Raw genomic sequence first — 72,089 nt, forward strand, 5'->3', positions numbered from 1 at the left:
GTTGCCTACTCCTGGCCTAATGGATATTGATCATGTGCGCACTAAAGAAATACACCAGACACAGTCAGATGTATACTCTCCTTGATCAATCTGTGGCTCAGCTCCAAGAAGGACTTTATTTGGCTTAAAACACAAGCTTATATATTTCCTGTAAGGGGGCTCGGTTAGCTCTAAAATGGAAGTGATTGGATGTATTTCATTGGTTAGTGGGTTGGGCAATGAGCAAGTCCATGGGCGGATCCATGAGGTCATCAGGGTAGGCGTCATCTTGGATACTAGCACATGGTCTGCTGATACAGGAAATGGCAGCCATCTTTAGGGTCTCATTGATCATCTTGGATACCAGCACATGGCATGCTGATGCAGGAAATGGCAGCCATCTTTAGGGTCTCACTTTGATCTGAGGAAACTTATGTAAGGTTAAACAGTACATGTTATGGGTCTTGAGGTTAATTAAGTATTTGATCTTATGGCTCTCCTCAACAGTCCCCCCTAAATACTTTATTAACCCTTTTTTTTATCTTGATCCCACCATGGTTCCCTAACCCATCAGTGTTAAGTGTCACTGTGACATCAGAGACTTCATGACAATTCGGATGCTATAGACACCAGAGAATGTGTGCGCGTTACCAGTGTCCTTGGGACTTTCCTACCTGCTGGATCTATTACTCTCCAATCTCCCATCACCATGGTTACATAAAATACACATGTGACTAACCCTGATGTACACATCCTAGATCTGACCGTCTCACCCGGGAGGGGGGAATTGGAGTTTTCACCAGTTTGAGACAAGTTTTCCCATGTGGAAAACCTCCCTTTGTAGCTGGACTTTGACAAGCAGGTCAGATCCTACTCTGTCCCTAACTGTCTAACATGTTTACAATGTGAGAGATGGATCCAGGAGGCGCTCAGCAATCCTGACCAAAGTAGGAGTAGTCAGGAGCACTTGGTAGGGACCCTCTAATCTCGACTCCAGGGATGTCTTTCTGATGAACTTCTTTACCAGCATGTAGTCACCAGGTTGGAAAGTATGGGTACCTTCAGTGGAATCTGGACCTGGAATGGATGATAAAACTTGTACATGTGTTACTTACAGTTCTTTAGTAAGGACAATGACATAGTTTACAAGAGTATCACTTCCTAAGGCTAGCTGTTGTGGAATATTTTGACCCAACCTTGGAGGCCCCCCAAAAAAGAATCTCGAATGGTGTGAGTTTAGTGGAACCCCTTGGAGTGTTTTTGACTGAGTATAAGGCAACGGGCAAAATGTCTGTCCAAGTCTGACCTCCTAACTGGCTTTCAGTAATTTATTTTTGAAGGTGCCATTCAGTGTTTCTACTTTCCCACTGCTCTGTGGGTGATATGGAGTATGTAAACCCAAATCAGCTCCCACCAATGTCCATAGTTCCTTAGTGCTGCAATGAATGCGGGTACTTGGTCACTCTCAATTACCTCTGGGACCCCCATATCTGCAGACTACTTCAGTCATCAGTCTCTTAACAGTCACTCTGGCAGTCATGTTTGTTACTGGATAGGCTTCGGGCCATCCTGAGAACATGTCAGTCACTACCAGTACATACTCGTACTTCCCTACTTTTGGCATTTGAATGTGATCAATCTGAATTCTCTGAAAGGGATAGAGTGGTTTAGCCAAATGTTTCTGAGTAACTTTCTGAGGCGGTGCTGGATTGCATGTTGCACACAGAAGGCAGGACTTGCAATATTTTTGGTTGACAGTAGAGATCCCAGGTGCCATATAAGTCTTCCAAATCAGGTCATTCATCCGATTCTTGCCTCTGTGGGTTATACCATGTGCCTATTCTGTCACCGAGGGGTACAGATTACGGGGTAGACAGATTTTTGTTCACCCTCAAGACTCCATCTTCATCCTTTTTTTAGCTCCTCCTTCTTGCCTTGACTTTTTTTCATCATCTGATGTCTTGTCTTGATGTAGATGGATAATCCTCATAAGAGAGCCTTTAGTCCCCTCTTCAGTGTCTTCTGACACGTACACCGCTGCTTTCTTTTTCCCAAATGGATCCGCAGCATAGGTCTTAGCTGTTTTGTCAGCAAAGAAGTTCCCCCTTGCTTCTGGAGAATCCAATCTCCCGTGAGCTTTGATCTCGATCACTGCAACCTCTGAAGGTAGATCCAGAGTGACCACAAGTTCTTGCATGGTAGCAGCATGTTTTACAGGAGTTCCACTGGACGTTAGGTATCCTCTGGCTGCCCAGATACTGCCGAAGTCATGAGCCACTCCGAAAGCGTATCTTGAATACGTGTAGATGCTGACCACCTTCTCCGTCGCTTCCTGACAAGCCAACGTCAAAGCCTTAAATTCCACTTCTTGTGCATACATGTGCGGTGGTAGGGATCCGGCTGAGATGACCTGGTCATGTGTAACCACGGCATATCCCGTATGGAATCTTCCTGTTTCATCTGCAAATCTGGAACCATCAGTGAAGAACGTCAGGTCAGCATGTGGGAGTGGGTCTTCAGACACGTTTTTCTTGGAGGCTGCTTCTTCCTGCATTTGTTCGAGACAGTCATGATCCTCTGAGTGTGTAGAGGCATCTTCTCCGAAAGCATCAGTATCATCATCCACATCCCCCCTGGAAAGAGGAAGCAGCGTGGATGGGTTGAGGATGGTGCAGCGGACCAGAGTGACATTATCCGGAATCAAGAGGGAACATTGGAGTCTCATATGACGCTGCACCAACAGATGTTTAGGTTGCAAGAATAGCAATTATGTCATGTGGAGCCATTAAGAGAACTGGATGTCCTCAGATGATATCAGAATTTGGGATTCCAAGAGCTGGTGCAGACTGTATGGCCTGTATAAGAGCGTAGGAAGCGTCCACGGATTTGGTACATAGTGGAAACGCTGACGTCTTGAGGTCATCGTACAATGGCTGCATCAGCTTGAAGGCATCTGGAATCCATTGGCGACAATAAGTGATAGGTCAGCCAGCTCATCCGAGGCCCATGTCTTAGGTTCTTGGCAGAACTCAACACCAGAGTCCCATGAAGTGTCACTGGCAAGTGAGGCATCATTGAACACGATATCCATAACAGGCCAATATGCATCGCCTGCTTTAAGATTTGCCAGGGAAATGAGATCCTGCCACGTGGCTGGGTAATTCCTTTGGATTTTAAGCATGCTTCTGTAGAAAGGCATCGGCTGTTTTTCCTAATCTGGAACTTGGTTCAACAGAATAGCAGCTTGCTGGGGTGTAAACTTGACATAGAGGGTGGGCTCCACAGACATAAGCACTGGCACTGTTGGTGGTGGCACCTGAGGCGGGAGTAGAGATGGCACCGGGAGTACAGATGTAATCACTTGTGTATGAGGAGCAGGAGGAGGTAACAGTCTTGGAATGAGGGGCTCTATTTGGGCAGCTCCAGTATCATGGTGTGGGATCCAGGTGACACAGGCAGTCTTAAAAGCTTTAACAGTCCTGTCCTCATTAATGCGAGTTATTGCTGCACGAAGTTGTTGAGCACTAACGTCTGGATGAATAGGGTCAACAGTAGGGGTCACAGCGTGTATGATCATTCTACACGGGAGATTGCCAGATTTAGTCACCGCTATGTCCCCAACAGCTATCTGACCACCTGACTCAACAATGATTTGACTGTCAGCTTGAATAGTCGCCCCTCCTGCTTCCACTATAGCTCTAGCTACACCTCCATTGCGCTCTAACCGAGAATTGGCAGCATTAACAATAGCGTCTGTCTCCATTTTTATGTCACCCTTTCCCACCACTAACAAGGGTCCCCCACGAAGTTCTTTTTAAAAAAAAAAATAGGTTGCCAACATTCCCTCCCCTTTGTGCTTCCTGTGCTATTGGTATCCCCCTCCCAGATTGAGGCCCCCTTGTTACAGTTGCCACCGTCCCATACAGGTGTGCGCTTGGCTGCGAGGGAGCCTGTGAGTTACCGGGTATAGGGTTAGGTAGACTGTGTGAGAGTGCTGTTGTAGTGGAAGCATTGGGAGGAGAGGCCGTTGCTTGGAGCATCTCATGTGGGTGTGCAGCTAAATTGGCAGTGGAAGTGACAGTAGAAAGGGTCGGTGCCGGGGACAATCCAGGTGGGAGTATTGCTGGATTCACGACAGGAGTGATAGGGGAAAGGATCGGTGCCTCATTGGAAACCAGTGACATAGGAAACATGGGTAAAGCCTGTTCACTTCCCGAAGGAATATAGTATTGTCCGTTAGTGGTCATTACTGGGTAACAAGGATTTGGTGACGTGGTGTGTAGCCTTAGTCTGAGATGTTCACCACCAGGAGCAGCACATTTGCCATCAACAAAATGGCTGCCGTCAGAATTACATTTGCCATCCACAAAATGGCTGCTGCCAGAATTAACACATTTGCCATCCACAAAATGGCTGCTGTCAGCATTAACACATTTGCCATCCACAAAATGGCTGTCGTTAGCATCAACACATTTGCCATCCACAAAATGGCTGCCGTTAGCATCAACACATTTGCCATCCACAAAATGGCTGCCGTTAGCATCAACACATTTGCCATCCACAAAATGGCTGCCGTTAGCATTACATTTGCCATCCACAAAATGGCTGCTGTTAGAATGAACACATTTGCCATCCACAAAATGGCTGCCGTTACAATTAGCACATTTGCCATCAACAAAATGGCTGCTATTACATTTAGCACATGGCCCATCCACAAAATGGCTGCTATTACAATTAACACATTTGCCATCAACAAAATGGCTGCCATTACATTTAGCACATGGCTCTGGGCCACCATTATACGGTGGTGGCCGCTCACATTATATATTTTTGTAATACACATAAGTCAAAACTTTACCCTTTTTATTCCTTTCCTCTTCTACCCAATTTTCTTTATACAAACTTTCAGAGACTCTTTCCCACACCCTAGAAGTAGACAACAATCTATTATCTTCTAGGATACCTTTTCTTTCTTTCAAGACAAGCTTCCACTCTAGGGGCTGTAACCTCCCCCTACTGGCATTCCACACAACTTCCACTAATGTACACGAGTCTAACTTGCCATCTGAATTTGGCTTAGTGCCAATACGGCAGAACTGCATTAATTTCTCCATCTTTCTATAGATACAGTATATATATATCTCTCTATCAAGATAACAAACACCAAACAAACAATAAGACGGGGGAGATGACTCAAACCTGAGATTCTAAAGGGAACTGAGTCTGCAGCACTCAGTTCCTATTCCTTCTTGTCACGTGGTCCCTGTCTGACTTCCGTGTTCCGTACTTTACAAACCAATTATTCCCTACTTAATCAAATTGCTCCCTAACTTACCAGTCCCCGTGCAGGGTCAATTCACTCGATGTCAAGAGGCAAAAACTATAAATTTATTTATTTGGCTCGAACTGAGTCATCTCATTCCAAGTTTTAATGAGCCGCTACACAATTTCTTAGGCGCCAAACTGAGTCATCTCACTCCAAGTTTACCGGGCCCTCCTAGGCCGAGTCAATCACTCAAGGTCCTAGTCTCTCTTATACAGAACTGAAAATCGTATCACAGGCGACAACCATGTACTGTACCACAGACAACATTTTTTTTTTTTTCCTTACACTTGCTTGCTTTTCCTTCCTAAAAACTTGCTTTTCCTGTTCTAACACTTGCTTCTCCTTCTCTAAAAAACTTGCTTTTCCTGTTTTAACACTTGCTTCTCTTAACTACCAGTCATCTCCCCTCTTCACAACATGTAACAGGCAGTAAATGACCTGCAGCAGAGAGACCCTTTCTGCCGTCTTACAGATACCAAGAAAACCGGACACGGTCAGGCAATCTGCACAGGATACCCCGAAGGACACAGGTAAAGACTACAGATTATAATAATCAGCAGACTTGCAGTGTTCTGATAAGGAGGTGATCAGTCTCCAGGTTCGGGGTATTCAGCGCATCCTGCCGTTCCACTCGCCGGTCCTCAGGGTTCAGGGCTCTCCTCTGCTGGCCCCAGGTTGGGCGGCCAAATATGTTGGGTTGAACAATTAATAAAATGTTCAATTCTCTAGTTGCCTACTCCTGGCCTAATGGATATTGATCATGTGCGCACTAAAGAAATACACCAGACAGACACAGTCAGATGTATACTCTCCTTGATCAATCTGTGGCTCAGCTCCAAGGACTTTATTTGGCTTAAAACACAAGCTTATATATTTCCTGTAAGGGGGCTCAGTTAGCTCTAAAATGGGAGTGATCGGATGTATTTCATTGGTTAGTGGGTTGGGCAATGAGCAAGTCCATGGGCGGATCCATGAGGTCATCAGGGTGGGCGTCATCTTGGATACTAGCACATGGTCTGCTGATACAGGAAATGGCAGCCATCATTAGGGTCTCATTGATCATCTTGGATACCAGCACATGGCATGCTGATGCAGGAAATGGCAGCCATCTTTAGGGTCTCACTTTGATCTGAGGAAACTTATGTAAGGTTAAACAGTACATGTTATGGATCTTGAGGTTAATTAAGTATTTGATCTTATGGCTCTCCTCAACACAGGCACACAATTATATATACAGAGATACATTAATGCACAACATGAAATAGGTCTTCAACAGTAGCTTAGGATTCATAGGTCAACTTCTGTCTGGCATAGAGGTAACAAGAAATGTATTGGCGGGAACAGTCAGTAAGGCGAATCTGCAAATTTTCGGCTCCTGACAAAACCCATTGCTTAGTCTCACTAGCCGCACAATTTCCTGATCAAGTCCATCAGCTCTCTCTGGGTCGCTCTAGCATCAGTCAGACCCTGTCTGATCTGCACTCCCTCTGCCCACGCTGTAAGTCTCTGATGAAAGTGATGGCCCGTCTCACGTCACCTCTAATCACCAGCCCAGGCTTGGGCCTCTGTGGTACTTGACCACCAATGAATGTCTCCTTGGTCCGTATCAACGGGGGTTGGTCCTTGGCTGTTGACCGGCGTCGTTCGGGTCTTTGGTGCTTGACCATCGACAGGTGAAGTCTGGACCTTGACTGGCTTGGCTCTGGTTTTCGGTGCTTGACCATCGTCATCCAAGTCTTGGCTTTGCTGGTACACACAGTTGCGGCCAACCGTCACGACTGCTGGAGCTGCAGCAGGAGCAATGGTCACTACCCTTGGCGCCAAAATCTTCTCTGCTTTTGTATCAAAGGCTGGCTTAGTCATCTGACCTGGAGCACTAACTAATTCAGTACCTCCTGCAACTTCTCTCCTTCAGATCAGTTCTGCAGGGTTTTGTTCAGGCCTGGAAGCCGCACAGCATTTTATCCCATGCTCGTTTCTCCTACAGGAACCCCAGTGATCTGAAGAACAGGGTCCTTGCATAGAGTGGAGGTGCATATGCTCGACCTCAGCTTGTCTAAGGAACATCCAGGGGTAGTTGAGCACTGGTAGCCAAGAATCTTATAAATGCTTCTGGGCTAAATGCTCTATAACACCCATGTGAAAATAGGGGTCCTTAAAAGTGGCTGTCCGGTCCAAAATCATAAGTTTCCAGTCACTGTGACTGCAGACTTATGAATCCTTCCAGCACCAGAACTGTGCGCTGCGGGGTTTTGCTTGTTTCTGAACCGGGATCGGTGGGTACATATACGTTATACACTCCCCTGGGGTGCAGCCTCGCTCAATGCAAGTGTATGGAGTGAAGCCACGACCACTAGTCAAGTTCTGACCGGCAATGTGTATAACACATGTACCCACCACTTCCAGCTCAGAACTCAGTGAATCCCAGCAGCGCACAGTGCACGTGTTTGGGCGTGGGGGGGATTCATGTGTCTGCAGTCACACAGAGTGACTACAGACTCATCATTTTGTACCAGACAATCCCTTTAAGCCCACTCTGGTAATAGGGACCAGCACCGCCTGCTGCACCCTTTAAGTACATGGTCGCCATTGGATGTGCTGCAGTTGTACAACACGTTACTTTTCTAAAGAACTTATTATAATATATAAATCTCAAAGCCATAAAACATTTTTTTGTAAAAATTGTTTATTGGAAAAGCACAAAAATATATAAAATCTCTGTAAACAGGAGTCTGTCAGTACTGGGCTCAAGAGCATTTAGTCACACACCCAAATAGTCTCTTCTGCCTTTCTTCGTCACCAGTACAAGTCTGTAAAAGTCATTTAAAAAATAAGAATTTGTATTTTGCTACTCCAAAAAAACACCGCAAGAGAAAGCATCAAAAGTTATGACTAGTCAAACAATGTAGTACATTCTTGTGGCCTACAGGGGTCACTGTTGCCTGACCAGGACAACCCCTTTCTAAATGTTGCATTAGGACATATGGGGAGTGAGGCCACCTGGTAGGTTCATCCGCAGAACTGCTAACGAATCACATGTAATACTGCATTTCACCTATAGGGTTGCTGTAGGAGGAGTGCATGTCTGGCTGCAGCTTATCTTAGCGGTGTCAATCATAATGTACAAATGCCATGAAGATAAATTTATAGGCACCGTTATTTATTTAACATTTACAAGCCAAAATGGGAACAAAGCCTATACAAGGGAAGGAGAAAAACAACTTTATTTTCCTCTTCTGTGATTTGTTCCAGATTTCCTACTTTCCCCTGTTGGGAACCTTTCCATTTTATATGTGGCAAGACCAGAGAATAGAAACCTCATAAATAAAAACATACAAAAAAAAAAAAGATAGCCAAGTAAAAGAAGCAGTAAAGTGTTGTATGACGGGAGAATAAGTATTAACAAAAAAGAAACAGAACAAAAAAACAGACCATCTAGGATCCCTGTCTGAGCTGCAGAACCAGAAACATTTTATCTTCCCTTTCATACAACGTAATAAATCCTCAGAGTATTAGAGGTTATATGCCGGGATGAAACAAAGAAAAGAAAAAAGAAAAAAAACACTAGAAATTGATCTGTTGCTTAAGTCAAGTTTTTGTGTTAAAGATATTTAATAAAAAATTACAATCGTATGTGCTTTTTTTTCAATAAAATCTATATAAAAAAAAAATTAGAACCCTTGACATGTTCATACTGGTCATTGGGGCTTCTTTTAGGCTCCAAGTTTCTGTTTAAGGAAACAACACATGTACATCATCCACAATGTACAGACTCTGACGCCGACTCTTCCTTATTGAAACAAATAATGATCGTGTGCAAAGGTCATGGTGAAGGAAGAGGGAGGAGGCGAGCTGTGATATCGCCTATTGTGATTGGGGGGGGGGGGGGGTGGATTCTGTCTCATCAGACAGATGTCTTATTGTAATCCAGCCTCTGTTGATAAGCAGGCTGCTGAAAACTCTCCTGAAAAAAAAAAAAAAATGACAAGCAGCTCCAATGGCCATTGGGAAAGTTAAAATGTTACAATTATTTTTTGATTGAAGTTCATGATGTGAGGGTTAAATCTCTCAAATTCAGAGCACTTGTAATTTCTAGTATATTGTATGGTAATTGTGTACCCTGCACATTGCACTTACATCAACATATTATGCAGCTCATATGTTAAAAAATAAATAAAAAAATGGAATAAAACCCAGAAATAAGCCATAGGTCACGTTCTGATGACAGTTTTTCCTTTCGGACACTGCAAGAAGCTTCTTTGACTTACGAAAAATGTGACAAAGTCCTGTAATATGTGCAACTCCAAAGGCTTAGCATCATGTCTGATGAGATGGAAGAAACAAACGTCTGGAACTTGCCCAAGACAGCGGATTCTAGGCAGTGTGTCCAAACAAGATGACTGTTCAAACCAAGCACAGGCGCGCGATGCATCCTTGGTGCGTCCGAACAGTTTTCAGCCTCTCTCTTACAGCTCTGACTTTAAAGGAGTCGGATGAGGGCAATCAAGAAATATAAGGGCGGACATAGGTGTCAAAGTAGTAAGTGGAATTGTCTGGCCCCCCGTCATGGTGCACCAAGCGTCTGTACTTGGTTTGACCAGTCATTTTGTGCGGACAGACTGCGGAGACGTCCATCTGTTGAGCGGATTAGTGAAACCTATGGAAGTACAATGCTGACTTACCATGGAGGAAGTAAACCGGCTGCTGATAAGAGTCTATAGCAAGGAGTCACTGAGCACCAGGCTTTTACCATTAGTCTCTTTTTTTTAGCAAAGGAGAGCACTTTATTATACAGTGTTCTTACTGCAGAAGCCTAATTGAAAACATTTCTTAAAACAGAAGTAAAAAAATTTGGTTAAAAGGGTCAGTATTTCAAGGTCGCCAATAAAACGGCTAGGGAAATCGGAGAGGAGCCATGATTGCAGGTCATCCAGCCTTCCTCTAAGGTTGGTGGGTCACATACAGAGGACGGCGCACATGCGGCCAAGGGGTACCAAGCAATAAACGTAACCCCAGCTTTAGAATAGAAGGGCAGCAACCGATTATGACCTGCGGGTGGCGCTGGTGCGACTGACTCATACCAAGATTTACCGCATGACTATTATACCCCATATGTGGTAGACACATGATTTGTTAAATACCTGGTACTGGGGCCATTAAGGTTTAATTACAATTGTATCACTTATTCACTGCATTCGTGGGTGTAGACGGACATACCAACATGGCATCCCACTATGTGGTCATGAAGGCCCCCCTATTCTGCGCTATGGCAGCGTTCACACAATCAGGCCACTAAGAGCCGGTGAATTTACTAAGGCACAAGGATCCCGGCCTGTCATGGCATGAGGTACGCTCAATATCTTTATCATGATCAGATCACTATGGGATGTACGGAAAGACAACCCATCATACAAGTCCTTGGGTGGTACCTAAGCAGCTGGGTGACCCATCATACAAGTCCTTGGTGGTACCTAAGTAGCTGGGTGAGAACACACAAGATCTTCGTACAGATCTGACCACATCCATCACCATTCATTCTCCGGCCATAACTAAAGCTCTCCAGTACAGCCCAGCTGCTGGTTTTCCTGACGTACGCTGGGTAGGAAGCCATTTCATTTGAACTTATAACTATATAAATAACATTAATTATTAATTAACCCAGAGCGGAAACTATCCCATTTTTAGTTAAAAAGCACCAGTTCCCTCAGAGATGTAACAGTTCCCCGCATAGATGTTCCACTTGTCCCCCAAAGGGAAAAGGGTAGTCCTCTGAACGGACCAGGCTTTGGTCTACCAAAAAAGATCCACTTGCCCTGCCATGCCTCATCCTCAGTCTCAAGCATATCCCTAAAACAAAGAGCCCAGGCGTTGTATGGGTGGTTCCTCGTATGGCGTGGACATTGTGAAGGTCATAGCTCATCCCGGGCAGCATTGTCAAAAGGTGATCGGAGGGAAGGAGTGTTCAGAGCTTCACTGCGGAGCTTCTCCTGTTGTTGGGTCTTTCGCGATTTGGCCCGATCCCAGTCGGTTATTTGCGTCACGTTGTCCCACAACACAGAGGTCTCGGTATCGCTTATGTAGCCCTCATCGCCGGTGTAATGTGTGGGGTAAATTAGCAGCGGCTCCACGGAGAAGGCACGGAGGTTACGGGATGAGAACTGAGAGGAGTAGTCATCGCTGAAACATAAGAAACAGGAATCAAAGTTATGGCCCGGTCATTATGGCTCCCTGTAGACGGGCCCGCACAGTCTCTGCTATGGCGAACAATACACAGTGGAGGATCTGCGACATGACAGACCTCGTATACCCTTATACCAGAGTGTTGTGAGGTCTCTAGATTGGACATTGTGAACAGCGCAGCATAAATGATGGAATATAGCAGCAGAAAACAGCATCATGGCCAAGCTCCATGCTGACTATTTCCACCTAGCTCTGCTCAACTGACAGGTCTCCTTCACGCAAAGCCAGATGGAAAACCGCTTCGACTTTTATTCTGTTCCCAACAAATTTAACAATCTTTTATTGGCACGGGATTATTGCCATCCCATCTGAGAGCAACATGATGTAGGGGCAGAGACCCAGATTTCAGTGATGCATCACTTACTGGGCTGCGTGTAGTTTTAATAAAATCCATTTCCTATGTGCTGATAGGAGACGTCTGGGGGACATTCACAATTATATTTTTAGGTCAATGGTGCATTACAAGGGAGAACCAGACCCAGTGGTGTTACTGGGGGAGCGGATCTGGGTTTGCCATACTGGGGTCACCATGCAATCACAGCTGCCATCAGTCATTACATATTGCTCATTGAGTTAAGTGTAAGCAGGTGATTTGCTAGGGCCACATCTGATACCCGGGCACTGGACTTAGCTGTGCTTACAGCTGCCACCTGTAGCTATTAAACGATCACTATGCAGCCATGTACCAGAGATGGGCGGTCATTTATTGGTCTGTTTAGTCGGGCGACCAGAATGCTATGTGCAATAATCAATCATTAATACGATCAATCTATTCACAAAGTTATCAGCAGCACTGACGCGCTGCCAAAAACTAGTTTAATGCCAGGATGAACAATTCAAAATCATCAAAAGTGCCTTTTGGATGTATACACAAGCCGATAATCAGCAAACATTCTAACGACCCCTCATCTCCGATTATCGGCTTGTCTACTTTGGTCATTTCTTGCTGTGTCAGTAGTGAGCACTTTTTCTTTTTATACACTGAGGATTAGGAAAAGCCCCTTTCTTTGGCTCCGTAACCCTGGAAAGTAGAAAGGTGCACTTACATGGGGTGCTTATCATACATGACGGGCAGGAACTCATCCACCGGAAGCATCTTTCTTAGAGGTTCAGCATCAAGAAGCTTCTTGGCCCCTTGCAGGGAGATGAGGTATCCCAGAGTCCAGTAGGAGTAGTCCGAGACCACCAGATTTCGGACCCCAGAGACCGGCTCCTCAGGCTCATCCACCTGCATTCGCTTTCTGCCTAAATAACTGCAAGAAAAAGGATATTGTTAGGAAACAATCACCATTCATATCAAATGTCCACACATACGGCAGGAACTACTCTACATAGAGGACGTGGATATTATAGGGGCACCATAAGTATTGGCAAAGGGTTTTCCACGCCTAAAAAACAAATCTGAGATCCGAGAGGAGTCACTGCTACAGCTAAGGACAGCATAAATCAGATACTTGGTGCATTACTACAGTCTTTACAAAGAGGCAGCCAGTGTCCGAACCATGCCATCCGTGGCTCGGGCAGCATGAATCACCCGTCTGGTTCCCTTTAAAAAGCCACACAAGGTTAACTCCCATTTGAGGGATGGCATTCATTCCTTTTCAAGTAATCAACACATCGAAGTCTTTTTTTCCCCCCATCTGCAACACTCACATCAGATCCCAATCTAATTTTGCCTTCTCCAAATCCTGTAACAGGTTTTCCAGCCGCCTCTTAAAGAAGATCTCAAACCTCAGATCGTCTTCAAGCACAGCCGAGACGGCCAGCGAGCGCTCAAAGATCTGGGAAAAGAAGAAATAAGAGAGAAATATTATATATATATTTTTTATTCAAACACCCCAGCGATCACATTAGCTCCGGGGTCCTGCTCTAAAGAGGGGGTCGTCCCCAATGGCCGCGGTGCTAAGAGCAGACTCCAATCCAAGCGATTTAACCCTGTGATCACAGCAGTATACTACCTAGGCATCATCAAAATAGACTTTCAACTTCCATAGGGTAATTATATGTAGTCTGTAGTCAGTCGCAGGGAAATAGAATTAACTACAGTGCTGCGTTACTGCAAACGGTGCCATAACAGCGGCCCATCACCGGGAGCGACAAAAAAGGTTTAATATATTAATAGAATTATAAAATAAATAAATAAAAAATCTCCTTGACATTACTTGAGTTTATTTGTGGAAAAAAATTGAAATTTGGCGAAAATTTAGAAAATTTTTACAATTTTCCAACTTTGAATTTTCAAGCTCTTAAAATCACAGAGATATCTCACACAAAATACTTAATAAGTAACATTTCCCACATGTCTACTTTACATCAGCACAATTTTGGAACCAAATTTTTTTTTTTGTATGGAAGTTATAAGGGTTAAAAGTTGACCATCGATTTCTCACTTTTACAACCCCCCCTTTTTTTTTTTTTCTTAGGGACCACATCACATTTGAAGTCACTTTGAGGGGTCTATATGATAGAAAAACTGTGACACCATTCCAAGTGTGACACCATTCCAAAAACTGCACCCCTCAAGGTGCTCAAAACCACATTCAAGAAGTATATTAACCCTTCAGGTGTTTCACAAGAATTTTTGGAATGTTTAAAAAAAAAAATGAACATTAAACTTTATTTCACAAAACAATTACTTCTGATTCAATTTGTTTTATTTTACCAAGGGTAACAGGACAAATTGTACAACAACTTTTGGGGTGCAATTTCTCCTGAGTACACCGATACCCCATATGTGGGGGTAAACCCCTGTTTGGGCGCATGTCAAAGCTCAGAAGGGAAGGAGCACCATTTGACTTTTCAAATACAAAACTGGCTGGAATTGAGATGGGATGCCATGTCCCGTTTGGAGAGCCCCTGATGTGCCTAAACAGTGGAAACCCCCCAAACGTGACCCCATTTTGGAAAGTAGACACCATAAGGAACTTATCTAGATGTGTGGTGAGCACTTTAAACCCCCAAGTGCTTCACAGAAGTCTATAATGTAGAGCCGTGAAAATTAAAAAAAAATTATATATTTTTCTTTTCTTCCCCCCCCCCTCCCACAAAAATGATCTTTCAGCCCCCAATTTTGTATTTTCCCAATGGTATCTGGAGAAATTGGATCCCAAAATAGGGATTTTTGTGTACTCACCGTAAAATCCTTTTCTCCGAGCCATTCATTGGGGGACACAGACCATGGTGTATGCTGCTGCCACCAGGAGGCTGACACTAAGTATTACAAAGAAAGTTAGCTCCTCCCCTGCAGTATACACCCCTCTGCTGGCTCCCAGCTAACCAGTTCGGTGCAAAAGCAGTAGGAGATCAATAACAACATATAAGCGTATAGCATGTCACATTATATATGAGAGTATAACATCAAATGATAAAAACAAATACAACTAATAATAGGGAGGGAGCTGTGTCCCCCAATGAATGGCTCGGAGAAAAGGATTTTACGGTGAGTACACAAAAATCCCTATTTCTCCTTCGCCTCATTGGGGGACACAGACCATGGGACGTCCCAAAGCAGTCCCTGGGTGGGGACAACATCAGATCAGGCCGTGTAACCGCTACTTACAAGTGCGCCAAGGCGGCCTGCAAAGTCCGCCTGCCCAGACTCACATCTGTGGAAGTGTGTGAATTATAGTGCTTCAAGAATGCATGCGGACTGGAGGAATTCGCAAGCTTGCGGTCGTGCTTGCCGACGCCTGGTGCCTAGAGCCCTGAGACAGGGAGATAGGCTGACATCTAGCACGGAAGGACTCCTGGATGGTGAAAAGAATCCACCAGGCTAACGTGGCCGATGAACACGGCTAAACCCTTCCTGTGACCGTCGGGAAGCCTACTTACCATCGAGAAGCCCAAGAAAAGTGTCCAACATTCGGAAGGACGCCGTCCTCGATACGTACCCACTTGGAGCACTCACTTCTTCCAGATTATGGAGAACCCATTCCGTTGTGTGGACTGGAGCCGAAAGAGATGAGAGGACGATGCCCCTGCAACAGTGGGAATACAAAACCACCTTGGCAACGAGGGAAGGGGATGGCTTGAGGGCAACGATGCATTGATGGTAATAAGGAAAAAAGACTGAAAGAACAGAGTGGCAAGCTCTGAAGACTCATCAGGATGACAAGAACGCAGAGAAAAAAGGGGAGTGACGTTCCCTGATAGTAAAGTCTTTCTGGATCGGAAAAGGAGTCTACTGTAAGATCCCCAGGACCATTAAGGTCCCCCAGATCTAAAGGTTCGCGGTAGGGAAGAACTACAGGTGAAGGCTCCCTGCGAGAAGGTCCATATTTCCAGTTTTGACGAAATAAGACGGAGAAATACTAGTACCGCAAGCGAGAAAACCTGACATGGTCAGTGCGGGTCTCCCGGGATCACTGGGGGCCTTTTCTGCTTCCAAAAAGATCAAGACGTAGTGGAAGAGGAGTTATGGAAATTGGTACCGTGGAAGAAAAGGAGCATGCACTGCGATGGACTTGGATCTTGAAGCCAAACCATGAACTGGAGTACATAGGCGTTCAGCTTGGACGCCATCCGACCTACATCTGGAGTACTCCAGTGAAGGCAGAAGTGAAGGAAGACTTCCGAGTGAAGTTCCCACTCACTTGAGGAGAAAACCCTGATGGCTGAATATGTCAGCCGCCCAGTGTTCTACTCCAGGGACATGTACTGTTGAGATCACCGAATGATAGATCTCGGCCCATCAGAGAGTGCGAGGTACCTCGGCCATGGCGCTTGACTGTGGGTACCTGCGAGATGATTGACGTATGGCACAGCCGTGGCATTATCCAAATTGAAGACGGATGGTTGACCCGCCTAAGGGCAGTGGACCTGTTGTAGGATTAGCCGTACTGTTCGGATCCCCAGAGAAATGATCGGGAGAAGAAGACGGGCATTGGTATCCCTAATAACCATTGGACCAGAAGAAGGCTCTGGATGAGGAAGGAGCTTAGAGACTACCTTTTGAAAGCCTGATTGACTTGCTGAAAACGAGCGGAGCAAAAGAAAACTACTTCCGTTTTCGTCTTATTGCTCAGAACCCTCCTAGCTAATTGAATGAACCGAGGGAATGAGTGATCAAGTGCACAAGCTCCGTGTTGAAGGGCCACGACCTTGACTCGAGAGAGAGAATTACCATCCTTCTTGTGCAGGATCATCGTCAAAGAGGATCTGCTGGGCTGGGAATGAGGAAAAAACTTGTCTAAGTTTAGCTGCTAGCCCAAGTGAGAGGGTATTGCAAGTGATATAGACGACTTAGCGTAGTCCTTGTAGAGCGGCTAGAAAGACGACCGAGTAGGGCAGGACGACCATGTTTCTAGGGTGCAAGAAGCACATGACAACTGCTATGAGCGTTGCGACCACTGTGGTGCGGTAGCCAGGCTGAAGGGCAAGGTCGTGACTTGAAAATGCTGTTCGCGAATGGAAAGGAGAAGAGATAATTGTAGAGGGGAAAAAGTAGGCATGTGAGGGTAAGAAAACCGAATGTCGATGGATGCCAGAAAACTCCAATTTTTTTTTTTTTTGTTGAAGTAATGGCTGAGCGGAGGAACTGCATCTGAAAAGGGAGGGCCTTGTCAAAGGTTGTTAGAAGTTTGAGGTCCAGGAATGATCATACTTTTCATTTTCTCCTTCGTGAAACCAAGATCTCTTAGATCTAGACTGTCCAGGACAATGCTTCTACTGCTGGATGGGTCTGTAGAAAAAATACGATCCCTTGTTAGTCTCCCGCTCAGAAGATTTGATTTGAATTGAAGTAGATAAGGTCTCTGACCAGGAGACTATTGGTCAAGCAACATCATGTGGCGCTAAAGAAGGGTAGAGCGCTGAACCCGAAGCCACAAGACGGAACGAACCAGATTTGCTATCCGACCGTCTGTGGTTTTTTAATTGATGATACATCGGGCAGGGATACTGGTAGGTATACCACAAGAAATTCCACCCGGTTAGACTGCCAAGTGGCAGAATGCGGGGCTGCAACCAGCAGGCCTCTTGCCATCTTCGTGCAGAGTAGAAAATTAGGAACCTTCGATCCACCATTCTGTTAACAGGGACGTGGAGAGGAATCGTCTGCTTTCTTGCATCATCCCCTAAATTGATACAAAGGGGGGTGCTCGGACGCCAAAGATGTGTGCCTCTGTACATCTCCAGAGTTGAGGTCCCCGGGTGGACAGGGCAGGTTGTTTGGCATTAGGCCTGGATGCAGAAGAGGATACATGGAGGCGACACTGCATGTGTTCGTCTGTTGAAGATGTGGGGGGAATCGGTGCCCTTAAAAGGACCCGTCGCCCATAAAAATCAGACCAGGTATGGCAACCTACTTAGCGGCTTCTGTCCAGTGAATTGCTCGTCGATTTGTTGATGGTATAAATAGGAGAGTCCCTCCTTTTCTGAAGCTCTTGCAATCCAAGGCAATATGCGATCCATATTCAGCGTTGTTCTCAACAAATCATGGGGTAGAGATTAGGAAATGAAAAACTTCCGTTTTGCAGACGCCTGTACGTTTTTCTAGAACACTTGCGGCCCCTGCTAGCGGACGCTCCCATGTAGGAGAGGGACCATGTATCTCGGTCCTGCGAGCACTCTGAGCCACAGAGGGTTCACAGAGGGATTCAATCTCTTGGTCTGAGAAAACCATGGGTTGCGGTTAGGGGATGAGTGGCGAAGGCTCCAGAGCTCAGTTAGGGTGACCAGCTTCGGATTGATGATGTGCCCTTAAGACCAGTAAATACTGGTCATGCGCCTTTAAGACTAGGGAATACTGGTCGTGCGTCTTTAAGACCAGGGTATACTGGTCTTGTGCCTTTAGGAGGAGGGCATGCTGGTCATGTGCCTTTAAGAACCAGGACATACTTGTCATATGCTTTGAAGACCAGGGCATACTGGTTATGTGTCTTTAAGTCCAGGGCATATTGAACACGTGCCTTTAAGACCAGGGCATACTGGTCATGTGCCTTTAATCCAGGGCATATTGGTCACGTGCCTTTAAGACCAGGGCATACTGGTCATGTTCCTTTAAGACCAGGGCATACTGGTCATGTGTCTTTAAAACCAGGTCATACTGGTCATGTGCCCTTAAGACCAGGGCATACTGGTCATGTGCCTTTAAAAACCAGGTCGTACTGGTCATGTGCCTTTAAGACCAGGGCATACTGGCCAAGTGCGTAAGACCAGGGCCTACTGGTCATGTGCCTTTAAGACCAGGGCATACTGGTCACGTGCCTTTAAGACCAGGACATACTGGTCATGTGCCTTTAAGACCAGGCAATAGTGGACATGTGCCCTTAAGACCAAGAAGTACTGGTCATGCGTCTTTAAGACCAGGGAATACTGGTTACGTGTTGTTAAGACCAGGAATACTGGTCACGTGCCTTTAAGACCAGGAATACTGGTCATGTGCCTTTAAGACCAGGGCATACTGGCCATGTGCGTAAGACCAGGGTATGCTGGCCATGCGCCTTTAAGACCAGGGAAAACTGGTCACGTGCCTTTAAGACCAGACAATACTAGACATGCGCCCTTAAGAACAGACAATATTGGACCTGCGCCTTTACGACCAGACAATACTGGACATGCTCCTTTAAGACCAGACAATACTGGACATGCGCCCTTAAGAACAGACAATATTGGACCTGCGCCTTTACGACCAGCCAATACTGGACATGCGCCTTTAAGAACAGAGAATACTGGACATGCACCTTTAAGAACAGACAATACGGGACATGCGACTTTAAGACCAGCCAAAACAGGACATGCGCCTTTAAGACCAGACAATACTGGACATGCGCCTTTAAGAACAGAGAATACTGGACATGCGCCTTTAAGAACAGAGAATACTGGTCATGCGCCTTTAAGACCAGACAATACTGGACCTGCGCCTTTAACAACAGACAATACTGGACATGCGCCTTTAAAACCAGACAATACTACATGTGCCTTTAAGAAGGGAGAATACTTGCGCGTTTAATGCCTTGTAGAGTGGTTGTGCCCCCTTAATGCTAAAAATCGTTGCCTCAGTGTGAGCCGGCCGGGTGGACCAAGATGGCCACTGTGAGCTGCAGAGTAGATAAAATCTCGCAGAGAGCGAGAAGCGCCAACTCGGGGGGCGGAGCGACGGACACAATGCTGAATAGGCCCAAGCCGGGGCCTAAATTTCTGTAGCAGGCGGGCGACACCAGCGGGGCGTTTCAGGAGACTTCCGGGGTGCGGCCTACACATCGGCCGAAGCCAGGGGCTAAATTTTTGTAGCCGGCCAGAGCGTTACCTCAGAGAGGTGGGCCACAGGAAAGTGGCTAAGGCTGCCTGCGCCTTTATGGATATCCCTCTGAAGATGGGTCCACTCACCATCGTTGCGCGTCCCGGCATGGAGCCGCCGCGGATGTCAGCGCTGTTCTGTGCAGCGTGGACGGTGTAGGGATAAACCTCAATCCATCATCCGTTTGTTAGGGAGGAGGAGAGGAACCGTCCGCCTCCTTGTACCATCCGCTCTATAGTGGTGGTGCAGTGGGGGCTGCTCGGACGCCACACTGGATTGTGCCTCTGTACAGCCGAGGGTAAAACCTGGTGGGCAGGGCTGAATGTCCGGCAATAGGCCTGGCTGCAGAAGAGGATACTGGAGGTGACACTCCAGTGCTCGTCTGATGAGGGGGAGATCGGTCCCATGAAGGGGCCGTCGCCCCTAGAATCAGCTCAGGCAGTGGCTTCCCACGTCGCAGGAGAGGATACGGAGAGGTGAAACTCCCGTGCTCGCCTGTTGTTGGTTCGGGGGAGATCGGAACATGAAAGAATCCGTCGCCCCCTTCGTCCGGTAAAAGGTAAAAGTAAAAAGATTCTTTGGGTCTGAATAGCAGACCAGTCCGTGTGCCTCCTACGGACACTAAGCAAGAACTGGTTAGCTGGGAGCCAGCAGAGGGGTGTATACTGCAGGGGAGGAGCTAACTTTCTTTGTAATACTTAGTGTCAGCCTCCTGGTGGCAGCAGCGTACACCCCATGGTCTGTGTCCCCCAATGAGGCGAAGGAGAAAGTTGTTGTGCAATTTGTTCTGAGTACGCTGATACCCCATATGTGGGAGAAAACTACAGTTTGGGAGCATGGCAGAGCTTGGAAGGGAAGAAGTGGCGTTTTAGAATGCAGACTTTGATGGATTGGTCTGCGGCATCACGTTGCGTTTGCAGAGCCCCTGATGTACCTAAACAGTAGAAACCCCCCACAAGTGACCCCATTTTGGAAACTAGACCCCCCAAGGAACTATCTAGACTGTGGTGATCACTTTGAACTCCCAAGTGTTTGACTAAAGTTTATAACGCAGAGCCATGAAAATAAAAAAAATCCTTTTTTTTTCCACAAAAATGATTTTTTAGTCCCCAGTTTTGTATTTTCCCAAGGGTAACAGGAGAAATTGGACCCCAAAAGTTATTGTCCAATTTGTCCTGAGTACCGTGATACCCCATATGTGGGAGTAAACCACTGTTTGGGAACACGGCAGAGCTCGGAAGGGAAGGAACCCCGTTTTACTTTTTCAACGCAGAATTGTATGGATTGAGATCGGAGGTCATGTTGCGTTTGCAGAGCCCCTGCTTTGCCTAAACAGTGGAAACCTCCCAATCCTAACTTCAACCCTAACCCTGACACACCCCTAAGCCAACCGTAAACGTAATCCAAACCCCACCCAACCCTAACTTTAGCCCCAGCCCCAACCCTAATGGGAAAATGGAAAAAAAAATTGTTTTATTATTTTTCCCTAACTAAGGCGGTGATAATGGGGGGCTTGATTTACTATTTACAGCAGGATTTTATGTTTGGCAGCTGTCACACACTAAAAGAAGCTTTTTATTGCAAAAAATATTTTTTGCGTTACCACATTCTAAGAGCTATAATTTTTCCAAATTTTGGTCCACAGAGTCATGTGAGGTCTTGTTTTTCACAGGACGAGTTGACGTTTTTATTGGTAACATTTTCGGGGACATGACATTTTTTGATCGCTTTTTATTCCGATTTTTGTTAGGCAGAATGAACAAAAACGAGCTATTCGTGAATTTCTTTTGGGGGGGCATTTTTTACCGTTCCGCATTTGGTAAAATGGATAAAGCAGTTTTATTCTTCGGTTCAGTACGATTATAACGATACCTCATTTATAGCATTTTTTTATGGTTTGGCGATTTATACAATAAAAATTATTTTATAGAAAAAATAATTATTTTTGCATCACTTTATTCTGAGGACTATAACTTATTTTTTTTTGCTGATGATGCTGTATGGTGGCTCATTTTTTGCGGGACAAGATGACGTTTTCAGCGGTACAATGTTTATTTATATCTGTCTTTTTGATAGTGTGTTATTCCACTTTTTGTTAGGCGGTATATATATTTATTTATTACTTTTTCCCAGTGTGGGACATCATGTTATAGTCAGTTGCAATGCACTGTGTCAGATCAGCGATCTGACAGGCACTGCAGGAGGCTTGCCGGCACCTGCTCTGAGCAGGCACTTGCAAGCCACCTCCCTGGAGGACCAGGAAGGAGCTCCGCGGCCATCTTGGATCCAGGGCCTGCAGGGCGTTGCTCCGAGGGTCTCAGGGAAGCACACAGGGAGCCCCCTCCCTGCGCGATGCTTCCCTATGCCGCTGGAACGCTATTGCGATCATGTTAGATCGCAGTGTTACGGGGGTTAATGTGCCAGAAGCGGTCCGTGACCGCTCCAGGCACATAGTGCCGGATGTCAGCTATGATAGTCAGCTGACACCCGGCCGTGCTCCCCCCGTGAGCGCGGCTGATCACGTTAGATGTACTATCCCGTCGGTGGTCATACGGGCCCATATCACTTCGACGGGATAGTACGTCTAATGTCAGAAAGGGGTTAAGAGGTTAAATGGTAATGTGCAAATAAAAAACAAAACATGATTTATAAAGAACATAATCGTAAGCTGCCAAAAGAAATCTCCTCACTTCCTTCCAGATGTTGTAGTGGCTGAGGAAGCATCCCATCTCTCCTCGTGTCAGTGGACGTCCATGGTAAGGGTCCTTGTACCCTGGTAACATCTTTATGCCCAGTGCAGTTACCTGAGATTCATTCAAGGAGCTGAAGCAAAAGCACAAACATTAAATTATAATAAAAAAAAAAAAAAAAGTAAATCAAGAAAAACAAACAAGTGTTGGAAACTGATAAATGCTGCCAATGGATGTTGGTTGTTTCAACGAGGGGCAGAATTCTGAGGAAAAAAGTGACGTGATCTGTGGGGTTTTAGATTTCAGCAGGTCACATTTGGATACAGAGAGCGCAGTGTATACAAGGAGACATACACAGTGGATGAAATATATGTCTGTAAAATATGTATGTCACATATGGACGGCATCACATACAGCGATCCTGAAGAAGTGTCGAGACATGGTCTGATTTGTGGCTCTAGGCTGTTTTGTCAGGGTACTGGTATACTTTTTGATTTTTTTCAAAGGGATTATTCCTATAGGGTCATCTATGTATTTAGCCTGGATCTATGCTTGGCTATATCCTGTCTATATTAGCAGGCTACATTATTGGTGGTTACAACTAGCCTATTAGGCTATGTGCACGGTCCTCGGAAGGGGAAACTCTAAGCTTTATTATAAGCTATTTTGGGTTTTCTATCTGTCATTCTGTGACTTTTAATTGTTTTTATATTGTGTGTACGTTTGTTTTTTGTATCCAATAAAAATTTATTCAGTATTATTGTGGTGATCCCCTGTTTGGTCTATAGCTTTTTCTTTTCTATGAGACATGGTCTATCCTTCCTGGTAAAATATTCCTGGACCCCCATCATTTTACCCCATACAGAATAATTGTAACTAAAATTTTCCAGTGAGGCAAAGCGGGTCAGTAAGACGCCGGTCACTACATACATGATGCTGGATATCCAGCCCCAAGCTGAGATTTTCTGGGTCGTCAGAAGAAGGCACATCCATAAAATGATATCTTTAACTATACAAAATCCTTCACTAATTTTATAATTCCCCATTAGGAATAAGGACAATATAGAGACGATTCCTCTTCATAAGCCGAAGCGCCTACAGTGGCCCTATCCCCACGTATTCCACCGAATGGCCGTCATGTAATAGGACATTTCTTCTGCAATGACTGCTGCCCACCTTGAAACATTACCAGATGTCCCCTGTAATACTCATCATTACTTATGTGTAAAACAGCACAGGGTTTTGTAGATTCCAAAAATGAAAAACATGATGATGCTCTATTCCAGGATCAGCGCCACCATCGTCTATGGGCTGTGTCTGGTATCGCAGGTTAAATAGCTTCACTTGACTAGGACGGAGCTGTAATATCAAATAGGGCTGAAGAAGTGGCATTACTTCTGGGGGGGAAAGACAGGAGACCTTGGTTTCTTATCTCAAACAAGTCACTTAGGCCCAGGAACAAGGCGTCCCACCCAATAAAGTAGGACGTTGTGTAACCAAGGCCGGGGTCACACATACGCGTATTGGAAGTCAGGCCAGTCGCATCTGCAAATGGAGGACGTGACTGGCTCCGTATGCATCGTCTACTGGTGCCAGAAGGGTCTTTACATCAATCCATTTTGCAGACCATAACGAAGCAAAGCAGGGCACACTGCGATTTTTTACACGCAGATCATCAGTCAGCGACACAGAGGACATGTAATAAAGGGAGGCAGTGAGCAGTCCATGGAACACACGGACCGATTATACGCAGGTCTGAACAATCCCTTACACAGCACACTGGTGTAAATGTGGAGAGATCGGGTTGCTTTATTCTCCATGGGCCAAGATTGAGGGGGAGCGAGTACATGGGGTGATTTTCCCAGGAACAGTGGACAGCTGTGGAAGGAGTTGGCCTCCTTACGGCTTCACAGCTGTGAAGGTCTGCAAATGGTTTATGACCTCACTAATAACTAAGGCGGTGAAGAAGCTCTTACATCTTTTTTTCCGATTCATAAGAAAGGAGAATAAAAAATAAAAAATATTCACCATACGGAGCCACCTGCTGTACAACCTCTCAATAACCGCTGAAAGAAGCGATGCCTTGTCCAAGAGCACTAACGCAAGGCGTCTAGATGGCTCCATACTAACCCTTCTAGGCTTAAACAATCGCAGTATTGCGCCGCCCAGGTTCCAACCGAGTGATCATTTAAAGTTATAATTCTTAAGGTTTTACTTAGTGATTGGCGGGAGGCCAATAGTTTGGATCTGCACCAATCGGCACAATGGGGAACTTTTATGCCTGTTAGAAAGAAGTGGCCGTCCCAGGGATAGGCGACAGCTTGTTATTACTGGACAACCTGTTTAAAGAGAATTACAAAAAATAATAATAAATACAATACCGTTGAATATATACCCATCTATGACAAGAGGAAAACACCACGAGAAACCGTTTTACATTTTTGAATAGTCCGAAGAAGTCCACGTCCTTACAACCCTTAATGCGTTAATTAAAATGGTTATCGTACCACTCAAGACTGTTACATGGTCTTCTGGTGGACGACAGAGATGCCCACTTGCAATTCTGCAAGATGATGCGTAACCAAACTTCTAACAAACCAGACCTTTTTGATAAGTTCATCTGGTGAAGCTGTAAAGCAACGTGGAACATAGGCAAGATGAAAATCCTCATGACCATCACATCTCACCTGAACCAGCCAGGCATCACAAAAAGGGGTACACTGTCCAGTGAGAGTTTTGTAGGACCAATTTTTTTTTTTTTTTTCCGTACAACGGTGGATAGTAATAATTACCTAAAAATATTATGTGAGGTGGTAATGGCACAAATGAGAACCAGGGCCATCTTCTCCAAAAAAGATGGTGCACCTCCTTGTTAGGCTTCTGTAGTAAGGGACTACCTTGTCAACACTTACCCACAACATAGGATCGGACCATGTGGCAGCATAGAATGATGGCCACGTTCAACCAATTTTTTTTATTTTTAAATTTTTTTTTTCTTAATTTTATGGGTTGTAGTAAAGAATACAGTTTTTGACAAGAAGCTCCAGACGTTGATGAAAGACATTTCGAGCACTTTCGAGATTAAACAAATATCATAAGATGCATATAATCCCCTTTTGCTGTGTGTATGGTTACCCAGATCATCTGTTGCGAGACATTTAATCGATTCATCTGTATACCTTCTTATAAACCACCCTGTATGTTCCCCACAATAGTGCAGAACTGCAAGACAAGTTCAGAGCAGATCCTGCCATGGGCGACCGGCCAGTTTCCTGGCCCAGTAGATTTATTACATTGCTTTCTTGTAAAGAGTTCTCACTCTGAAATAAAAGAAGCTTTAAAAGCCAACATTTTCAGGCTTAACTTCCTGAGAAACATTATTGTGCAATTTTATAGGCGGTCAACTTGGATTCCAATTATTTTACATTAGGCCCCATTTACATGGGTGATAGATCTGGTCCACTCATGAAAGTTTTGGTGGGCACCGCATGTCTCCATGAACAAAATACAGCAGAACAGGCAGTGAATATAGGGCTCGGTGCCCATTATATGGCATGGATTCAGCCTGTCTGGCTCTTTTAGGAGCTTCTTGCCAATAGGAGATCAAATACTACTTCACAAGGTGAAACATGGTCATCAGTACATAGGAAAACAGATGCTTCGTGCAGACACCACACTTGCCAAGTTTGGGTCAAAGAGGCCTTGTAATACATTACAGACAGTGGAAAGGAGCGTGTCCAAGGGCGAGAGGACACCAAAGCTCGGTCCAGGTACAACAGTGCTGCTCAGGTTCATATACTGCACTTCCAAGTACACATACCCTTTGATATACGTATATCTTTCCAGAAAGGAAAGCACATCCAGGATAAGACTGAAAGCACTTAAAGGATTATTGCAACCATTATTACCGATCCCCAGGGCAGATGATAACTTGACAGAAGTCCCATTCATTCATTTTCTGCTGGGACTATCCAAGAACTGTATTCTGCAGTGCCATAAAGAGGGATTTTTGGTTCTTACCGTAAAATCTCTTTCTTGGAGCCTTCATTGGGGGACACAGGTAACCATGGGTGTATGCTGCTGTCGCTAGGAGGCTGACACTATGCAAATAAAGAATAAAGAAGTAACTCCTCCCCGGAAGTATACACCCTCCGACAGGCACCAGGCAACTCAGTTGGTGCAAAAGCAGTAGTATGAACAGGTAATATAAAACTCAACCTATGTACCAAACCACAACAACGGCTCGTTAGCCATCACGGTACAACTTCAAGGGAGGGTGCTGTGTCCCCCAATGAAAGATTTTACGGTAAGAACCAAAAATCCCTCTTTCTTTCTCGCCTCTTTGGGGGACACAGGTAACCATGGGACGTCCAAAAGCAGTCCCTAGGGCGGGATATTCTGCAGAAATAAAGGAGTTAGGTCGGCCGGTGAGAAACCGCCGCCTGCAGTATCTTCCTACCCAGGCTTGCGTCCGCAGAAGCCCGAGTATGCACCTTGTAGAATTTTACAAAGGTGTGAATGGATGACCACGTTGCGGCCTTGCAAACCTGCGAGGCCGAAGCTTGGTGACGAACTGCCCAGGAAGCTCCCACAGCCCGGGTAGAGTGAGCCCTCACCCCCGAAGGAGGCCGCCTGTCTTGGACACGGTATGCCTCCAGAACCGCCGAACGGATCCAATGAGCAATTGTGGACTTGGAGGCGGGGAGCCCCTTTCGACGACCTTCCGAGACGATGAACAGAGAATCGGCCTGACGAAAGGAAGAAGTTCTGGCAAGATAGATCCGGATAGCCCTGACCACATCCAACTTGTGAAGGGATTTCTCCAAGGGATGAACTGGGGAAGGGCACAAGGAAGGGAGGACAATGTCCTCATTGATGTGAAAAGCTGAGACTACCTTCGGTAAGAAGGAAGGAACCGGTCGAAGAACCACCTTGTCCTGGTGCAGGACTAGAAAGGGAGAGCGACAGGACAACGCTGCCAGTTCAGAGACTCTCCTAATCGAGGTGATGGCGACCAAGAAGGCCACCTTCCAAGATAGAAGTGAGAAGGAAATGTCCTGCATAGGTTCAAAAGGCGCACGCTGGAGGGCGTTTAAGACGAGGTTGAGATCCCAAGGCTCGACAGGAGGATAAGGGGGAGCTATATGCGAGACCCCCTGAATAAAGGTCCTCACCTGAGGAGGGAGGCTATGTCTCTTTGAAAAAGGATGGACAGAGTGGAAATCTGACCCTTCAAGGTGCTAAGGGAAAGTCCCGAATCGAGACCCACTTGAAGAAAACTGAGAAGGGATGGAAGGGAAAAGGTCACAGGAAACAGACCGTTGACCTCGCACCATCGGAAAAAGGCCTTCCAACATCTGTGATACATACGCGAGGAAGCCGGTTTCCTCGCCCTTATTATAGTCTGGATGACGCTGTGAGAAAAACCCGCGTCCCTCAGGACCGTGGCCTCAACGGCCATACCATTAAATTCAGAGACCGAGAATTCGGGTGGAAGAGGGGCCCCTGCTAAAGAAGATCCGGTAGCCTTCATGGAACGTCCGATAGCATGTTCACCAGTTCCGCGTACCAAGCCCTGTGAGGCCAATCTGGAGCTACCAAGAGCACGGGGACCCCTTCCGACTTGATCTTTTTGACGATTCTCGGGATCAAGGGGAGGGGTGGGAACAAATAGGGCATCTGGAACTGGGCCCACGAGATCACGAGAGCGTCGCATCCGACAGCCATCGGATCCCAAAATCTGGAAACGTACTGGGGAACCTTGTGGTTCGCCCAGGAGGCCACTAAGTCGACGTCTGGGACGCCCCACCGCTGACAAATCTGGCTGAAGATTAAGGGAAGGAGAGACCACTCGCCCACCACGATGCCTTGGCGACTTAGATGGCTCTGATTTCCAAGAGGTTGATAGGAAGACGTGCCTCTTGAACAGTCCAGCGGCCCTGGGCCGTGAGGTGGAGAAAGACCGCTCCCCAACCCTGGAGACTGGCGTTGGTGGTGATAACCTGCCAGTGGGGAGGGAGAAATGACCTTCCGCGCAGAATGGAGGTGGACAGCGTCCACCAAGAGAGGGACTGTTTCACCTTGGAAGAGAGGCGAAACGGACGGTCCAGGGAAAGCGAATTCCTGTCCCAGGCGGCTAGAAGAGCCAGCTGGAGGGGACGAGAGTGGAACTGCGCATAGGGGACCGCTTCCATAGAAGCGACCATTTTCCCCAGAACCCTCATGGCGAGGCGGAGGGACAGAGGGTTCGGGCCCTTTAGCGCTCTGACACCCCGACGAAGAGAAAGGAACTTCTCCTTGGGGAGGAAGACCTGAGCCTGAGAGGTGTCGAATTCCATGCCCATGAATTCCAAGCATTGGGTCGGGATCAAGGATGACTTCTGGTAGTTGATTATCCAACCGAGGCGAATGAGAGTGTCCAGAGTAAGCTGGAGGCTCTGGCTGCAATCCCGACGGGACGAACCCTTGATCAAGAGGTCGTCGAGGTACGGGATTACCAGAATCCCCTTGAACGTAGAATGGCCATGACCGCTGCCATGACCTTCGTAAAGACCCTGGGAGCAGAGGCCAGCCCGAAGGGAAGAGCCGTGAACTGGTAATGATGTTCTTGGATTGCGAACCGGAGAAACCTCTGATGCTGTACGCAAATCGGAACGTGGAGGTACGCATCCCGAATGTCCACGGAACACAGGAACTCTCCTGGTTCCATGGACGCGACCACCAAGCGTAGCGATTCCATCCTGAAGTGTCGAATCCTGAGATGGCGGTTTAACCGCTTGAGATCCAAAATTGGACGGAGAGAGCTGTCCTTCTTTGGGACCACGAACAGGTTCGAGTAAAAACCTGAAAACCGCTTGTGATAAGGAACCGGAACTACGACTCCTGAAGCGAGGAGTAAATCGACGGCCTGGAGAAGACCTGGGAGATGGGAGGACGAGAGAGCAGCAAACGTCTTCCTGGGGGCGAAGAAAATTCTATCTTGTAGCCTGAAGTGACGATCTCCCTGACCCAGGCATCGTCGACTACAGACAGCCAAACTTCCGAAAATAGAAGAAGTCGGCCTCCCACCCTGGAAGGATTTCCAGGTGGGGGCAACCCGTCATTTATTAGCAAATCTGTGGCCCCGAGATCCAGATGGTTTTGAGGGGTGGCTCTTAGCTCTCCAGCGCGGGGGAGGCCTGAAAGAAGGCTTCCTCCGGTCTCCTTGTGAGGAAGAGCGGTCCTGATTGGGGTTTCCTGAGGAGGTGAAGGACCGAAAGGGACAAAAGGACTGGGGGCCCCTTCTATTGAAGGAACATTTAGGCTTGGACTCTGGTAAGGAGGTACTCTTACCACCCGTAGCGTCCGAGATCATTTGATCCAGCTGTGTGCCGAAGAGTCTAGAGCCCTGGAAGGGCAGACCAGTGAGGGATTTTTTGGAAGCAGGATCTGCGTTCCACGCTTTAAGCCAAAGTACCCGGCGAATGGCCACAATGTTACTGTTAGCCCTAGCCGAGCAGGCTGCCGCATCAAGGGAGGCATTCATGAGATATTTTCCCGCCAGAGAAATCTGGTCCGCTAAATCAGACAGTTCCTCAGCACTAGCAGAGGCCAAAATGCCTCTGCGCAAGGTTTTGGTCCAGGCTGATACAGCTTTCGCTACCCATGAAGAGGCGAAACTAGGACAGAGAGAGGCTCCGGAAGCCTCAAACGCCGATTTGGCTAAAGCCTCGATCTGTCTGTCCGTGGGGTCTTTAAGAGAAGCCGCGTCCGGAATAGACAAAACCGTCTGAGAAGATAGTCTGGACACCGGCGGGTCGACCTTAGGAGACTCGGACCATTTGCTGACAAGGTCGGAGTGGAAAGGGTATAAGACATCTAGCCGTTTCCTGCCAAGGAAACGCTTACCAGGGTTTTCCCAGTGTGAAGAGGTAGTTTTGTCAAACTCCTTGTGATTAGGAAAAACCCTAGAGGGACGTTTAATCCGTTTAAAAGCAACGGAGACGTCCTGAGAGCTTGTCTCGTCCTCCTTAAGATCAAGCGTCTGAATGATAGACGAAATAAGGCTATCGACCATATCCTGAGCTCCGGAAGTCTGATCTGCATCCGAGTCAGATTCCGACAGAGGTTACGTCAGACCCGAGGTCCGCCTGCAAAGAGGGGGAAGGGGCAGATAGGGGTATCCCGGTGTGATCCGGGGAACTGGAAGAGGATCTAGATAGAGTCCTTTTTCTGTCTGTTTTGTCAAGTCTGCCTCTGTAAGGGTCTTGGACAGGTGCGAGCGAATCGCCGTGCAAGGTATTCGTGGCACTGGTGGCATTAGATAGAAGCGGGATACGTTCAAGTGCCTGGACCAAGGACTGAGACACCTTAGTCAGGTCTGACGCCGATTGAGACATTGCAACAGCCCACTCCGGGGGAGTGGGGGTGCACTCATCCCGAGACCAAGGAGCTTCCTGAGGGACGGACATAGTGGAAGGAACGCAGGACGGGCAGAAAGGAGAGGGCTGACCTGAGGCCCGAGGAGTAGAGCCCGAGAGAGCAGTAGCGCCCTACCGATAAAACAGACAGCAGCAGCCGCAGGAGTCTGTGTCCCCCAGAGATCCACGTGTCCCACGCGATGTGCAGGAGACGCTGCAGGAAGAGGAAGTCGCCTGTGGAGCGCGGGAACCACGAGACGGAGGTGGGCGTGTATAAGCGCCGAAGGGGGGAGAGAAGAACGCCCCTGAGAGCGCTGGACTCCATGAGAAGCATTGCCGCAGGGATGCAGGGCGGAACAAGGCCGCAAGGGGGCATGGTCAGCCGGGCGCCTAAAAGCCGGCTGTAGAGGAAGAGAAAAATGGCGGGCGCGCGCAGCGGTTTGAAATATAGGAACAATAAAGGCGCCCGCTGTGCGGCGACTGCGACTGACACTGAGAAAGGTAGAGGCCCCGAAGAGATCGCGGGGGTGGGGGGAGTTCAAGACCCACAAAGGGGCTAGTCAAGGTGCACGCTCCGGACACATCCCCTGAGCCCTTCAGAACGAATAAATTGTTTTAACCCTGTCTCACTCCGGGTGAGGGGGCAGGCTGCGCGCTCACACTGGTCCCTAAATGTTGATTGGAGATACCCTACCTGAGGCTGAGGAACGCATCAGGAGCCCTTGTCCGAGGAGAGGGTCCTGGGATGAAATCCTCCTTCCCGTGCCATGAACCTCGGCGCAGAAGATGGCGTCAACCCCCAAACAGGGGAATAGGGTTACTGAACGTGACCGCCGTCTTCCTCTCAGCCCACTCCGAGGAGAGGGATGAGGAGGGGAAAACGGGCAAGGACTGGCCACCGAGAAGGTCACCCTGAACACCCGAAGGGGTGACAGGGGACGAAGTCCTGCCCAGCGGATCCGAGAGGGTGCGATGTGGGTGAAACCACACTGCTCTCTCGGTCGCTCAAAGTGGTGAGAAAACTGGGTGAGAAAACTGCACCGTTACCCTGAAGAGAGTATCTTAAAAAGAAAGGGGAAATGATTAATAAGGCTACTTTCACACTAGCGTCGTACTTGGCCCGTCGCAGTGCGTCGGGACGACGTACCGACGCTAGCAGTGAATGCGCCGCACAACGGGGGCAGCGGATGCTGTTTTTCCACACATCCGCTGCCCCATTGTGAGGTGCGGGGCGGAGTTCCAGCCGCGCATGCGCGATCAGAAATGGCGAACACAGCGCAGCAAAAAACGTTACATGTAACGTTTTTTGCTGCCGGTGGTCCGCCACAACACGTCGCAACCGTCGCACGACGGTTGCGACGTGTGTCAATGCGTCGCAATGCGTCGCTAATGTTAGTCAATGGGGAAAAAAGGCATCCTGAAGCCAACTTTGCAGGATGCGTTTTTTCGCCAAAACGACGCATTGCGACATATGCAAAAAAACGCTAGTGTGAAAGTAGCCTAACACACAACAAATCCCTGCAAAAGAAATACGGATCTGGGGTTAGATCCAGGTCCGCCTCCTACAGACACTAAACAAAAACTGAGTTGCCTGGTGCCTGTCGGAGGGTGTATACTGCCGGGGAGGAGTTACTTCTTCTTTATTTGCATAGTGTCAGCCTCCTAGCGACAGCAGCATACACCCATGGTTACCTGTGTCCCCCAATGAAGCGAGAAAGAAAGATTCACTCTGTAGGGTGTGTATGCGTGGCAAGCACTCTACTATAACGAGGTACTCCAGAGACCTCCATTATCAGGACTGGTGGAGGTCCCAGCAGAAAGACCCCACTAATCTGAATAGGTGGTAACTTTAAAGATTATAAAATAACCCTTTAAAAAGTTGTTTTCAAGGATCATGACCGGCCATGAATGTGCGCAGGGGAGGGGTGTCCAACCCCAGGTATGACTGTACCCTCTACTGCATTTCATTCCATTCAATTAAAAACTGCAGCACCTCAAAAGGGAGGTAAGGGTAAAATGAAGACTTCACCAGAGACTTCCAGTTGCAAAGGATAACCAAGTACGGGATTCCCAACTGGACATTTGTAGCTAGTTATTCTTTATGGCTGTAATTCACTGGCTAATTTTTCATTTTGTCTGGACAACCCATTTAAAAAAAAAAAATAAATTTGTCAAGTTAAAATTTGATATCTGATATGACGTCTTATCCCAGTGAAATCCATGTTTTTCTTAAGATGTAAATGAGCTATTAAGATCTACGGGCCGGACATAGATCTCCCTGAGAACCTGCCTCCAGAGCTTATTAAAAATGAAATCAGCAGTTACCAGTGTGAGACATGTAATGACTGACAGTCTGCTACATGTCTCACACTGGTAACTGCTCCTTTCATCTATAATAATCTCTGGAGGTAGATTCTCAGGGAGATCTATGTCCGGCCCATTTACATTTATTAGTGCAAGCCTCAATTGGAAGTATCTAAACATGTGTGAAGGAGGTATACCAACAGGTTATCTGTAACTGCATCAATGAGCAAAGAACGGCAAGCCCTTTAAAGTTGTGACAACTTCGGGGCAAAAAGTTGAGGAAGCATCCCAGTAACTTTCAAAAGCTCAAGACAACCAGTCTACACTGGGAAAGATGACGACCATACAGTCAGACAGTCTGCAGACTCATTAAAGAGCCCTGATAGCTGACTGCTAATGGGGTGTATTATGTAGCCCGAACCAAGGATTGCCCGGAGGATGGAGTTCGTATGGATCACTACTTCTACAGGCGAGAATGTGTCTAAGAAGAGTAAACTAGATTGTAGGATCCAGAGACTCAAGGCTGATGACCATCTGCGTAGTGCAATATATTGTACATGCAATGATTATGTGGATAAGGAGATTTTTATGAACTCACCGTAAAATCTTTTTCTCCGAGCCAATCATTGGGGGACACAGGACCATGGGTGTTATGCTGCTGCCACTAGGAGGACACTAAGTTAACAGAAAAATTAACTCCTCCTCTGCAGTATACACCCCTTCACTGGCTACGATTCAACGAGTTCGGTAGTAAAGCAGTAGGAGCATTAAACAAAGACAATAAACTATGTCAAAACCAAAGAAGGAACAACAAGCCAACAGGCTAACAGGGTGGGTGCTGTGTCCCCCATGATTGGCTCGGACAAAAAGATTTTACGGTGGGTACACAAAAATCTCCTTTTCTCCTATGCCTCATTGGGGGACACAGGACCATGGGACGTCCTAAAGCAGTCCCTGGGTGGGGAGCAACATAGCTGCTAATACCCCATGTACCACTGGCTTACGGTTAAGGTACCGCTGTTTGCAGAATGCGCCTGCCAAGGGCAGCGTCTGCAGATGATAGAGAATGAATGTGGTAATGTTTCGTAAAAGTGTGCAAACTGGACCATGTCGCACCCTTGCAGACCTGTTGTGCTGACGCCTGGTGCCGAATGGCCCAAGAGGCGCCCACCGACCGAGTAGAATGGGCCTTGATCCCTGCTGGGATAGGAACACCTTTGACACAATAGGATTCCTGAATAGCCGATCGAATCCATTTGGCTAGAGTAGCTTTGGAAGCAGGAGAACCCTTCCTTGGTCCCTCTAGAAGTACGAATAGGACATCCGACTTGCGGAAGGGAGCAGTCCGAGAGACGTACCGTCGAAGGGCCCTCACCACATCAAGAGTGTGCAGAGCCTTTTCAATGCGATGGACTGGTGCCGGACAGAACGAAGGCAGAATAATCTCCTCGTTGAGGTGGAAAGAGGAAACGACCTTGGGCAGAAAGGCAGGAGAAGTCCTCAAGACTGCCTTGTCCGAGTGAAAAATTAGAAACGGAGGTCGACAGGAGAGTGCCGCCAGCTCCGAAACACGTCTGATGGATGTAATAGCCACTAGGAAAACTACCTTCCAGGAGAGGAAGGTCAGGGAAACGTCCTGCAGCGGTTCGAAGGGGGTCTCCTGATGAGCTCCAAGGACTAAATTAAGATCCCACGGATCCAAAGGCATTTTGTAGGGAGGCGCCAGATGGGAAACTGCCTGAAAAAAAGTCTTCACCAGCAATTTATTGGCAATCTTTCGTTGGAACAGGACTGACAATGCAGAAACCTGAACTTTGAGAGAGCTAAGTGCAAGGCCCGACTCTAGTCCAGATTGGAGAAAGTCCAATATGGAGGAATGGAAAATACCAGAGGAGATCGCCCTTGTGCGTCGCACCATGTGAAGAAGATTCGCCAGGTACGGTGGTAACTGCGCATGGACACAGGTTTCCTAGCCCTGATCATGGTGGAAGACACCTGGGGAGTGAAACCCGCTTGGCCTAGAATCCAGGATTCAACGGCCAGGCCGTCAAAGACAGGGCCCCTGAGTTCTGGTGGTAAATCGGGCCCTGTGAGAGAAGATCCACGTGATCTGGAAGACGCCAGGGGAAGTCGGTGACCAACGGAACCAGTTCCGCGTACCATGCTCGGCGCGGCCAGTCCGGTGCCACGAGGATCACTGGTACCCCCCTCTGCCCTAATCTTGGTCACCGTGCGAACCTCGTCCTGATGCCGAGGAGAAGGATGTAGATGACCAGTTGGTATTGTTGCGAAAAGGCCGGAATCGAGATTGTTGTTGATACCGAAACGGCCGGGTAGGCTTTTGTTGGGGGAGAAATTTACTTTTTCCCCCGGTGGCATCCGAGATTATTTGGTCCAATTTTTCTCCAAATAAACGACCAGCCTGGTAGGGCAGAGATGTCAAAGAGCGCTTGGAGGCCGAATCTGCTCGCCAATCCCTGAGCCACAGGGCTCTTCTAATGGAGATTGCATTTGCGGCTGCCTGTGCAGCGCAATTGGCCGCGTCTATTGAGGCATTGACTACGAAGTCCCCAGCCTGGGCTATCTGGTTAGCCAGGTTGATCGCCTCTGGAGGGAGGTTGCTGTCTTGGATGGTCATGGTAAGCACCTCAGCCCAAGCGACCATAGCCTTAGCCACCCAAGAGGCGGCGAAGGATGGGAAGAGAGAGGCTCCTGTAGCCTCGAAGACTGAGCGAGCCAGGTAATCAATTTGACGGTCAGAGGGGTTCTTGACTGAGGAACCGTCTGACAGGGATAGGATAGTTTTGGAAGCGAGATGTGATACAGCAGGGTCCACTGAGGGGGACTGCAGCCAGTCCTTGATTAGTTCCTGAGCAAAAGGGCATTTGGCCTCTATGGGCTTTTGACCCATGAAGCGTTTGTCAGGACGGTCCCTGTGTTTTTGTACAATCTCCTTAAACTCAGGATGAGTGACAAAAACCTTTTGGACACGTTTAGTCTTTTTAAACGACACGACGTGTTCTGGAGTAGATACGGATTCCTCGTCCACCTTCAGGGTCTTGTTGACCGCTTGAATGAGAGAATCGAGTGTCTCTTGGGAGGTGGAGGAATCCTGAACGTAGGAATCGTCGGATTCATATTCACAGTTGTTTAGGTTGTCTGGAGAAGGGGACCGGGATACTGAACTCGCAGACGCTGGAAAACCAACTCGTCCGTGGTCAGGGGATGGAACATGGGTACGTTTTCTGGAGCCCCGAGTCGTTAGTGACAGAGTACGCCCCCTGCTGGTGGACGGATCCGTACCGTCGCCCGAGTCCTCCGCGGTCTGACTTGAAGGGGGACCCCGGAGGGAGTCAATTGCCTTGACTAGGGAAGCCATAGATCGTGACAGGGAAGCGGCCCACTCAGGGGGACTAGGCTCTGCAGGGTAGGCGGCATCGGGAGGCGGCTGCACAGAGGCCGGGTCACAATCCGCACATAACGGGGTACTGTGAGCTCGGGGCAGGGCCGTATTGCAAGTGGCACATGAAGTGAAAAACACTGTGTGCTTCTTGTTACCCTTTTTAGTCTCCTTAGATTGAGACATAGTGTCTTTAGAGACAGAGCAGGGCAGTATGTGCAGGGAAGGGGTTAAGCTTTCTTGAAGCAGCTTACCCACGGTCCTGTGCCTGTGTCCCCGGGGAGGAATGTAGCCGTGGCGGTTCCGGTCAGCGTGAGCCACCTTGCAGGGAGATGTGGCAATATGGCCCCCGAGATCTGCAGGGCGCCTCTCGTCCCAAATGAGAAGCGCCGATATAGGGGGGTGGGGTTACGGCCGTGGGCGGATCTGCTCACTGCGGCCTAGTCTGGCTGAAAAGCCGGGGACTAAATTTCTGGGCCTGGCCGGCGATGCGCGGCCGCGACGGAGCGCCGCTGACAACCGCTGACCCCCGACCGACGGCACCTCTCCCCAGGGACCTGGACCGCACCTCTGCCGCAAAGAAGGAGCGCAATACGTACTCCCAGCTGGTATGGCCCTGGCCTCCTGTCACTGTGAAGGTGCTGATCCATGCATCTTAAACGCCATCCATTCTTCCTCTGTCCCCCAAGGGGGGCTTTAGTCATAGGGCTGTGTGAAGCCATGGTTGGTGTGGGCCTTGTCTCAGGTCCTGAAGGATCCACTGTGTCGGGCCCCGGAGAGGAACATGAGAGCCGGGCTCTATGTGCTCGCCGTCTTGCAGGGGGGAGATCGGGCCATAAAAAGGAACCGTGGCCCCAGTAAAATTAGGCGTGCCCCAGACGTCGCAGGAGAGGCACGGGGAGGTATACTCGCCGTGCTCACCTGTTGATGGTTCGGGGGACAGCGGACCCTATAAAAGGAATCCGTCGCCCCCTTCACTCCGTTAAATAAAAATTTACAGAAAAATTAAAATTAAAATAAAAAAGTTGGGGTCTGAAAAACAGACCCAAGTGCCTCCTACAGACACCAAGCAAGAACTGGTTGAATCGTAGCCAGTGGAGGAGTTAATTTTTCTGTTAACTTAGTGTCCTCCTCGTGGCAGCAGCATACAACCCATGGTCCTGTGTCCCCCAATGAGGCGTAGGAGAAATATGATTAGAGTTTACATATGTAATCTAATATATAAAGCCGTCGCAGCTACAGCCACAAAATTTTGCACAGTCACACGTCTGGACCCCGAGAGCGTCATAGGCTATGTTGTGAGGTGAAATCTTAACCCCGCACTTTCCAATTCATCAAACAATTTTGCCCCTATCTACATAATGGGGAAAAAGGTGAAAGGAAAAGTGTTGGAGGCAAATTGACAGCTGCCAGATATGAACAAGGGGGACTTAAAGAGTGAGAGCGATGGCGCCAAAGAGTATATACCATCCAGTTGCTAAGGGCCCCGACATGGGATACTCACCACACCACCACGGGGATATGAACACACACACAAAATGCGCCACACACTACCACGTGCTTGAACACATATATCACACTCAGCACACGTTTCACCACACATACACCAACCTCGCCACATAAGTCAAAACACAAAAGTCACCGCTCAAAACTCGCCACGCGCAAAACTCGCCACATGCAAAACTAGGCTCACGCAAAACTCACCTCATGGAAAACTCGCCACACGCAAAACTTGCACACGCGGAAAAATTGCCACATGCACAAAAGTTGTAACACATGCAAAAGTTGCCTCACACAAAACTTGCACATAGTCAAAATGCACCACACATAAAACTCGCCACGCGCAAAACTTGCTGCACACAACTTGCTACACTAACCTGTCACATGCAACTCGACACACAAAAAGTTGCTACACGTATGTCGCCACACAAAACTCATCTCACAAAAGTCGCTACATGCATGTCGCCACACGCAACTCAACACACACAACTTGACACATGAAACTCGCCCTAAAACACATACAAGTCTGGTATTGTCCTTCAAAAATAAAAATCTGATTAATAAGCAGACAAACTACAAGAGCAACAACTGTACCATATAGGAAATACGGCAGCTGTCAGAAACATGACCTGTCTATTGTGTGTATGTGTGAGCTAATATATACTGCCAGGGGGTGGGCTTCCTGTTGGCTGGGGATTTATCAGGCTGCCAATTTAGCTTACAAATACTGAGGTAAAAATACTGACCAAATAACGTGTGAATGAGGTCTAATACAGGAGGAGATGACACACAGATATATACTATATACAGGGGAGATGACTTACAGGTATATACTATATACAGGAGGAGATGACTTACAGGTATATACTATATACAGGAGGAGATGACTTACAGGCATATACTATATACAGGAGGAGATGACATGCAGGTATATACTATATATAGGAAGAGATGACATACAGGTACATACTATATACAGGAGGAGATGACATACAGCAGGTATATACTATTTACAGGGGAGATGACATGCAGGTATATACTATATACAGGGGAGATGACATGCAGGTATATACTATATACAGGAGATGACAAACATGTATATACTGAGGGGAAAATGAGAGGTGTGAGGTGAAAATGAAAAGGTGTGAGTGCAAAATGAGAAGAGTGAGGGGAAAATAGTGGAGTGATCGGAAAATGACAGATGTGAGGTTGAAATGACAAGTGTTAGGCTGCTTTCACACTAGCGTCGGTGCGGGGCCATCGCGCTGCATCGGCCCGACGTACCGACGCATACTGTGAAGAAAATGCCCGATGTTAGCAGTGGAAGCGGTCTTAAGACGCTTCCGCTGCTTCATTGTAAGGTCCGGGGAGGAGGGGGTAGAGTTTCGGCCGCGCATGCGGGGTAGAAAATGGCGGTCCTGACGCACAAAAAAACGTTCGATGTAACGTTTTTTGTGGCGGCGGTGCGCCAAAACACGACGGTTGCGACGTGTTGCTATACATCGCAATGCGTCGGTAATGTTAGTCTATGGGGAAAAAATGCATCCTGCAGACAACTTTGCAGGATGCGTTTTTTTCTCCTAAACGATGCATTGTGACGTGCAGCCAAAAACGCTAGTGTGAAAGAGGCCTTAGAGGGGAATGAGAGGAGTGAGGGAGAAAATGAGAGGTGTGAGGGGGAAAATAAGAGGAGTGAAGGGGAAAATAAGAGGTGTGAGGGAGAAAATGAGAGGCGTGATGAGAAAATAAGAGAAGTGAGGTGCTATAACTAACTACAGATATTTACTATGCCCAGGCAACGCCGGGCTCTTCAGCTAGTAAATAAATAAAAAAGAAAGCCAAACTTTTTTTAAGCTTCCTAACTTACTTGCCATCCACAGCATCAGACAGTTTGAAGTCAATCTGAAGGTCGTACAGGGTCCTCTTCATGCGGTCTCTTCTGTCCTGCCGACGCTTCAGGTTAATGAGGAAAATCTGGGAACAATGTCAAACCATTAACCAACCTTGAGGATGACAGCCAAAACACCCCAATCATATCGTCTCATCTATTAGTGGGTCACGATGTTCGGACCATCATCTTAAGAGTTTCTCAGGACTACAATATTCTGTGGTGGTCCGATACCCATCAAACTCATCAAAATGGTGTAAGCTATTTATGAATTTTGTGCAAACCCCAAAATTTTTCTGTGAGAATTTTGCAAAAAAGTTGTACGTTTACAAAATGTCTGAAAAATCGTGACCAAATCGTGACGTAAACTGGTGCACAAAAGTCGCTCCAGGCGAAATCTGGACTGGAGTGGTGCCAAATTATGTGACTTTTTAAGAAAGTTGCATTTTATGAATCTGCTTATAATATCTGCAAAAGCCACAGTGGCAGAGTTAATATAAAGAAAATAAATTTAAAAAAATAAATTATATTATATATATATATATATTTTTTTTTTTTTAATAAGAGGTGAAAACGTTTAATTTGTTGTAAATCAAGAGGCATTCACCCAAAAGAACATGCAATGTTGAATTGAGCCTATGGAGATGCACATAGTCCTTTTCTACTTACCTCATCCAGCGACATCTTGTCCGAGACTTTGGGTTGAACAGACAAGAAACGTGATGGCTCAATTGGTGGACCCTTCACTGCAGACACAATACAGCAGAAGTAGGGTAAGAACAAGGGTGAGGGTTGTCAATATGGACCCTAAGTGATGGGTAAGTGGTAGACTCAGGCTGGGAAAATTTAGCAATAAGCAAAATAAACATCCATTCATTTCATGATCTCTTTAAACTAAGGACAGAACCCATAATCACCATCCGAGAACCAATCAGATCATTGGGGGTTCGACCTCCGTCACCTTCACTGATCAGCGGTTTCCAGCTCCCGCTGCGGATGGATGTACAGTGTAAAGAATGAGAACAGCGGAGCTCCATACACCACATAGTGGCAGTTCTTGGCTACTGCAGTTAAGCTCCCACTCCCTGCATGGAGCTGTGCTGCTGCGTTTCTTTACACTGTGTACATCCAGCTGATCAGTGGGGGTGCCGGGTGTCAGAACCCCACAGATTGGATAATGATCACCTATACTAGAGATATTCTATCAACATACAAAGGTCTAGACAACTCCTTGCAGAATAGAGGAAAGCGTACAATATTTTGAGGTCCGCTTCCTCCCACTCCCATACACACCCATCACTTCTAGCTTGGTATGCAGGAAGTTGTCAGCCTCATCCAGCAGAGAGCTGTGCGCCCGCAAAGGAACCGGCAGATGTCCATAGACTTCTTTATTACAGAGGAACATCTGGACATCTTGAAGGAAACAATAGGAACAGTCAGCACGCGACTTACATCTATACCATGGGAGAAATACAGAGTAAGAGCAGATCATAAGAAGGCCCATAGTATATAACTAGCTGTTTCCAGCCAGCTAACGCTCGGCACGCTCATTGCTATCTAATGCTGCTGGTGATTAAACTAAAGTAAATAATGACAACAATCCTACGATTTAGTCGATATTGTTGTTGTCGATCAGCTACTGCATCGTTGTCCGGATTTGCCTCGTGTGGTAATGTGTGAGGACGGAGCCTCGTGTGGTAATGTGCGAGGACGGAGCCTCGTGTGGTAATGTGCGGGGACGGAGCCTCGTGTGGTAATGTGCGAGGACGGAGCCTCGTGTGGTAATGTGCGAGGACGGAGCCTCGTGTGGTAATGTGCGAGGACGGAGCCTCGTGTGGTAATGTGCGAGGACGGAGCCTCGTGTGGTAATGTGTGAGGACGGAGCCTCGTGTGGTAATGTGTGAGGACGGAGCCTCGTGTGGTAATGTGTGAGGACGGAGCCTCGTGTGGTAATGTGTGAGGACGGAGCCTCGTGTGGTAATGTGTGAGGACGGAGCCTCGTGTGGTAATGTGTGAGGACGGAGCCTCGTGTGGTAATGTGTGAGGACGGAGCCTCGTGTGGTAATGTGTGAGGACGGAGCCTCGTGTGGTAATGTGTGAGGACGGAGCCTCGTGTGGTAATGTGTGAGGACGGAGCCTCGTGTGGTAATGTGTGAGGACGGAGCCTCGTGTGGTAATGTGTGAGGACGGAGCCTCGTGTGGTAATGTGTGAGGACGGAGCCTCGTGTGGTAATGTGTGAGGACGAAGCCTCGTGTGGTAATGTGTGAGGACGGAGCCTCGTGTGGTAATGTGTGAGGACGGAGCCTCGTGTGGTAATGTGTGAGGACGGAGCCTCGTGTGGTAATGTGTGAGGACGGAGCCTCGTGTGGTAATGTGTGAGGACGGAGCCTCGTGTGGTAAAGTGTGAGGACGGAGCCTCGTGTGGTAATGTGTGAGGACGGAGCCTCGTGTGGTAATGTGTGAGGACGGAGCCTCGTGTGGTAATGTGGGGGGGGGGCGGAGCATCGTGTGGTAATGTGTGAGGACGGAGCCTCGTGTGGTAATGTGTGAGGACGGAGCCTCGTGTGGTAATGTGTGAGGACGGAGCCTCGTGTGGTAATGTGTGAGGACGGAGCCTCGTGTGGTAATGTGTGAGGACGGAGCCTCGTGTGGTAATGTGTGAGGACGGAGCCTCGTGTGGTAATGTGTGAGGACGGAGCCTCGTGTGGTAATGTGTGAGGACGGAGCCTCGTGTGGTAATGTGTGAGGACGGAGCCTCGTGTGGTAACGTGGTGGGGGGGCGGGATATTGTGTGTGATGATGGGGTGGTGGGCGGGATTGTGTGTGGTAATGTGGTGGGGGCGGGATTGTGTGTGGTAATGTGGTGGGGGCGGGATTGTCTGTGGTAATGTGGTGGGGGCGGGATTGTCTGTGGTAATGTGGTGGGGGGCGGGATTGTGTGTGGTAATGTGGTGGGGGGCGGGATTGTGTGTGGTAATGTGGTGGGGGGCGGGATTGTGTGTGGTAATGTGGTGGGGGCGGGATTGTGTGTGGTAATGTGGTGGGGGCGGGATTGTGTGTGGTAATGTGGTGGGGGGCGGGATTGTGTGTGGTAATGTGGTGGGGGCGGGATTGTGTGTGGTAATGTGGTGGGGGCGGGATTATGTGTGGTGATGTGGTGGGGGAGGAGCTACTGTGCAGGGGGTGGGATTAGCGAGTAATCACGATGCCTCATATATATAGATGGAAATAATTGGTGACCTAATTATGAGCCAGTGCTTATAGGAAGCAGAAAAACTAAACAAGCAGACCTGCAGTGTAAAGCATGGACGCAGCATGAGCCACTAATAAGCCAGGAGGTGAATTGCTGTAAGCGTTGGACTCTACAGTCTTGTCTCAAGGATGGCAGTACTAGACGCTTCCAGTAAGTGCTGCCTCCTGGGTATCGGCAGACTTAGGTTTTCTTCGGGCTGACATCTGAACTCACCAGCTTGGCGGCAGGAGAAGGCGAAGACTATAATGTCATCAAATGCCCAGGTGTAGTCCGTGTGCGGCGGGTAGAAGTCCAGGTGCTGGCTTGCCTCCTTCCGCAGATCGATAAGAAACGTAGAGTGAACCATGGGCACCGCAAAGCAGCCGCGTCGTTCCCGGCGTCGGATCGGCATATAGGCCGGCGTGCGTCGGTAATAACCCTGCGTATAGATGGCATTACATGGGTCAGTTACATCTACAGTGGCTTGTGAAAGTATTCAACACCACCCCCACCTTTAGCGTTTGTCATGTTTTGCTACCTCACAACCTGGAATTTCACTTTTTTTTTTTGAGGGTTTGTGTCAGTTCATATAAAGAACATGCCGCCTACAACTGTGAACATATGGATTTCCCTTTTTTTTTTTTTTTTTTTTTCGAAGCAAACAACAAATAGGACAAAATTACTGAAGACTTCGGCGTGCAAAACTATTCACCCCCCTAAAGTCAGTACTTTGTAGAGTCTCCTTTTGCGGCAATTACAGCTACAAGTCTCTTTGGATAAGTCTCTATGAGCTTTCGACATTTTGCCACTGGGATTTTTGCCCACTCCTCAAGGCAAAACTGCTCCAACTCCTTCAAGTTAGATGTTTCCTCTGGTGAACAGCGATCTTCAAGTCTGATCACAGATTCCCAATTGGATTAAGGTCTGGGCTTTGACTAGGCCACTCCAAAATATTTACACTACTACCCTTAATTTATTCAAGCGCTGCTTTAGCAGTTTGCTTTGGGTCAGTGTCTCGTTGGAAGGCGAACCTCCATCCCAGTCTCAAATCACTGACAAACAGGTTACGCTCAAGGATATCCCTGTATTTCGGACCATTCATCTTTCTTACGACTTGGACCATATTCCCTGTCACTGCTGCTGAAAAACATCCCCATAGCATGATGCTGCCACCACCATGTTTCACTGTGGGGATGGTGTTCTTGGGGTGACGAGTTATTTGATCCCATAAATTTATTTTATACCTATATTTTATTTTTGCACTTCATCAATTTCAATTTGTGTATGTTTCATCAGCGCTAAATAGTCTGATTACAAAAAATATAATAAAACACAGGTTGTAATGTAACAAAATAGGTAAAAAGCCAAGAGAGAAGGGGGTGAATACTTTGGCAAGCCACTTCAAAAGAAGCAGACAGACCAGATTTGGGATGCTGAACACATTACTGGCAGAGGGTGCTCACCTGAGTGGTCATCCCACACCAGAAGTTGGAGTACGCCGCTCTGGACTCCAACATGGGGGCGATGACCGTCTTATTCTCAGCGATCAGCAAACTCAGGGTGTTGGGATTCGTCAGCAGATTATCAGAGTCTATGAACTGTAGAGAAGACATGCAAAGGCAATAGTCAATATAGGGACAATGAGCTTATACAGTAATATTTTCCCTTCCTTTTAGGTGAATTTTAGACCAGAGGTGAAGTTCTCCAGTCTAAAAAGCAAACGGTTAGACAATGGAAATGCAGATTAGGGGCGACAGGAGGGTTACACATAAGAATAATCTAGGTTATGACAGACAATTTCTATAAAAAGTGAAGTCCACGGATATTTCCGCCTAATAGGGAAACCGTTATTGTGACAGCAGCAAGGAAACAGCAGCCAGAGCCGGCACGTCCTGCCATGTCTGCTTTCCATCTGGCCATGGTCCATGTCTGTCTATCATATGGTTGTAATAATAAGCAGATCTAAACAATATAACGAAGGCTCGGAAGAAAAATGACCGCAGGGCGACAGCGATCACAGGTGCCGCACACAAGTAGTCAATGCGATTGCACAGTGAGCGCTTGTCTGCAGACGGGAAGCAGACGCTGCAGCGCCAAAGAAACATTCTATAGTAGCACCCTCTAGTGGCCGCATGTTGTACTGCAGAACGCTTGGAAGAGGTGCTGTCATTTTTCATAAATCAGTTATTTATTTTTTTTCCTTTACATTGGGTAAACCTATTCAGGAGAACATTTGGATTTACATCAGGTTAAAAAAAAAAATTAAAAATACTAAATATTTTATAATATATAGAACAAGCGACAGGTGCTCCATTAAGGGAATTCTCCCCCACCAAGATAGCAAGTTATTGCCTATTCATTGGATGGGGGGGGGGGGGGAAGATAACTTACTGGGACCCCCAGCGATTCCAAGAATGGGGTTTAGCAGATTCCCATATGAATCGGGCACGCATTATCCGCTCCATTAATGGTCTATGGAACTACTGGAAATCACAGGGTCTTGTCAGGCTGTGGAGTGGAGGTAAGCATGCGAGACTTCTGAGATCTGCTGAGCCCGCTTCCTGGTGCCAGCCATCAGTAACTTACAATTTTGGGGAAAAACCCTTTAAGAGATATTCTAGGATGAAGCATTTCGTATCTGGATAGCTGATACACACCAGGAGGAGGTTGATTATAGCGGTGGTCCATCTTGTGTCCCAAAGTCTACCCTGACGACCCTACGCTCGTAGCTGAGGAATAGGGTATGGGGGAGATCTGCTCATGTATGAAATCAACTAGCCATCTCTTCTCTGTGGCCGGAGGTGGGCTCTCTTGGATGTATGCCCTAAAGAGGACTCGGTCGTCCTTCCTTACCAATATGTAATCGGCCCACATTTCCCGGGCTGAGGTTAGGGCCGCCTGGCGGAGCTTCATGACATACTCGTACCGCGCCTGTGACCAGTGCTTTGGGCCTTCTTCATCCTGGAACCATCTGGGAGGAAAAGAACACAGATTAGGATGGATGAGAAGAAACAAGACGTGTGATGGCACAGACACATGGGCACTAGAAGATGGCACAGGATGCAGAATGGGGTATCAAGCAGCCCCAAGGCAATGGCGAGCCAGAGCCAGCCAACTTACGGCACTTCCTGGTGTCACTTACAGGAAAACATGTCTAACTCCCATCTCTAGAATATGCCACGAGAACCAAAAAGTGCAAGTTATTGCACCACCAAGCTGTGCACCATAACTTCCAACTGCTCTATAGAAGAAAACTGGCTTATGAGGGGCTCGTCTCAGAAGGGACCCACGTTACACACGAATGAGGATGGGTTGCCCGCTCTGAGTTTCTCATGGCAGATTTTTTTCCACAAAATAGTCACTTGTGTATGCTGCGGATAAGTTAAAGGCTTAAGTAGGTGATAGTGGCCATCTTGAGTCAACTTCCAATCTCTTTTTAACCCCTTAACACACCACAATGAATAGATCAGTCATGGAGCAGGTCGGAGTGTGCTGCACAGGCTTAGGAGCAGAGTCTGCTCCAGGCACAGCGGACGGGCCAAGCGGCCGGCATCTGCATCTAACAGTGGCGATCTGAGGTGAGCTCAGATAACTGAAAACATTTATATGCCGCTGTCCACCTCATTTACACGGAGCTGCTACCACCAGCTACCATCAGCGCCTTCTGGCACCATGGCAGGGAAGCTATTGGTTGCCATGAAAGCGATGGCCCCGTCACTGCCATCTTGGTACTTCTGTGATATAACAAACCAAACTGAGTACAATCAGGGTATACTTAAATAGAAAACCAAAAAAGAAAAATAACCCTTAAAAGATACCTTTATTTCTGCTCTTAAAATTCCATCAATAGAAAAGTCAAATATATGAACTAACACCAAAAGAGAATAGGGCTGGGTGTTGGTGGGCCAGTGCAGTGGACCAAAAAACAGGGTCCTTACCTGATTTATCTATCACAATTAATGACATCACACTTTCCCCCGTACCGGAAGTCCGCTGCCTCGGAATAACCCTTGACTCTGCCCTGTCCTTCAAACCACACATCCAAGCTCTCGCCACCTCCTGTCACCTCCAGCTCAAAAATATCTAAAGAATCTGTCCTTTCCTCAACCCTCAATCTACTAAAATGCTTGTGCATGCCCTCATCATCTCCCGCCTTGACTACTGCAACATCCTTTTCTGTGGCCTCCCTGCTAACACCCTTGCACCTCTCCAGTCCATCCTTAACTCTGCTGCCCGACTAGTTCAGCTCTCTCCTCGCTATTCCTCCCCTCTGCAAATCCAGTTTAAATTACTAATACTGACCTACAAAGCCATCCATAGCCTGTCTCCTCCATATATTTCTGAACTAATCTCCCGATATCTTCTCCTAACGTAATCTCCGGTCCTCCCAAGACCTCCTACACTTATCTGCTCCTCACCTAATCGCCTCCAAGACTTCTCCTGAATATCCCCCATCCTCTGGCATTCTTTGCCCCAACGTGTCCGACTATCAACCACATTTGGATCCTTCAGACAGAATCTAAAAACCCACCTCTTCAAGAAAGCCTACAGCCTGCACTGACCCCGCTGCCTCCTCACTACTACCGGAGCTACCGCCTCACCAACACCGGAGCTGCTGCAACTCCCCCAACCTACTGTCTCCATCCCCACCATCCTGTAGAATGTAAGCCCCCAAGGGCAGGGTCCTCGCCCCTCTGTATCACTCTGTAATTGTTAGTTTGCTTACTGTAAGTGATATCTGTAATTTGTATGTACCCCCTTCTCATGTACAGAACCATGGAATCAGTGGTGCTATATAAATAATAATAAATATTAATATACCCTTCCTAATTTTACTGCAATTGCCCTTTATTATATATTTTTCATGCATTCATGGTTTATGTAGCACATTTATTACTTTCTTTGGCTATCTGCATTCAGCCTACCCAAGACAAACCTCACCTTTCTATCTTATACGGACATAATTTAGCACATTTTACTGCACTTGCACTTTACAGGCCTATACCATTGTCAGATTTTCTATGCATTTTGCCTGCATCTGACTTATTTTTGAACACTGGGGGGGGGGGGGTCGCTAAATAATCTATTGCACTTGCACTTTATGATTATGAACATTTCCTTCAAGCAACTCTGTATGTGTTGGTAGCATATACAGTGATTATTATTGCACAGAATTCTCTGGTCAGATCACACTATTTTTTAAACATTGATTCATTGTTTGAAAAATTTCTCAAATAAAGATTTGTTTATTTAACAATACTAATTGCTTCCCTTCTTTTGGGATTATACTCTTTGAAAGAAGGGGAAGAAAACAAAACATGCAAAAATAAAACAAAAACTGCCCGATTAAGGTCGTGTTTGCAAAAACAGGTGCTGTGTATAGAAAAAGGGGAAAAAAAACAACAACAACAACAACAAAAACAACCACTAAAATTAAAACTATAGTTACTCTTATTTCATAAATCAATAGAACAAGTGAGAATAAGCAACGTTGTAATATATTTTATCAGAAATTAGATTCTTGCACCCATGGTCCACCAATGGTCCTTCGATTACGACCACTTCACATGACAGCTGCCAATCACTGGCTTCAAGATCAGGCCTACAGCAAGTAGACTCTAAGGTCAGTGATTGGCTGCAGCGGTCATGTGAATGGTGGGAAAGACATTATGGGTGCAAGAGATTGGAGTTGTGACTTATATTTTAAAAATTCCAAATGCCTGACAGCCGTCTATTGTGCATGGTGGGCTCCAAACCGCCCATACCCATGTGATCACTATCGGCAAACAGTTATCAATCCCAGCGCCCCCGTACACACGAGCTCGTTGCTCGTCTGAGCATTCATGTGTTTTCAACAGGGAGAATGATTCAGCTTAATGTACCCCTATAATATCCGGTAGACCCCCTCTGCTGTCCCCTTACCTGGGGTGGTCCTGCGGCCTCCACTCCACGTGGTGATACTGGTTCTGACAGTTGATGAGCCATTCGCGGAGGATACTGCTGGTGTTGTCCAAGTTGTGATCGGTGGCCACCCTGAGACAGGAGATGAAGCAGCCATGTTAGTGGTGGTATGGGAGGATTAGACAGAAGTCAGCGCTTTTTATCCCCTCTACATCACAACAGTCACTCCTCATAGTCTGCGGAGCACCATCCACAGGCGCCACCTTCATAGAAGATCCCCCCCATGTAGCTGTGTGCATCATTACTGCCGCCATTACCCAGGAGAACGGCTGCACAAGGACAGCTCTAATCCAGGTAATTACAATCTACTGCTCTCTGTTATCAGCCACCGCTCCTGCCCTATAATCACCATCCCTTGTGTTCTAGAGGAGTTTTCTCCGTCTCCGGACAGTTTGGCCATTCATTCAGTAATAACAGAGGAGAAGAATTCACACTGGACCCCCATTATGGAAAACTGACATTTTACGCTACAACTCCGACATTTTAAGTTTTCTGTCCCAATGATGAAAGAGGGGGAAGAAAAAAAAAAAAAGGGAGCACAGACAAGACTCGGCTTCACCTGTCAGTACTATCAGCTGCCCATCTACAGATGGCGCTATACCGCTGCCACATCGCCATGCAGGCGACCCGCGAGATATGGTGACCGTGACACGGAAGGTGAAAAAAGTTGGATTTTTATGACATTTTTAATGGAAGTACCTGGCGGGTCACAGCGCGGCCCCATTCACCTGCATTATGCCGTGACATAGTAGCGGCATACCGCCATCTTTATTCCTGATACCAATGTCGTAGTAAAGTCACTCAGCCTTAGGGCTTGTGCGGACGACCGTGAGAATCAGATGAGCCTAATCCGTCGTTTTTACCGGTAAAATAACATCGGGATGAGCAATATGGGGTCATGCACACATTTGATTCTCTTCTTGGATCTGCGGTGGGAAAAAAATAAAAAATACTGCAACATGTACGATTTGCATCTGGTCATTGGCCGTTCACGGAAGTGGAAAAATTGTGAAAATATATATATATATATATCTCCACTAATCGTACTGTACAAGTCTATGGGTGCGTGTATAACATCGGACTGCACTCAGATGTCATCCGAGTGCAGTCCATCATCAGCAGACTCAGACAATGGAGAAGTTACGTTCTCCATCTTTTCCGCACCGGTGCTCCTAGATTCAGATCAGACCAAGATGGCTCTTGGCTCACGCTCGGCCGAGTGTCACTGCCACGATTCTCTCGCAGGCTTTCTGCTCCATAAGCAAAGCTGCAGTGTAAAGTATGGAAGGGGGAGATAAAGCACATACAGTTACACTCCAGATTATCGTTTGCCCCTACAATAGATAACGCAGGAGAGAGGGGGAAAAAAAATAAAAGGAGCACGTGAGCATCAGGCAGTACAGGGAGTTATTACAAGCTCAGCTCTGCTCTGTCTGCAGTACAGGGGGCGCACCGTGGGGTGTACTGTGCGGGGGGACATCCGCCACCCTGCACACCATAAACCAGGAATCTCCAGCTCATCCTCAGCAGGCGACCTGTCCAGAGACCGCACTCCCCCACATGTCAGGAATATTACAGCCCCCCATAATCACTACCACGCACAGGTCTGACTGTCATGTGGGGGGATAAGCGGCACCCGACAGCCACTGATCTTCATACGAAACGACAGGCAGATATAAAGACTGGAGGCTTGTGGATCTTATAGAAGGTAGGGGGAAGCAAAGCTGCAGTGTAAAGTATCAGGGTGACGGAGAGAACAGCAGACAATATCTACATAAAACATTATGTAAAAATCCTTATATTATCCTCCAGAGCTGCATTCACGATTCCACAAGGCTTCGGAGCTGAAATCTTAGAGGGTTTTCTGCAGGTACAGAGGTTTTTTTGATGATTTATAATCTGGGAATGATCATAGTGATGTAACAATAAATTAATAAAGTCTTCCCCCTCCCAACGTGCTAGTAAAGGGTTACTGACAGCAGAATTGTGAGTGCAGCTCTGGAGGACAGGAAGATGGAGCCCCCGGGTCTCACCACAGAGAGAGCCGCTCCTTGGGGTAGTGCAGCCGGTCCACAGCCCCCAGCACGTCGGGCAGAGAGCTCTCGGCGTTCCGGGCCAGCAGGGCGATCAGCACGGTGGGCTGTCTGTGCGGAGACTCCGGGTTATACCGCTCCTCCGGGAAGTATCCGGCACTGGACCCCGCCAGAGCCGACAGCAGCCCCCACAGCACCCACACCCGGGACATAGCGGCTGCCACTACTTTCTACCCTCCGACTACAACTCAGCGGCACTTTAAAGGGAAAGGCGGTGCCAACGAGCCTGGACAACAAGGATTGGCTGCTGAACGTGAAAATCCCTTTAAGAAAGCGCCTATCTCGCCTCCGACTTTACAAACCTCCGGCTCGCTGTCACATTCTAGCGAGTTCTTAAAGGGATGGGCGCACTGCCAACTCAAAGCCGTAATGCAGCGTGTAGAGGCGCCTCCTCGCTGGATGAATTGAGTCCTATGGGAGCTGAGGGGCCGCATTCTATGTAGTATACGCGCCATTTAGTGTGAGGCGGTGAAAGGGCTCATTCACACGGGCCCAGCACTCCGCGCTGACGTATCTTACCGCAACATTTACATTAGTTTTACAAAAATGGTCACAATCATAAAATACAATACAGTGAGGTGAATACACATGAGTACACCGACAAAAAATGTACGAGCCGCACAAATATGGGCACCAAAGTGGGCACCGGTGTTATCAAAAGGGTTAAATGGGCCAAAATGAGCCGTGGGTGCCCTCTTTTGTAGACCTTGTACATTTTTTCTAGGTGCTGTCACATATTCACCTCAGGGCACCGCACCGCGTCATCTTATATCATTCTGAGAGCTTCTGCTCAATGTTAAACCTGTAAAAAAAACAAACCAAAAAAGTAAAAAAGAATAATAATAAAACATCAGCCGTGTGCACATTACTGGGATCCAAATTCTGAGGGAATCCTCATATTATTTCTGGCTTCAAAAAAAAAAAATACATTATATATATATATATATATATATATATATATATATATATATATATATATATATACATATATTCATTTTATTAATTTTTTCTTTGCAGCCAACCCCCTGTAAAAAAAATACTAAAAAAAAAAAAAAAGAATCTCTTGAAATACTCTCCCTGCTCATGTCCGCTGCGATGTTCACATGTTCAGTCTTTTCAGCCTTCTTTCAGGCCGCTGGTGCCTACATTTTTGTGGCTTTAGTACCTTTTTTTTTTTTTACATATATTATATTTTTTTTTACTGCTATTGTTTTTATATTGTTGTACACCTTTTGACTCCGTTTTTTTTTTATTTTTAGAATCATGGTTTTTTTTTAAATTAGAAAAAAAAACAAACAATAAAAATGTGTTAAAAACGCATGATAACATAATTTGATTTTTAATCCCGTAAAGGGGTTGTCCAGGTTTGTAGTCACGGTATGTCTAGTCTGATGCCATGTGGTCATGTGACTTCAAGCATGTGATTTGCATACTCCCGGTCACATTCCGACTAGACGAGTCCGGCCTCACTCAAGACACTTGTATTGAGTGCGACCACGCACGTCTAGTCGGTATGTGACCGTGGTGTTCACAAGTGTGCAGTCACAGACTTTAATCACAAACCTGGACCATTTTTCGTTTTTAAGCTGTCATTTTCATTTTTTCATTATTGCTTTATTGGTTAAAAAAAATCTGAACTTTTATACTATATATTTTTATCTCTTTTTTTGCATTTTTTGGGGAGTAGGGCAACGGAAAACTGGGATTTTCCAGTTTGTTTTTTTCTCTCCACCGTTTACCTAAGAATTGAAATAATTTAAGAGTTTGATACTGAATATGCTTTTTTAAAATGTTCTTTATTTTTAAATAAGGAAAAGGGGTATTTCAAACGTTTATTTTTTTTGTTTGTTTTTTTAAACGTAATATATTTAAAAAAAAAATATATAGTCCACTTCTCTCATTTAAGGTCTGCATTGCCCAAAAATTAAAAATAGAGAAGAGCTATTTGATTGGCAGGATACTAGCCCAGCAGCTACATCAGTGGTCCATGACCACAGGACAGAAGCCCTGCCTGCCTCCAACCTGCCAGAATGATTGGCATCTCTTCTTATTAGCCGACCCAGACCCCAGACCCACAAACCAAGAAGACACCAGGGATGGTAGGCGGTGGTTCGCAGGCCCCTGTCCATCAGCCGCAGATTCACTCATCTCTAGGGTCCAAGATACCACAGCAAAACACACCCTGTAAGGGGTGTCTGCGTGCAATCTATGTGGAATATACAGGATCTTCTCCTCTTTAGATCTGTGTTCTTAATGTTCTCTAAGTATTAGAGAATACGTCTACGTTCCATGTCAGATGCTGTTACACACCAGTGCAGGGTCCAGGCTCTGCTACCGTCACCTTGGACGGCTAAACTCTCGTGTTCCACGTTGTGCTTCCATGTGATCATCTATCTAAGGCCGGGGTCACACTTGCGAGTGTGATGCTAGTCTCTCACATCAATACACGGCGTCATGGACCGGAGTTTGCGGCTGCATGTATTTCTATGTAGCCGCACACTCCGATCCCGACTGCCGGCAGCAGTGCCGGGTATTGATGCGCAAGTTTCTCGCATCACACTCGCAAGTGTGACCCCGGCCTAAGCCTATATAAGGCCCACCTAGACATACACCTGTGTCTTGGTAATAAGACTCATCGTTTGTCTGTGCACAGCAATCTGATCAGAACCTGTCTGCGGTCTCCAGGACCTCTGCTACCTGTCTGAGGTCTCCAGGACCTCTGCTACCTGTCTGAGGTCTCCAGGACCTCTGCTACCTGTCTGTGGTCTCCAGGACCTCTGCTACCTGTCTGTGGTCTCCAGGACCTCTGCTACCTGTCTGTGGTCTCCAGGACCTCTGCTACCTGTCTGTGGTCTCCAGGACCTCTGCTACCTGTCTGAGGTCTCCAGAACCTCTGCTACCTGTCTGCGCTCTCCAGGACCTCTGCTACCTGCCTGCGGTCTCCTGGACCTCTGCTACCTGTCTGAGGTCTCCAGGACCTCTGCTACCTGTCTGAGGTCTCCAGGACCTCTGCTACCTGTCTGAGGTCTCCAGGACCTCTGCTACCTGTCTGAGGTCTCCAGGACCTCTGCTACCTGTCTGAGGTCTCCAGAACCTCTGCTACCTGTCTGCGCTCTCCAGGACCTCTGCTACCTGCCTGCGGTCTCCTGGACCTCTGCTTCCTGCAAAATTTTCGGGGCCCCCTTGAGACTCCGCCCAGGCTCCACCCCAGCCCCACCTCCACGCTCCACCCCTCGAACTGTCCACAGTCCCACTGCTCTCTCTTGGAAAAACTCCACTTCTTACCTATCACACATTAACAGTTCCCATCACTAAATCACACATATAGCCGGCAGCTTTTGTTTTGGCCAAAAGATTTTTTAAGCCACCACCATAACACGGTAGACACTTTTGGCCGGGCCCTACTCTACTGTAACCTATTAAATATTTGTTAAAATATGCAATACAATTTAGGTATATTTTTATTTATTTTTCAATTTTTAAAATCACCAATAATATGACATACAACGAACAAATACAACACCATGACCAGACCACATATTACCACCACAGTGATCGAATAATATCACATACAAGGAACAAATACCACAACACCATGACCCAGGGCCGGCGTTAGCGGCAGGCACACCAGGCAGCTGCCTAGGGCCCCTGCTCCCCCCAGGGGCCCCCAGCCAGTTGCCTGCTGCCAGCGCCGACTGCCCCACGCCAGCGCCATCGCATTCAACTATTCAACTACAGTTCAAAGCAATGATAGAGGAGAGAGCATCTGCTGATGCTCCCTCTCCCATCATTCCCCTCTGCCTCTGACACTGCGGGTGCACGTTGACATCACTTCATACCGTAACCGACAGACTGCAGCCGCTGAGACCGAAGCCAAGCCAGGAGCAGCGTGGGGCACGAGGAGAGGTGAGGATTGTGTTGTTTTTTTTTTAATATATGGGGGGCTACATTATATTCTATGGGGGAGGGCTGTATTAGATTTTATGAGGGAGGATTGCATCATACTCTTTGATGGCGCTACATTATATTCTATGGGGGCTGAATTATACTATATGAAGAGGGCTACATTGTATTCCATGGAGGGGCTACATTATATTCTATGGGGGGCTGTATTATATTCTATGGGGAGCTGCATTATACTCTATGAGGGGGCTGCATTGTATTCTATGGGGGTTACGTTATTTTGTATGGCGGGGCTGCATTATACTCAGAGGGCTACATTATATTCTGTGGGATGGCTGCATTATACTCTGTGGGGTGGAAGCATTATACTATATGTGGGCTGCATTATACTGTACTATACTATGGGGAACACATTATACTATATGAAGAGCTATGGGGTGCATTATACTATGGGAAGTGAATTGTACTACATGGATGACTATGGCAGTGCATTATACTATATGGAGCACTATGAGGAGAGTATTATACTATATGGAGAACTGAGCAGTGTATTTTAATATATGGAGGACTATGAGGAGTGTATTATACTATATGGAGGACTACGAGGAGTGTATTATACTATATGGAGGACTGAGTAGTGTATTATACTATATGGAGGACTATGGGGAGTGTATAATACTATAAGGAGCACTATGAGGTGAGTATTATTCTATATGGAGGACTGAGCAGTGTATTTTAATATATGAGGACTATGAGGAGTGTATTATACTATATGGAGGACTGAGGAGTGTATTTTAATATATGGAGGACTATAGGGAGTGTATTATACTATATGGAGGACTATAGGGAGTGTATTATACCATATGTAGGACTATGGGGAGTGTATTATACTACATGGAGGACTATGGGGCGCATTATATTATATGGAGGACTATGGGGTGTGCATTTTACAATATGGAGGACTGTGATGCACATTATAATATATGGAAGGCTATGGGGTGTATTATACTAAGCAAGCAAAATGGTGCATATTCATCAAGTGATTGGAATGTTTATGCCGGAACAGAAATCATTGTTCTCAGCAGCACATCGCCGGTGTAAACTTTAGATGTGCTGCTGATAACATGATACTGTATGGGGACAGATTGATCCAATTGTGATTGTTCTTTTCCCATCATTCTTTCTCAGTTGGTGTAAAGAGGCTGGGAAACAAGCGAACTACTTCAATATTGTTGATCACACTCTTTTAGCGACCTGATCTCAACGCATGTAAATACAACAGAAATGCTTCTGTGTGATGTGCAATAGGAATACAGAATACAGTGGAAAGATACCAATATAATCTGAAAGAACGAAAGCATCGTAACTTCGTAAGAGATCTACAAGATTTCAGAGATAAAAAAGCATATCAATTCTCTACCAGTAGAAATACAGCACGTAATTTTGAGACTGATCTTTCTTCGACGGATACTGACTTGTCAGATATTGAGGCACGGCATAAGACTGGGAGAAACAGACAACGGGGACGGGGGGGCCAGAGAGGGCGACCAAACGAGAGACCAACTGGGGGTCGTTTTTTAGATCAGGGGTACCCTCTGAGGAACCGGATGAACCTCAGCGGGCAGAACCCATAGAGGAGTCCCAGATTATTAATCTGTCTTCAAAAGGTCTGACAGACAATGAAATTAGAGTCCTCAGTAAAGGCCTAAATTTTGTCCCGACATCTGACTTTAAAATCTTTGACAGTTTAAAAGATCTTCACCTTTTCGTAAGGAAGTTGAAGTGGCGAAAGCACTTCATTAGAGAAGACAAACGACTGTGTCAGAATATGGATATTCCTGATTCTCTGTTGTCTGATGTAAGATTACTATATGACTTATCAGAACCAGTCCCGGGATCCACAGGGGAGGGTCCGTTTACTCAATTGAAATCCAAAAGTAAAAGAATGCCTCCTGTACAAGGTGATCAGTCAACAATTGATGTGTTTTTAGAATTGGTTTCAAAGGATATTGAGAAATTGGAGGGTAAAAGGTTGGGTGGTCATCGAAATCTGACAAAAAGGGAAATGGAGGCACTAAAATCTCTGGAGAGTAATAAAGATCTCACAGTGAAGCCTTCTGATAAAGGAGGCAACATTGTAGTGATGGATAATAAAACCTATCAGGAGATGTGCCATAACATCCTGAAAGATAAGAAAGGTTATGAACGTCTGGTTTCGAATCCTTTGTCCGATTTCTTAAAACGGTTGAAACTTATTCTGAGAGAGGGTCTAGAGAGGCTGGTTATTGATAAAAATGAATATGATTTCATACTCCCCACTCACCCCGTGCTGGCGACCTTCTACTGCCTACCCAAAGTTCACAAGGGCCTATCCCCTTTGAAGGGGAGGCCTATAGTTTCGGGAATTGGCAGTATTGGTCACCATGCGGGAGTATACATTGATGAGATCTTGAAACCCTTTGTCATGTCCTTGAACTCTTTTGTGAAAGATTCAACAGATCTATTGAGGAGGATAGAGGGCATACAAGTGGAAACAACATCCCTCCTGTGTAGTATTGATGTGGAGGCCCTCTATTCATCCATTAACCATCAGGATGGATTAAAAGCTGTTGAGTCTTTTCTGAAAACAAGGGGTCGACAATATGGGCTACATAACCAATTTGTCCTAAATTTGCTGGACTTTTGTCTGACCACTAACTTTTTCCTATTTGACGGCCACTTTTACCACCAGCTCAGGGGCACCGCGATGGGCAGCCCTTGTGCGCCCTCGTATGCAAACTTGCTCCTGGGCTGGTGGGAGGAGAATTATGTCTTTGGGGATGATTTTGCGGAAGAATCAGCCAAGATAGCGTTATGGGCACGCTATATTGATGATGTCCTTGTAATTTGGAATGGTGATATGTTGAGCTTGAGAGGTTTTGTGACAAAACTGAACAATAATCCCCTGGGTCTGTTTTTCACTTTTGAGTGCCATTCTACAGAGCTGGCTTTTTTGGATTTGTTTATCCAGAAAGATGTGAATGGCCTGCTTAACACCAAAGTCTATCGAAAGCCTACCTCCACGAATGCCCTCCTCAGATGGGAGAGTCATCATCCAATACCTCTGAGGAAGGGCATTCCAAAAGGACAATATCTCCGTCTGAAACGGAATTGTACCCTGGAGACTGACTTTTTAGATCAGGCAGAGGACCTGCGCAAACGGTTCCGTAATAGGGGATATCCACAGGGAATTCTAAAGAAGGCATTTAATGAAACAAAAAAACTTGATCGGACACAGCTTTTAAGACCTGTGGTACCTCAGCCAGAGCCACCAAATTGCAGGTTCATTACTACTTACAATAATGGAGCAGACCAGATACAATCAATTCTGAAGAGACATTGGCCAGTTCTGAGAATGGACGAGGATATTGGTGATATGGTGGGACCTCAGCCAAAGATCACATTCCAAAAAGGGAGATCTTTGAAGGACAGATTAGTGTCTAGCCATTACGCTGTACAAAAAAAGGAAACGTGGCTGACACAGGATTTAAAGGGGTGTTACACCTGTAGTGGATGTGTGGCTTGTCCAGTGATAACCAAAGGAAAATTCTTTGAGAGCAACAACACTAAAAAGAAATTTGAAATAAGACATTTCATAAATTGTAGGACAAAGGGAGTGGTGTATAAGGCTGATTGTATCTGTGGTTTAGAATATGTAGGAAAGACGATTAGAGAACTACGTAGAAGAGTAGGTGAACATCTGAGAGACATTGAACTCGAGAGAGACACTCCGCTTTCCAGACATATTAACACTGTGCATAATGGAAACTACTCCCATTTGAGATTCATGGGTATTGATAAAGTTGAAAAACCAAGGAGGGGGGGAGATTGGGATCAGAGGGTGTTGCAGTGTGAAGCAAGGTGGATACATCGTTTAAAAACACAATCACCCACAGGCCTCAATGAGACCCTCACCTTCAGTTGTTTTCTATGAATATCTTTATAAACATCTTTAGTTAGGGAGATACAGGGCCTAGCCGCCGTTGAGTGGGGGCGCCACTATTGTCGTGTGTGGTAGGGTGCCAACCTCCACTGTGTAGGCAGGGTGTAGTGCAGTTTTGATGACAGGCACATATCCCTGGCCCCTATCATTCATGGAATTTCCTGAGAAAGGGAGTGTTGACCTCTGTAGTTTATGAGAATATAATTTAGTTACCTTTTCTATCCTTCATCACTCTAGGATAGGGCGTTATAGGGTGAGTCTAGGGTGAGCCTCCGTGGAGCGGGGGCGCCATCTCGTTGATATAGGGTGCCAACCTCCGCAGGTAGGTAGGGTATAGATAGTGAAGAGTAGGAGGGTATTGTAGTATGTGCACCTTTTTGTACCTTTCTATCTTTCATATCCATGTATTTCGTGTTTTATGGATCCTAGCCGGAATTGGCACACGCCATTTTTTCTTCCTCCCTCATATATAATTTTTGAGGTGGTAGGATAATGATATTATAATTTGTGTTAAAAATTAAAAAATTAAAAATTAATTCTGAAAAATGTTTTCAGTTTAAGTTATGAAGTTTGTAAGTACCGCACCTATTTTTCCATTTTTCTGTAAAAATATTCTTAGTTTGAAGCTCCGTGAGGAATTTCTAGGAGCGGATAGAAATGTGCCGATTTTAGGTTCCGGGATATTCATGTTGCAGCGGGGGGGGGGGAGTAGTTTTTGTTACTCCCGGTCTTGTGCACCGGAAGTGAGGCACATATCGGCCGCCTGGAACGCAGATTCACACAGACGCTTGGGGATGATGCTTAGAGTGGGCGTATGTATGACGCTGTTAGTGAGGGGTCGATCCTCTATGGCGTCTCCCAGGAGTAACGCATGTGGAGCCTTTTATTCCGGAAATGAAGAGGTGGGTTCTTTTAGATAAATGGTGGAGACAAGAGCGGCGGCAGACCGCAAGATGAATTCAAATAGGAAGGTTGTACCGCCCACATATACCATTAATTTTTGGGTACAGTGGGTGTTTTCTATTTCTATATGTGTTTGTTTGTTGTTCTTGTCCAATTTGGTTTTAACATATATAATTAAAAGTTATTTTTTAGTCCAAAACAATACCATTACTACCTTGCTGGCAGCTAATTTTTGGATTGGTAGAAATTTATTTCAAAATACTGATGTGCAATAGGTCAGCATTTGGGGCCCCATTTTAAACTTTTGCCTAGGGCCCCACTTTGCCTAAAACCGGCCCACCATGACCAGACCACATATTGCCATCACATAGTGACTGAATACTACAATACTGATCAGTAATAAAAAAAACAATACTAATATCACCATCAGTGCCATTATACACAGGAGATCTGTACTTAGTATGCAGTGTCTGTGTACAGGTAACACAGTGATCACTGGTGACATTATACACAGGACCTCTGTACATAGTATACAATGTATAGTGTCAGTGTATAGGTAACACACTGACTCACCAGTGACATCTCTAGGTGAAGTCCTTCATCTTTTATCTTTCATCCAGCACAGACCGCCATCACTTCTTCCAGCCAGGACTTGTCTCTACAGGAAATAACACAGTTATCTCGAGCTCCGCTTGCAGAACACATTACTTAATATTTCCCAACTTCTACATTACACCACATGCAGAAAAAAAGGCGACATAGTGTCACTCTACACAGTAACAGGACCGCCCCCCCCCCCCCCATTTTAAACAGCATACTCAAAAAATAAAATAAATACATCACTGCAGTAATAATATCCCTTAATTATCCCCTATGGTAATAATAATATCCCCCATCCTGGCCCCATGTATCTCATTCCTGGCTCCAGCCAAATGTTCTCCCATCCTGCCCTCATGAGTATCCATTCTGTCCCATATGATCTCCCCATCCTGCCCCATCTGTCTCTATCCTGCCCTATGATCCTGCCCTATCTGTCTCCAATCCTGCCCCCAGTGTCTCCAATCATGACCCCATGTCTTTCATCCTGCCCCGTGTCTCCATTCTGCCATGTCTCCAATCATGCCCCCTATGTCTCCATTCTGCCCGTGTCCACATTCTGCCCCATCTGTCTTCAATCCTGCCCCATCTGTCTCTAGTAATGCCCCCAGTGTCTCCAGTCATGCCCCGTGTATCTCCATTCTGCCCCAATGCCCAGCATTCTGCCCCCGTGTCCAGCATTCTGCCCCCGTGTCCAGCATTCTGCCCCCGTGTCCAGCATTCTGCCCCCGTGTCTCACAGTCTGCCCCCAGTGTGTCCAGCATTCTGCCCCCATGTCCAGCATTCTGTCCCCATGTCTCACAGTCTGCCCCGGGCCCCCCGGATCGCCGCTCTCAATAAATAATAATTAAAAAAAAAAAAACAAGTTCTTCTCACCTGTCTGCGGCGAAGCTCTCTCTGTGCAGCTGAAGCGCGCACTCGCCGGCGACTGACAATGACGTCAGCTGCCAGCCTCCGAGTGGCTGGCGGCTGTTAACTATTGACGTGCGGGCCCGCACGTCAATAGCGTTAAACTGCCGCAGCGCCGCTAAGGGCCCGGTTTAGCCTGCCGGTAGGGGCCCAGTGAGCAGATGAGATGGGGCCCAATGCGGGCCCCCTCTGCCCACCGGGCCCCATACGCCAGTCAGGCAGTAATGCCCTGATGGCGGCCCTGTACCTGTCTGCGGTCTCCAGTATTTCTCCTGAATGAGGTCTCCAGGACCTCTGCTACCTGTCTGTGGAACCAACACAGAAGAAAAGATTTTCATGCCCTTCCATCCATAAAAGTAATCTTTTTATTAGAAATTAATTTAAGAACAGGAGGATCCATCATAAGGATAAAACCTTACACATTCCTGGTGTACCCTACGCCCTAAGTCATAGGAATGGAAGGATAATTTTATGGATGGAAGTGCCGGAAAATCCGTTTTTCTTCTTCCGTTCTACAGTAGCTGAGCTTCACCAGCAGGAATTGCCACCATCATCATCAACATTCTTGTGTATCCTGAACTATTGGTGTGGGGAGCTCATTTCTTTTTTTCTGTCTGTCGTCTCCTACACACGTGGTCAAAATTGTTGTTTCCACTCGTTTAATGACAGAAAAACCCACAAAGGTCACAGAAATAACTTGAATCTGACAAAAGTAGTGAAAGTCAGACATTGCTTTCCAACCATGCTTCCACAGAATTAAAAAAACATCAAACTCATGAAATAGGCCTGGACAGAAATGATGGTACCCCTGAAAATAATGTGACAAAAGGGACATGTTAAATCACAGTGTGCCCACTAATTAGCATCACAGGGGTATACAATCTTGGAATCAGTGAGTGGCCGGTATATAGGGCTACAGATACTCACTGTGCTGTTTGGTGATATGGTGTGTATCACACTCAACATGGACTAGAAGAAGAGAAGGAAAAAGTTGTCTCAGGAGATTAGAAAGAAAATTATAGACAAACATGTTAAAGGTAAAAGTTATAAGACCATCTCCAAGAAGCTTGATGGTCCTGTGACTACAGTTGCACATATTATTCAGAAATGTAAGATCCATGGGACTGTAGACAACCTCCATGGACGTGGCCGCAGGAGGAAAATTGATGACAAATCAAAGAGACGGAAAAAACGAATGGTAACAAAAGAGCCCAGAAAAACTTCTAAACAGATTAAAGGTGAACTTCAAGCTCAAGGAACATCAGTGTCAGATCGCACCATCCGTCGTTGTATGAGCCAATGTGGACTTCATGGGAGACGACCAAGGAGGACAACATTGTTGAAAAAAAAATCATAAAAAAGCCAGACTGGAATTTGCCAAACTAGATGTTGACAAGCCACAAAGCTTCTGGTTGAATGTCCTATGGACTGATGAGACAAAAATTGAACTTTTTGGCAAGGCACATCAGCTCTATGTTCACAGACAGAAAAATGAAGCATATCAAGAAAAGAACACTGTCCCTACTGTGAAACATGGAGGAGGCTCTGTTATGTTCTGGGTCTGCCTTGCCTCATCTGGCATAGGGTGTCTAGAATCTGTGCAGGGTACAATGAAATCTCAAGACTATCAAGGGATTCTAGAGAGAAATGTGCTGCCCAGTGTCAGAAAGCTTGGTCTCAGTCGCAGGTCATGGGTCTTGCAACAGGATAATGACCCAAAACACACAGCTAAAAACACCCAAGAATGGATAAGGGGAAAACATTGGACTATTCTGAAGTGGCCTTCTATGTGCCCTGACCTAAATCCTATTGAGCATCTTTGGAAAGAGCTGAAACTTGCCGTCTGGAAAAGGCAACCTTCAGACACGAGACAACTGGAGGAGTTTGCTCTTGAGGAGTGGGCCAAATACCTGTCGAGAGGTGCAGAAGTCTCAGTGACAGTTACAGGAATCGTTGGATTGCAGCGATTGCCTCAAAAGGTTGTGCAACAAAATATTAAGTTAAGGGTACCATCATTTCTGTCCAGCATGGTTGGAAAGCAATGTCTGACTTTCATTTGTTCATTTTCAAAGATCTTTAATTTATTTATTATTACTTTTGTCAGATTCAAGTTATTTCTGTGACCATTGTGGGTTTTTCTGTGATTAAACGAGGAGTACCAACAATTTTGACCACGTGTGTATCTTCCTGTGGCCTCCAGTGCTTCTACTACCCATTTCCCTTGTGAATCATCTGCTGCACCGTGGTTCTTGCCCACCCAGACATTGGAGGATCTATGGCAGCAGGCGAGCCCAACAGACACATACTTTACGGATTTATGGTAAATACTATCACATGTGCATCCTAATATCAAAGAACATACTTCCCTACTTTTTAGAATCTTCCGCCCTAGAGGAGAGTGACCCCCAATTAGTACCAATGATTGAAGATAATGATGTACAGCCTACTGTTACCAATAGAAAATCATATACAGCAAGCTCCCCCTAGTGGTGAAAAAATTGTGTGCCCCGCCTAAAGAAATCCACTATTTCCAAGACACTCTGGTCAAATACCATGATCGCATACCCACCTGTTAAGTTGCTGAAATGCTCCATGTAAATTGGAAAAATGGTATTCTAAGTGTGGTCACTGTTGTATGGCATGGACTATGGCAAGGCTGTAGAGCTGGACCTAGAAAATAGTTGTACAGAATGGAGTCTTTGCTATTTGTAGGTGAACAGTATAAGTGATGAATGAGCACTAAAATATTTGCGTGCTCAATACTCTAATCGAGCAGGTTGGACGCTCAGACGGGCTCAACTGGAGTAACAAGTGTAATGGAAGTCAATGTGAAACTCAAGCATTTTTCCAGAAGAAGCTACCCAGAGGGCTGGGGGCAGGAAAATCGCTAAAATGGATGTAAACAGCGCTCAAATGGAATGGGAACAGCATGGGGAAGATGACTGGACGCATCTCTGACTCCCAGGTCGCTGGTGGGAACTAAATAAGTAATTTAAAAAATGACTTGGGGACCCCCCATTTTTTGATAACCAGCCAAGGTAAAGCAGACAGATAGGGGCTAATATTATCAAGCTGTGAAGGTCCATGGTTATTTTTCTCCTTCCCAGCCAAAAAATACCAACCTGCAGCCACCCCAGAAGTGGATATCACATTAGATGCACCAATTCTGGGGCTTTGCCCGGCTCTTCCCAATTGCCCTGGTGCGGTGGTAATATTTTGGGGGACTGATGTTTATGTCACCTGGGTAATTTCAGCTGGCATCAAGCACAGGGGTTAGTAATGGGGTTAGTATTTTTTTTATTAATAAAGTGGTGAACCACGCACGCAGTTGGGGACTTTTTTTTTTTTTTTAAATAAAATATTTGTCACGGGGTTACCGCGACAGTATGGAGCCAGAAGACTGCAGCATCTGATTGCTCCTACTTCGGCGCTGAGAAGCACTTCTCCTTCATTTTAATGGTGTTTATTCCTTCTGGCAGAACAGGGGTTAATTGGCCATGTTGCAAATCTCTGAGCTCCCAGCTGAGCTCAGTTAGCCACTCCCTTCTCCTTTATAATCTGAGTTCTGATGCAAATCCTTGTCAGAGCTAGCATTTGCTGCATGGCTTTAGGAGGGAGGTGTTCATTTGAGAAGGAGTGTTGGAGGAGTTATCTGTGACTGTTGCGTGGTTTGTTAAGTTTGGTAAATCCTTATCCTTCTCTACTTTTGTTTATTCTCCGACCTCCAAACCCAGGTGAATTCCTCTGTTGTGAGTATTTTGTATGCCTGGAGTTTTCAGTTAACCCGTTTGTGTTGCCTTGTTGGGTTGGTGTACTACGATGCACAGTAGAGCCCCTCTTCCCTGGGTGAGGGAAGAGAACAGACGGAGGGCTAATTGAGGAGATAAGGCAAGGGTGGTGGCCTCGGCATCTTCACCTTCAGAAGTATCCCAGGGAACAGCGCGAGCTAGGGCGCCCCCAAGTGTTAGGGACAGGGAAGGAGCTCCTGGCCCTGGGTCACCCGACAGCCATGTCGTGACAATATTTTTGTGAGTCTTTTTTCCCTTTCAACTTACTGAGTTACTGAGTAACTCCATTACTAATCCCTGGGCTTGATGCCAGCTGACATCAACCCCATAAACCATTACTCCAATTGCTACTGCACGAGGGCAATTGGAAAAAGCCAGGCAAAGTGCCAGAATTGGCGCACTTAATGTAATGTGCCAATTCTGGGGTGGCTGTGGACTGTTAATTTTAGGCTGGGAAGGGGCCAAATTCCATGAACCTTTCAAGCCTGATAATATAAGTGTCTGCTTTACCTTGGCTGGTTATCAACAACAGGGGAGACCCTACATCATTTTTTTAAACCAATTATTTAATAGGTTTAAAAAAGGTTAAAACACTTTAGTGTCACATGAAAGGCACTAAAGTGTGCAACTTTATAATATTTAGGTGGGCGGACATTAATCTAAGCTCACCCTCCTATAACAACTCTCCCAGAACTGCTTCCTGAGGACAGAGTGCCGAGCATCACGTCATTGGGTCTTTTATAAGATCCGATGAAGTGAAGTGGCCGGCCAATCACAGCAACGCCAAAAGCCAACATGGCTACGGCATTATTGTTTTTGGTGTGCAATTCCCGCAGTTTATTGGCTGTCTAACAGCCGCATAACATGCGGGTTGGGGAAATAAGCTTGCTGTTTTCTTCTGCACAATACAGGGGCACATTCCCGGTAGTTATGGGCAACGGCACAATACTAGTGACAGATGACTAACAGGACAAATTGAGAAACTCCATCTTCCTGGTACAGGGCCACATGGGTCAATGTGTTTTGCTGTGACCACTGCACCCTAGTTGTGCTCTGACAAAACAGTGTAAGGAGGCTCTCACCAGCTACCACCTTACCGACGTGCCCCAGACTGGCTTAACCCTGTATTCCTTCACGGCTGATCTCCGGGTCTGGCTAACGCCGCTGCTTCCTTTAGATTTTCCAGGCCTTAAGTTCCCACGCTTGCTTGCTATGAGGAACTGCTTCTTGCCGAGACTTGCTCCCTTTTCTTGTCATGGCTGACACACACACCAAGTGATGATAACCTTCCTCTGAGGGTGTACTTTCTTGACTTCTGCTAACAACTAACCCTAAAACCAGGAACACATTTGTCCATATTACTCCTCCCAAACTATGGGCCAGCCCTACAGTTAACCATGTCTACCTCTCCTGAATAACAGAAACTGCAGCCTTTAGGAGGATAAAAACATGCAATACAATGTATTTTGCACATATTAAAAGTACTGGGATCTTTAGAGGGGTTTTACACCATCTTCTCCACCTTTACACTGACAGAGAAAGCAAAGTGTTTTCTATCTCCAGCAGTCCCATAGACAATGAATGGAGCGAAGGTGCACATGCTCAACTTTTGTTCCCCTTTTCTTGGGATAGTTACGAGCAAGGCTGTAAAGTTGGTAAGCCAAAGTTACAACTCCTTCACGAATGGCTAATAATTAGTATAACTATTTACTGTTTAAAAATATATATATATTTTATAACTCGGGGCCTTATATTAATAAAGTCTATTAACATTTCTGTACTATTTAATAGAGTTGTACAAAATTAATAGATTTTTTTTTTTTTTTTTTTAAATTCTGGAATTGGAGACAGAACATTTCTATCGACTCCACGCATAACTAGCTCCAAATTTAACCCCAAAGCCCTGGTTATGAGTTCCAGCTGTTGGACTCCCCAGCAATCCGTGAAATTATGCCCTCTCCCATGGAGAGACTACCTTTAAAACTTGGAACAAATCCTTTAGTTTTAAGTTGACCAAAACCAAAAATTTCAACCAAAACTATCATTTTTTGGGTGAAATTTGATAACAGTCCTCCTAGATAACAGATCACAGACCGTCAAGGTCTAAAATAGTTGTTCATTTTTCAAATTTTCGCCTGACAGTCAATGGGCCACAAACGATCTGTCCAATTGGCCTTCAACCTTTTCAGGAAGCCCCAAGTTCTGCTGTCTACTTAGTCTTGTGTTCTGCTCAGAGACCCTTCTATCTACAGGGTTTTTATTAGAGTTTTACCTGCCGATTGCGGTTACGTCTTGATGGAATAACGGTATTCCCGACTTCGTTCACATGGAACTTGTTTCTCCACCCAGAAGGGTGGTGAGTTTTTCATATCACCAATTTCAACACTGCTGCTCAGTTTGGTGTTGAAGTGCTTCATACTTTTTGAACTTTACCATTAAAGGGTACCTGTCAGGTAAAAAACAAACAAATAAACAAAAAAATAAACTATTAACCTACAGATACCCACCTCCGCTTGTCTGCCTCCCATCCTGAATGATCCGCTGTCCTTGCTGATTCACATGCCGTCCGGCAAGTCCACAGTGCCATCACTTTTGGTTCGTATTTCTTACTCTGACCTTCGGCTTACAGAATCAGATGAGCCCATAATTTATTATACTGGAGTGACGTGCCATTCATACATACATGCATATGACCGCTGCAGCCAATCACTGGTTCAGTAATCTTATGCAGTACATGCTAGCCATGAAGGAATTTGAGAACATGAACTTCATGGAACAAGTGTCATTGAAATGTATGTATGCCATGACTCAAAAAAAAGAAAGATAATTTATGGAGATAAAGCATCCTGCCATACCGGTGATTTATGGACTTCCGAAAATCCGCAAGGTCGTGTCTCCACCACCCCTTTATCTGATTGTTTTCAATTTTAGTTCTGCCTTTGAAAAATGATGTACTTGGTCGGACACCTATCTTCAACCTCTTGCTTGACGAGTACTGAGAATTCAGAATTCGGTGTATAAGAAAGACATAGCTGAACTAGAGCGGGTGCAGAGAAGAGCGACCAAGGTTATTAGAGGACTGGGGGGTCTGCAATACCAAGATAGGTTATTACACTTGGGGCTATTTAGTTTGGAAAAACGAAGACTAAGGGGTGATCTTATTTTAATGTATAAATATATGAGGGGACAGTACAAAGACCTTTCTGATGATCTTTTTAATCATAGACCTGAGACAGGGACAAGGGGGCATCCTCTACGTCTGGAGGAAAGAAGGTTTAAGCATAATAACAGACGCGGATTCTTTACTGTAAGAGCAGTGAGACTATGGAACTCTCTGCCGTATGATGTTGTAATGAGTGATTCATTAATTAAATTTAAGAGGGGACTGGATACCTTTCTGGAAAAGTATAATATTACAGGGTATATACACTAGATTCCTTGATAAGGCGTTGATCCAGGGAACTAGTCTGATTGCCGTATGTGGAGTCGGGAAGGAATTTTTTTCCCCATGGTGGAGTTACTCTTTGCCACATGGGTTTTTTTTGCCTTCCTCTGGATCAACATGTTAGGGCATGTTAGGTTAGGCTATGGGTTGAACTAGATGGACTTAAAGTCTTCCTTCAACCTCAATAACTATGTAACTATGTAACTATGAATTCAACATAATAGGAATCATATGTCCTGATTAACACGCAGCTTACAAGCATTGTACCCCATTACTATTAGAACTACTATATTTTTGCAAATGATCACAAAGTGCCTTCATAGCCATATAATGGGGATCATATAATTGGGGGGATAATATAATGGGGATCATATACTGGGAGATATGGTGTGAGGCAGTGACCGGTGTTACATGCGAGGGTCGCCATGTGTCCCCCAGGATGTGCAAAGAAGCATATGGTGGCCGTGGGAGTGCATTGCAGTCACAGGCTTAGCTGTGATTGCAATGCAGAATAATAATAATAATAATAATAATAATAATTTTATTTATATAGCGCCAACATATTCCGCAGCGCTTTACAACTTATAGAGGGGACTTATACAGACAATAGACATTACAGCATAACAGAAATCACAGTTCAAAACAGATACCAGTAGGAATGAGGGCCCTGCTCGCAAGCTTACAATCTATGAGGAAAAGGGGAGACACGAGAGGTGGATGGTAACAATTGCTTTAGTTATTTGGACCAGCCATAGTGTAAGGCTCGGGTGTTCATGTAAAGCTGCATGAACCAGTTAACTACCTAAGTATGTAACAGTACAGACACAGAGGCTATTAACTGCATAAAGTGTATGAGAACATGATGGAGGAACGTGATTATGTTGTTGTTTTTTTATTAATAGGCCACACAGGGATAATTAGGTTAATGCGTTGAGGCGGTAGGCCAATCTGAACAAATGAGTTTTTAGGGCACGCTTAAAACTGTGGGGATTGGGGATTAATTGTATTAACCTAGGTAGTGCATTCCAAAGAATCGGCGCCGCACGTGTAAAGTCTTGGAGACGGGAGTGGGAGGTTCTGATTATTGAGGATGCTAACCTGAGGTCATTAGCAGAGCGGAGGGCACGGGTAGGTTGGTAGACTGAGACCAGAGAGGAGATGTAGGGTGGTGCTGAGCCATGGAGTGCTTTGTGGATGAGGGTAGTAGTTTTGTACTGGATTCTGGATTGGATGGGTAGCCAGTGTAATGACTGGCACAAGGTAGAGGCATCGGTGTAACGGTTGGCGAGGAATATGATCCTGGCAGCAGCATTCAGGACAGATTGGAGCGGGGAGAGTCTGGTAAAAGGTAGGCCAATTAGTAGAGAGTTACAATAGTCCAGACGAGAATGAATAAGTGAGACAGTAAGAGTTTTTGCAGAGTCGAAAGTAAGAAAAGGGCGAATTCTAGAAATGTTTTTGAGATGCAGATAAGAAGAGCGAGCCAGTGATCGGATGTGGGGGGTGAATGAAAGCTCGGAATCAAGGATGACTCCAAGGCAGCGGGCATGTTGCTTTGGAGTAATGGTGGAACCGCACACAGAGATGGCAATGTCGGGCAAAGGTAGGTTTGTAGAGGGAGAGAACACGAGGAGTTCAGTTTTTGACAGGTTCAGTTTCAGATAGAGGGAGGACATGATGTTAGAGACAGCGGTAAGACAATCACTGGTGTTTTCTAAAAAGGTCGGCGTGATAACAGGAGAAGAGGTATATAATTGGGTGTCGTCAGCATAGAGATGGTACTGGAAACCAAATCTACTGATTGTTTGTCCAATAGGGGCAGTATACAAAGAGAAGAGGAGGGGGCCTAGGACTGATCCTTGAGGAACCCCAACAGTAAGGGGAAGGTGAGAGGAGGAGGAACCAGCAAAACAAACAGTGAAGGATCGGCCAGAGAGATAGGAGGAGAACCAAGAGAGAACGGTGTCCTTGAGGCCGATGGAGCGGAGCATAGTGAGAAGGAGCTGATGATCCACAGTGTCGAATGCTGCGGAGAGATCCAAGAGAATGAGCATGGAATAGTGACCATTAGATTTAGCTGTTAGTAGGTCATTAGAGACTTTAGTGAGGGCAGTTTCAGTAGAGTGTAAAGAGCGGAAACCAGATTGAAGAGGGTCGAGAAGAGAATTATCTGAGAGATAGCAGGTAAGACGGGAGTGGACCAGGCGTTCCAGGAGTTTAGAGATGAAGGGAAGATTAGAGACAGGTCTATAATTAGCGGCACAATTTTGATCGAGGGAGGGCTTTTTAAGTAGTGGATGTATGATGGCATGCTTAAATGAGGAGGGAAAAATACCGGAAGTGAGGGAAAGGTTGAATATTTTTGTTAGGTGAGAGGTGACAGCCGGGGAAAGGGACTGGAGGAGATGCGACGGAATAAAAGCAAGTGTTGGTTGTGGGCAAGCTATTTGTCCAAGGCAGATTTAAGAAAACCTGCTCTGGGGTTTTATTTTTTAAACGGACTACAGGATGGTAGTGGGGCAGTCCATTTCCTTCCTGCTAGGTTTTCCATGTGGCCTCGCCACAGGTTCCTTGTAAAAAAAAAAACCCTGCAGGAAAAGGTTGGGTGTGTCAGTTTGGTATTTGCAAGAGTGCAGAGCAGAAAGTCTATGCAAAGCTCGACCTGTGTGAAGCAACACAGAACCTAAGCGGAGCCAAAAGGCCTGGCACCACTCAGCGTACACGGCGGTGCAGTCGCCCACAGTAACAGGTCCCGGTTACGGACTGTCCTGCTTCCCGGCTGTGATCCGGAGGATCCTATTTACTTTGTTTGTAAGTACGCGGACAATTAAAAAGAGACTTTGTTTTTGAACTTTTCCTGGGTCACCGCCTGTCTGTCACACTGCAGCAACCCCGCTGCACGACAATGGCTATGAAGGCACTCAGTTATGATAATGATCTCAAACACTTCCTAATAGAAGTTATACATAGTAACAGTTATTAAGGTTGAAGGAAGACTTTAAGTCCATCTAGTTCAACCCACAGCCTAACCTAACATGCCCTAATATGTTGATCCAGAGAAAGGCAAAAAAAAAAAAAACATGTCGCAAAGTAAGCTCCACTTTGGGGAAAAAAATTCCTTCCTGACTCCACATATGGCAATCAGACTAATTCCCTGGATCAATGCCCTAACAAGGAATCTAGTGTACCGTATATACCCTGTAACATTATACTTTTCCAGAAACGCATCCAGTCCCCTCTTAAATTTAAGTAATGAATCACTCATTACAACATCATACGGCAGAGAGTTCCATAGTCTAACTGCTCTTAC

At 46.3% G+C, this 72,089-nt stretch overlaps 1 protein-coding gene across 1 annotated transcript; it reads right to left on the minus strand.

The window, feature by feature from the left end:
• Positions 1-7,980: 7,980 nt before the first annotated feature.
• Positions 7,981-51,561, minus strand: COLGALT1 (collagen beta(1-O)galactosyltransferase 1). Its single transcript, XM_077262660.1, has 12 exons — positions 51,193-51,561; positions 49,121-49,231; positions 46,052-46,169; positions 44,662-44,796; positions 43,433-43,637; positions 41,259-41,378; positions 40,635-40,711; positions 39,945-40,051; positions 22,475-22,607; positions 13,199-13,326; positions 12,592-12,798; positions 7,981-11,482 (listed from the first exon to the last, which is right to left on the minus strand). Exons 1-12 carry the CDS (start codon positions 51,402-51,404, stop codon positions 11,215-11,217), a joined length of 1,821 nt encoding a protein of 606 aa, XP_077118775.1. The 5' UTR covers positions 51,405-51,561; the 3' UTR covers positions 7,981-11,214.
• Positions 51,562-72,089: the final 20,528 nt, after the last annotated feature.

This window comes from Ranitomeya variabilis, chromosome 5, assembly GCF_051348905.1.
Source record: "Ranitomeya variabilis isolate aRanVar5 chromosome 5, aRanVar5.hap1, whole genome shotgun sequence".
Lineage (NCBI taxonomy): Eukaryota > Metazoa > Chordata > Amphibia > Anura > Dendrobatidae > Ranitomeya > Ranitomeya variabilis.

Excerpts from the sequence above, each read along its gene's own strand:
- COLGALT1 (XM_077262660.1), bottom strand. The coding sequence starts at position 51,404 with ATGTCCCGGGTGTGGGTGCTGTGGGGGCTGCTGTCGGCTCTGGCGGGG. Across the intron at positions 46,170-49,120 it reads AGGCCGCAGGACCACCCCAG|ATGGTTCCAGGATGAAGAAG; the intron begins GTAAGGGGACAG and ends TTTTCCTCCCAG. Across the intron at positions 12,799-13,198 it reads AAATTAGATTGGGATCTGAT|TTATTTAGGCAGAAAGCGAA; the intron begins GTGAGTGTTGCA and ends TTTTTCTTGCAG.